General features: G+C 44.8%; 5 protein-coding genes across 7 annotated transcripts in view; 3 read left to right on the top strand and 2 right to left on the bottom strand.

Moving 5' to 3' along the window:
* The window catches only part of LOC127545844 (zinc finger protein 135-like), a 15,522-nt gene extending 13,350 nt beyond the window's left edge, over positions 1 to 2,172 (bottom strand). For all 3 annotated transcript variants that reach the window (XR_007949842.1, XR_007949841.1, XM_051973338.1), the window contains exon 1: positions 1,697 to 2,172. The gene's annotated coding sequence lies outside the window, so the exon portion shown is untranslated. The remainder of the gene's footprint in view (positions 1 to 1,696) is intronic.
* Positions 2,173 to 28,051: 25,879 nt separating this feature from the next.
* Positions 28,052 to 33,228, bottom strand: LOC127549152 (uncharacterized). The gene is made up of 3 exons (XM_051976987.1): positions 33,035 to 33,228; positions 32,541 to 32,837; positions 28,052 to 32,301 (listed from the first exon to the last, which is right to left on the bottom strand). The coding sequence occupies exons 1-3, from the start codon at positions 33,226 to 33,228 to the stop codon at positions 31,872 to 31,874; spliced, it is 921 nt and encodes a 306-aa protein (XP_051832947.1). The 3' UTR covers positions 28,052 to 31,871.
* Positions 33,229 to 33,552: 324 nt separating this feature from the next.
* LOC127545839 (zinc finger protein 345-like) lies at positions 33,553 to 43,200 on the top strand. Its single transcript, XM_051973332.1, has 4 exons — positions 33,553 to 33,656; positions 37,773 to 37,899; positions 38,327 to 38,422; positions 40,872 to 43,200. Exons 1-4 carry the CDS (start codon positions 33,621 to 33,623, stop codon positions 43,109 to 43,111), a joined length of 2,499 nt encoding a protein of 832 aa, XP_051829292.1. The 5' UTR covers positions 33,553 to 33,620; the 3' UTR covers positions 43,112 to 43,200.
* Positions 43,201 to 46,386: 3,186 nt separating this feature from the next.
* Positions 46,387 to 58,436, top strand: LOC127545842 (zinc finger protein 883-like). The gene is made up of 5 exons (XM_051973337.1): positions 46,387 to 46,624; positions 48,582 to 48,643; positions 50,698 to 50,824; positions 52,071 to 52,166; positions 55,392 to 58,436. The coding sequence occupies exons 1-5, from the start codon at positions 46,618 to 46,620 to the stop codon at positions 57,287 to 57,289; spliced, it is 2,190 nt and encodes a 729-aa protein (XP_051829297.1). The 5' UTR covers positions 46,387 to 46,617; the 3' UTR covers positions 57,290 to 58,436.
* A 9,838-nt stretch (positions 58,437 to 68,274) lies between these two features.
* LOC127545841 (zinc finger protein 345-like) overlaps positions 68,275 to 70,404 on the top strand; it is a 13,064-nt gene continuing 10,934 nt past the window's right edge. Inside the window, exon 1 of the mRNA XM_051973336.1 lies at positions 68,275 to 70,404. This exon is cut by the window's right edge and continues 156 nt beyond it. The gene's annotated coding sequence lies outside the window, so the exon portion shown is untranslated.

The raw sequence follows: 70,404 nt of genomic DNA, 5'->3' as shown, positions 1-70,404 counted from the left end.
AGATCCTCAAAATTATACAAGTTATCAAGGCAAATGCATGAACCCAAGAGCCATCCCCCAGCAGACAAGAGGTCAGAGACAAGCAGCTGTCCGGAGAGAAACTGCAACTCTAACAGCCAAGGGAAAGCCGCCTGCGACTCTCTGATAGGAGAAATCAGACTCGGAGGCTGCTCCTCCCACCCAGTAAACTGGCAAAGACCAAACCAGGGGGGGGGGGGGGAGGAGGCAAGGAGGGGGAACAGCAGCTGGGGAAAGAGCAGCCTAAGAAGAGGCCATCGCTCAGTCCATGGGCTCCCTCTTCAGCCTTTCTGGGCCCCAGATGTTCCCTAACAGGATCTCAAAGCATCTCTTTGGTTAAGAAAAGCGCTGGAAACAGCAAATGTTGGGGGGGAGGGGGGTACCTGAATGCGGTGGAATCTCACCCAGGAGCAGGGACCAGGCCACCACGGGAGGCCCCCCTCGCAGGGCCGGGCAGGACACACAGCGACTGCAAGGAGGGCCGAGAGGACCGTGGGGGAGGACCAGGAGCTGGCAGGGCCCGCCTCCCTCCCTCGGGGTTTGGCTTAACGGCTTTTCCCTTTGTTACAAGAGAAAGCTCCCAATGGGGGGTGGGTGGAGGAGGAGGATGGATGCGGAAACTGCCCCAGAAGGCATCTATGTTAGAGAGCAACAACAGAGAAGGGGGGACAGAAAAGGAGGGGCGGGGCTCGTCTCAGAGAGGGCAGGGGGCTACGGAGGGAGGAGGGGCCCCGCGAAGGAGGGGCGCTCAGCAACCTCACCCACCCCAACCTCTCCCCCTGGACACTCCTCTTTCCCGGCTCTCCGCCAGCCTCTCCCCGGGGGTCTCTCTGGGCCTGGGGCTTCTCCCCCCATGGCAGGGATCTAACGAATTCTCTGGTGTTCTCCGGCGGTCGGAGCGGCGACAATAAAGCCTAACTTTCCCCTGTGACCTCCCCCTCCCTTCCTAAGAGGGGGCGGGGGCGGGGCGCAGCACTCTCCTCCCAGTGTCTCCGGCTCCCCTCCGGGCTCCTCTCCCCCTCCCCAAATCTGAGCTGTCCCTCCAATGGGAAGCTGTCCCTTCTCTCCGCTGACACCATCACCCTGGGGGGCTGTCTGTGCACCCGGACCCGGGGGCCGCCGGGGATTCCCCGCCCAGCACCGCCGTGACCCATAACAAAACCCCGCGTGGCCTTCATGCCCCACCCCCTACCTCCGAGGGTGCCGGGCCTGGCAGCCCGACCGTGCCCGCCCCCGCCGCGTCCTGCCAGTGCAGGGGTCCCCCCCCCCCACCCCCGTTAGACTGGAAGCTTGTCCAGGGCAGGCCCGGGCCTCCCACCCTGTCCCGGGCGCAGGAGGCGCTTCATCGCCGTGTCCCGACTGACAGAAGGGGAGAAAGGGGCCGTGAAGGTGGGAGAGACAGGGATGCACCGGGGAGGGGGAAGGAAAGGAGGAGGGAAAGGAAGGACCAGGGGAGGGTCCCAAACCTGGTGATTGGTTCCCGATTCTGGCCCCCTCCCGGCCCAACCAATAGGCGCGTCCGCTCCCAGGGGGCGTGGCCTTCTGCCGGGCGCAGAGTGGACTTGCGCCTGCGCCTCCCTCAAGGCCGCACCCCTCCCCCTCCCCAGAGGATCAGGGACCTGGGAAAGCTTCGAAACCAAACACTACCCGGGGCAGCCGGAGCCAGTCTCCCACTCACCCCGGCACAGGACGCAGGGCTTGGGCACTGGCAGCGGCTGAGTACGCGGCGGAGCCGAACACGGTGCGGACATCCGAAGTCGGCAGGGGTCCGGACCGGTTTGATGGCGGAGCCGCGAGGAGCAAAGAAGGAAGCGGAAGTCGCTGGGGTGTCGCCAGCCTCCCTTATGGCCCCGCCCCTCGTCGCTTCTTGACCAATCCCATGAAGCATCTTCTCTCCAGCCTTCTCTTGTGTCCCGCCTGCCACTGTTGCCATGGTAAAAGCCATTCTGGATCGGCAAAGCATTCTGGGAAATGTAGTGCAGTGACGCTGTCCGAAGGATGCGCATTCCCCCCCATACCCAGACTCACCACTCCACAGCTCCAACCATCTGTGCCTCCTGGCGATCCCCCCTCAGACTTCTGCTTCCGCGACCCCCAGAGCGGCTTGAGAAGAGTGTACGCCCTGGCCTCCCTGCAGCCCACCTTTCCCTTAGGTTCAGGGGGAGGGGGCGGGGGGGGTGAGGGGGTAAGAGGAAGGAGGCACTTCCTCCAGGAAGCCCTCCGGAGTCGCATGCTCACGGATGAATAGCGGGCTAGCATTAGCCAGAGCTCTGGGTCGGGGGTCTCCTGTGGGCTTCACCTCTGCCCTGTCCCATTTTAGGCTCGAGTGGCGGGCTGACTCTCCCAGAGGACTACGAGGCCGTCCAGCCCTGGACAGTGTCTAGCCTTGGATAGTGTGCAGCGCTAGTTGGGGCCCCTCCGGGGTGGGAGTTCTGACCCTGACTGTGCAGCCCCCCCGCATGGCGTCCTAGCCAGAGAGTTCGGGGAGCTCTCCGTGGTGCTGAACGCCTGCCCTTCTAGAGCGCCTTTAGGGGCTCCCGGGCTCAGTGGCAGTTCCCCAAGGCCTGGCCCTGCCCCTCTGCCCCGGAAAACCCCCTTGTTGCCTAAAAGTCGTTTCCCAGACATTCACGCGCCCTTCCTGCCACCCCCATGAGTCTGTGCTTGGAACTGCGCAGAGGGATATAGATATATAGATGTACAGTGTGAGGTGGGAGTTCAAAAAGTCAACCTCGGAAGAACAAGAGGGAAGAGGCAAGGCTCGTTCAGCTCCATCTAAAACAGAGCCGGGGATCCTAGTGGAGCCCAGTGTGATGTGGCAGCCCCGAAAGCTGGGGTGATCTTGGACGGCTCTCCCTGAACTTGCCCTCATCAGACCCCAAATGGAGCATGGTGTCCACTTCTAGGTGCCGTTAGAAGGGCAGCGATGAGGTTGCTGAAGGACCACAAGATCGCTCTGCTGGGGAATCACTGAAAGAGCTGGGAATGTTTAGTCTGGGGAAGAGAATATTTGCAAGGAGGCTTCTTAGCTCTCTTCAGGTAGGACTGGAAAAAGGCATCAGACTCTTGCTTGGCCCTGGAGGGTAAGACTGGGAAAAAGGATGAAAGCAACAAAGACGACAAAAATCCAGACTCCAAAAGTGGGAAGGCTTCTTCCCTGGTGCTGTGGGTTCCCTTGGTGAGGGAAGCAGGGTGGGAGGATCTCCAAGCAAAGCTGGACGGCCACCTGCCTTTTATATGGTAGAAGGGACAGATTCTTGCCCGGATCTGGTTTGGAACTCTGATCAAAATCCTTTTTCTAATACGGAGAGCTCCTATTACTTGTAATGTGAGAAGCTCTGGAAGCTTTCCTGATGAAATAAAGGTGAGTGGAGGAGAAAGACCCTATTTCCACTGTTATTTGACATAGTTCTAGAAATGCGCTCTATGACGCCAGGACAAGGGAAGAAAATAAAGGGGAAACGATTGAAGAGTGGGCAAGCTCCCTTTTTTAAAATGACATCGAAGTTTACTTAAGAGGTGTTTACTAAATGTTTATTGCTTTTACAGTATATCCTGCCTGGAAGGCCCTGGTTTTCCCCCTGGTTTGTTTTCTGGACTCCTGGGCTAGGCAGGCAGTCCTTTGGTTTCTGGCTGGTTAAGGGTGACTTCCCATCAATGCATGGTTTATGTTTTCCCAGACACTGTGATTTCATAGTAGGACCTTATTCCCAGCTCATGTTCTTGACCACAGATGAGCCCCATTCTGCCGCTGCTTCTCCTCTGATCTCTTCTGAGCTGAAGCCACAGTCTTACAAGAGAGATTCTCCTCCAGAGGCTGTAGCTCCCTATGATAAGGATCCACGAGTTTGTGCAGGTGGCCCTAACTCTCACAGTACCACAGTACACAGAATCTAGCCTGTGATGCCCTTTCACCTTCTGCTAGAGGTTCCAGGGTCCCCAGCAGGGGGTAGATCTGAAGCCTTGATGATTCTTGCCAAGTCAAACACCAGCTTGAATAGTTAACTCTCCAAAGGATGGCCTGGATGAGAATAATCCAAGCAGGGACAGGTCACCAAGAAGTGTCCCTGCGGAAACACTCGATGGGTTGTAGGAGAGAGAGCCTGGGCGCTGGGAGCTGGAGGCTGTCTAGCCCAGGGCTGTTAGCATAACCCCACTTCCTAAAGCTGCTCCTACAGCTGGGGCCCCCATAGTGTAGAGACCTAGCCTCAGAGTTAGGAATGGTTGGGTTTGAGTCTTAACTGACACACATTAGCTGTGTTAGCCTGAGCAAGACACTCAGCCCCCTAATGCTATGGGCAACCTTTTTTTTTATTAAAGCTTTTTATTTACAAAACATATGCATGGGTAATTTTTCAACACTGATTCTTGCAAAACCTTCTGTTCCAACTTTTCCCCTCCTTCCCCCCATCTCATCCCCTAGATGACATATAGTCCAATACATATTAAATATATTAAAATATTTGTTAAATTATGGACAACTCTTGAGTAAGAACAGATCCGTAGCCCTTGTAAGGCTTTCCAAAACACTTTGTAAACATCTCTGTCAATCCTCACAATCCTGAAAAGTAGGTATTATGGTTTTCCTCAATTTACAGATGAGGACATCAAAGCTGAGTGAGATTAGGAGATGGCTCAGTGTGCAGTACGAAGTGGGCACTTTATTAATGTTTATGGTTGATTGTCCAGGGTCATGCAGCAAAGGGAGGTGAGTTCCCACTGTAGCTTCACTGTGCCACACAACTGCCTCCGCACTGATCCCCTAGGGGTTCCCTGTGGCAGTGATATCCCAAGTCCTGTCTCCATCCCAAACCTTCTGTCTGGCAGTCTTCCCTGTCCATCATCTGGCACCAGCTGAGGAGCTCTGGTCTAACGTGGAGACAAGGAAACAAGCTTTTTTAAAAGAGCTAACTGGGGTGAATAGGAAATGATTAAGAGGGCTAAGACAGGCCAGAAAAGGTCTCTTGTGGAAGATGAGGTTTTAGTTGGGACTTAAGGGAAGCCAGGAATCAGAACAGAGGAAGGAATTCTTTTCACATATGGGCTCAGCCAGAAAATGTTCTAAATTAGGTGTCAGTGTGACACTTGGGCAGTGTGTGTGACCCTGGGCAGGTCACTTGAACCCAATTCCCTCTTTAAAAATTACTTTGGTGGCAAAATGGACCAGAGGCCAAGACAGGACTTGGGAAAGACACCAATCCTGCCCAGTCCATCCAAGGCAAAGCTCGCAGACTCATGCTACCTTCAGTAGAGGAGAATAATATTAAGAGAGAGCATTTACGGAGTGCATTAAGGTTCACAAAGCACTTGTGATTTTATTGGATCCTCCAAACAGTCAAGGGAGGTAGGTGCTATTGCTATCCTAGATGAGGAAATAAAGATTGATTGACTTTCCCAGGGTCATCCAGCTAATAAGCCTCTGGTCTGGATTCCAGGTCCAACTTTCTTGCCCACTGTAGCCCCACCTGCCTCTATGTGAAGAAAAAAGATAATGGCAGATAGAAGGCATCCTTGCTTGTTGCTTAGTGGTCAATAAGGGGCCTGTTTCCCCATCTTAAAGCCCAAAGCCCTTCAATCTTCCATCGCATATGTGCCTGGAGACCTTGGGAGTTCTGGAGGAGCTCGGGCACTCTCTCATTGGCATGACTGGCACGTGCCCATCTCCAAGTATGCTCCAGCCCCTGCCATGTAAATATAACAGGGTAGAGTTATTTGCCCCCATCCTCACAAGTACTTAGAAATGCAATGATGTGGGAGACATGATGCCGGATCCTGAGGTGGGGAACAGGGGAGTGAAATCCAAGCACCCTAACTAAGCCAGGAGGGAGGGTTGGGGAACCTTCTACTAGGAAGGCAAGTCTGAAAGTCTCAGAGAGCTCAGTCTCCCTTTCTATATTAAATCCAACTCTTCATTAACGGACTAGCCCAAGGGTCCTCAAACTATGGCCCATAGGCTAGATGTGGCAGCTGAGGACGATTATCCCCCTCATCCAGGGCTCTGAAGTTTATTTAAAGGCCCACAAAACAAAGTTTTTGTTTTTACTATAGTTCGGCCCCCCAACAATCTGAAGGACAGTGAACTGGCCCCCTATTTAAAAAGTTTGAGGAAGGCTGACAATGTTAGAGAACTGGCACCTGCCTTCATTAAGGATGGGATTGGAGGACTAATCACTATTTTTTTTTAATTTTTTATTTAATGATTACTTTATAATGACAACATTATTCCTTGCACTCGTTTCTTTTCCGATTTTTCCCCCTCCCTCCCTCCACCCCCTCCCCTAGATGGCAAGCAGTCCTTTATATGTTGGATATGTTGCAGTATACCCTAGATACAATATATGTTTGCAGAACTGAACAGTTCTCTTGTTGCATAGGGAGAATTGGATTCAGAAGGTATAAATAACCCGGGAAGAAAAACTAAAATGCAGATAGTTCACATTTGTTTCCCAGTGTTCGTTCTTTGGGTGTAGCTGCTTATGTCCGTCATTTATCAATTGAAACTTAGGTCTCTTTGTCAAAGAAATCCACTTCCATCAAAATATAGGACTAATCACTATTAACAGTGATGATGTGGTTCATCTCAGATACTAGATCCTCTCCCCCCCCCCAAGGTTATCTTTCATGTAGTCTGGACAAATCTTGAATGTACTTAATCACTTACATGATAAAACACCATGACCAAGTAGGATTTATACCAGGAATGCAGAGTTAGTTCAATATTAGGAAAATTATTAGCATAATCAACTATACCAATAACCAAACTAACAAAAATCATATGATTATCTCAATAGATGCAAAAAAGCATGTGATAAAATCCAACACCCATTCCTATTAAAAACATTAGAAAGTATAGGAATAAATGCACTTTCCCTTAAAATGATCAGTAACATCTATTTAAAACCATCAGCATGCATCATATGTAATAGGGACAAACTAGAACCATTCTCAATAAGAGCAGGGGTGAAACAAGGTTGTCCACTATCACCATTATTATTCAACATTCTATTAGAGATGTTAGCTTTGGCAATCAGAGAAGAAAAAGAGATTAAAGGAATTAGAGTAAGTAATGAGGAAACCAAATTATCACTCTTTGCAGGTGATATGATGGTATTCTTAGAGAACCCTAGGGCATCAACTAAAAAACTACTAGAAACAATTTACAACTTTAGCAAAGTTGCAGGATACAAAATAAATCCACAGAAATCATCAGTATTTTTATATATTACCAACAAAATCCCGCAGCAAGAGATACAAAGAGAAATTCCATTCAAAATAACTGTAGATGGTATGAAATATTTGGGAATCTATCTTCCAAGAGAAAGTCAGGAACTATACGAACATAACTACAAAACACTTTCCATACAAATAAAGTCAGATCTAATCAGTTGAAAAATATCAAATGCTCATGGGTAAGTTGGGTGATTATAATAAAAATGACAATATTACCTAAATTAATCTACTTATGTGGTGCCATACCAATCAAACTCCCAAGAAATTATTTTACAGATTTAGAAAAAATAACAAAATTCATCTGGAAGAACAAAAGATCAAGAATTTCAAGGGAATTGATGGAAAAAAATGCCAATGAAGGTAGCCTAGCTGTGCCAGACCTAAAACTATATTATAAAGCAATGGTCATCAAAACCATTTGGTACTGGCTAAGAAATAAGAATAGTCAACTAGTGGAATAAGTTAAGTTCAAAGAACAAAATAGTCAATAACTATAGCAATCCAGTGTTTGACCCCAGCTTTTTGTCATTGTTTGACAAAAACTGCTGGGAAATTGGAAACTAGTATGGAAGAAACTAGGCATTAACCCACACCTAATACCACATACCAAGATGAGGTCAAAATAGGTTCATGATTCATACATAAAGAGTGATATTATAAACTGTTTGGACATGTATACATATATTTTATTTAACTTATATTTTAACATATTTAACATGTATTGGTCAATCTGCCATCTGGGGGAAAGGGATGGGGGGAAGGAGGGAAAAAGTTGAAACAAAAGGATTTGCAACTGTCAATGCTGAAAAATTGCCTATGCATATATTTGTAAATAAAAAGCTATAAAATTTTTCTATTATATTGAAGGATAAAAAAAAGAGTGATTTATAAGCAAATCAGAAGAGCAAAGGATAGTTTGCCTCTCAAATACATAGAGAAAGAAGAGACTTGTGTCCAAATTAGAACTGGAACTCATAATTGAACACCAAATAAATAATTTTGATTATATTCAGTTAAGAAGTTTTTGTACAAATAAAACTAATGCAGACAAGATTAGAAGAGAAGCAATAAATTGGGAAACCATTTTTACATTTAAGGTTTCTGATAAAAGCCTCATTTCTAAAATATATAGAGAATTGACTCAAATTTATAAGAATTCAAGCCATTCTCCAATTGATAAATGATCAAAGGATATGAACAGACAATTTTCAGATAAAGAAATTAAAACCATGTCTAATTGTCAGAGACCATGTCCTTGGAGGCAGGAGACAAAGAGCTAAGAAGAGTAGCAAACACCCTAAATTCCTGAGATTAGATAATGTGTGTCCCAAGAAATCGGTCATCTCCGCCCAGGATCTAGATAACAGTATACCCCAGGATTTCTGCCACACCTATGGTCCGACATTCTTCTCATTGTAGCCCCCCACTCAGAAATCATATTTAATTAAACCCTCTTCATTCATTAAACAGAGACATTCACCATCCTAAACCTTGAGTTGCCTCTCTGTCTCTCCGATCCTGTTCCCAGGCACAATGTGCCTTCCCAGACTGTTGTCTTACGGAGCCTTTGCTCCTCCTCGGCCCCGGCTCCCTTCGATGACCCACTGTTGATGTCCTGCTGGACAGGACATCTAATCATATGAAAAGGTACTCTAAATCACTATTGATCAGAGAAATGCAAATTAAGACAACTCTGAGATACCACTATACACTTCTGAGATTGTCTAAGATGACAGAAAAAGATAAGGATGAATGTTGGAGGGGATGTGGGAAAACTGGGACACTGATACATTGTTGGTGGAACTGTGAATGGAGCCAACCATTCTGGAGAGCAATTTGGAGCTATGTTCAAAAAGTTATCAAACTGTGCATACCCTTTGATCCAGCAGTGTTTCTATTGGGCTTATATCCCAAAGAGACCTTAAAGGAGGGAAAGGGACCTACATGTGCAAAAATATTTGTGGAAGCCCTTTTTGTAGGGGCAAGAAACTGGAAATTGAGTGGATGCCCATCAATTGGAGAATGGCTGAATACGTTATGGTATATGAATGTGATGGAATATTATTGTTCTATAAAAGACAACCAGGAGAATGATTTTACAGAAGCCTCGAGAGACTTACATGAACTGATGCTAAGTGAAATGAGCAGAACCATGGCAACAGCAAGATTATATGACGATCAATTGTGATGAATGTGACTCTTTCCAACAATAAGATGACTGAGACTAGTTCCAATGAACTTGTGATGAAGAAAGTCATCTATACCCAGAGGGAGGACTGTGGGAACTGAATGTAGATCACAGAATAACCTTCCCCAGAACATCCATAAGTGGAGCTTTGTAATATATCTTTATTATTTTTATTACACACTTTTAATTTTTATATTATGTGATGACTGCATATTTTGAAATCAGCCAGAGTCAGGAATTCAGGTTAAGGGAAAAGCCTCGATCTTTATTCTTTGTGGAGGTGAAAGGGGATGTGAAAGGAATGTGTGCAGCCCTGACATGAATCCGGACAGCAGTCCCTCTGCCTCAGTCTCTCCACCCACCCAAATCATCTCTACGTCATTTCCTATACAACACATCAAAACTTGCACAAAGAGTGGGCGGGGCCATTCTTTCTCCAAGCATATATTAATAGAGTATCGTCCAATTACTATTTAGCCTCACATGCTTGGGACCTCAGTGCATCAACTCGAGCTTCAGCTCATTACATCATTCGTCTTTTTATTTTCAAAATACATGCAAAGATAGTTTTCAGCATTTGCCCTTGCAAAACCTTGTCTTCCAAATTTTTGTCCTTCCCCGCTTCCTCCCTTCCTTAGACAGCAAGTAATCCAATCTAGGTTAAACATGTGCAATTCTTCTATAATATTTCCACAATTATCACGCTGCACAAGAAAAATCAAATCAAAAAGGGAAAAATGAGAAAGAAAATAAAATGTAAGCAAACAACAAAAAAGGTAAAAATACTCTGTTGTGGTTCATCCTCAGTCCCCACAGTCCTCTCTTTGGATGCATACGGCTCTCTCCATCACAAGATCATTGGAACTGGTCTGAATCACCTCATGCAATATGTCTTGATATCTAAAAAAGCACATTTTCCTGTCAGCCTCCTATTTCCTCAGTACACCCTTGGAAGTCCTCTCCAGTTTGTCCATCTGTATCAATCTGTCTCTTAGATTCCATCTGAAAGAACTTGAGAGGGAAGGTCTCCCTTCATACCCCACTCTCTTCCCACTGAGGAAAAGGATTGAGGAAGGTAGGTCAAGGACTGGAGGGAGAGGAGAGGAATCTGAGACTTTGTAGAGAAGAAACAAATTTGTCCTCCATCCTTTCCCTACTGACTGACTCAAAGATCTTGGACCTTGCTTAGGGAGGCAAGAGTAATCATGTTTGTCTGCTTTGGCCTACAATGCTGACTTTGCGATCAGATCTAGCCCCTAGATGAACTCAGGGATGTGTAGACAGCTTTTTCAAGAAGTCTGGTTGTGAAATAGATACACTTTAAAAAAAGTTTTATTGATGCTTTTAGTTTTAGTGCTCTATGTCCCTGAGCAAGCCACTGAACCTCTTTCAGCCTCAGTTTCCTCATCTGTAAATCGGGGATATAATAGTGCCTGGGACCCAAGGTTGTTGTGAACATCAAGTGAGAAAATATTGTGAAGGGCTTTGCAAATCCTGAAGCACAACAGAGATGCTAGTTACTACTGCTAGCTAGAATCCCTTTTAGAACATGTTCTAGAATTTTTCCAGGAAAAATTCAAACATAGATTCTTCACTTATAGATCATTTTTAATTTTAAAAAAACATTTCCTTGCTATCCTTTTTTCAAGGCTGTCATGTCCCAGACTCCTCTTTGTTTGCCCTATCCCTCTCCTCCCTAAAACCTTCCCTTGGAACAAAGAATTACAGTTAATAAACTGCCTGTTTCTGGCATGAAATGCCTTATTCTGGCCAGGTGGGGAACCACCTTAGGCTTCCTAGAGGGCAGCCTTCTTCTCTGCCAGTCCCACAAGGTCCTGATCAGTCACTGCATTAATCATAGTGATCCTTGAATGACTTCCAGGGTAGATTTCCTTTACCTTATTATTGTCATTATGTAGGTTGTTCGCCTGGCCCTTTGTCGATTTGTGTCTGGATCCATTTACCCAGGTCCTTCTAGGCTTCCTGTGGGGTAGTGAAAAAGGCACCAGCTCTAGAGTGGAAAGACCTAGTTCCAATCCTGCCTTTTAGCAAGTAACTTAATCTGTGGGCCTCAGTTTCCTCATCTGTAAAATGGGCCTGAAGTCCTTTTGTTTGAAAGTTTTAATGCTGCCTGTTACATCCATTTCATTGCCAGATATTTCGCATTCCCAATCAATACGCCTTTCCTTGGAACAAAGATTTAATATTTCAGAACAAAACAAAAAGCTCACTAAACAGTTCAGCAGAACAAACGCCGACCTTGGCCGGCAGCACTCTGGGCCCCTGTGTGAGGACCCGCAGGGAGGCGTTGAGTATGGCTGGGTTACTGCTGGCCGCTGGCCTTGCTCCTGAGGTACCCATCCATCTGTGACTCCCCCAGCTGCAACCTTGGCCTTGGGTGTGACTTGGGAAAAAAGTATCCGGGAGAGCAGCGCACTGTCGGGGGAGGAGGGCTTGTTGTCCTTCCTCAAGGCTGTCCCTCCCTATCAGCAATGGCCAACATTGAAACAGCAGCTCCTCGGGATACTTTGTTTTCCCTCCCTAAGCAGGTTTTTACAATGTTGCTCTCGCTTTATACTCCTCGGTCTTCAAAGTTGTGACAATGCTGGCTTCCCTAGCTCCTAGCAATATGCTTGGCATTGAGCCTTCCCATCCCAGGCTGGGGACTGGCCAGAGTGTGCTAGAGCCAGTTGGTCCCGCTCCTGACAGTGGGACCATTGCTACATTTGGAGCATTTCCACCTGGGAAACTGGCAAACTATAAATTAGGACTTGATTTGTATTTTGAGGGATTGTCTACATGTAAATCGATGAAATGTCCCACATACACTTTGTTTTGATGAGCTGTTTGTTAAACATTTTTTCCAGCACGTATCTGAGCTCCTGTCACCATTCTCCCCAGCTGAGCCAGCAGGCTTCGGCACCGTTCTGCTGGCTGATGGAGACCCAACATGGGACACAAACCTGAGGAGTGCCCCCAGCTCATCCTCGGCTCCCTAAGACTTCCCTAAAACCTACTAAGTTTTGTGAATGGGCATCATTTTTCTTTTCCCTATGTGCAGTGATTAAGACATCACAAGATCACTCATTTAGAAACCTCTTACAGTTAAATGTAGGGAATAAAATGAATAGGCAAATCACTTGACTTCCTGGGACCTCAGTTTCTTCATCTGTAAAAATGAGGGGGTTGGATGACATGGCTCCCAAAGCTAAGAAAGTTCCCAAAGAAGAATCCGATCACTTCTCCTCCCCAATTATTTTCTACAGATCCCCAAATAACCTCAACTCATTTGAGAAAAGGAATATGACCTTAAAAACAGACTCCACTTCCCCAAAGGGAGAGGGAGTTTTCCTTTTGGTGACTAAAGTCTCTGGGAAGCCTGTCTACAATCAGTTCCTCTACTTCCCTTTTTCTCACTCTGTTCTTACCTCTCTATAGTCTGGCTTCTGATCTCATCATGCAACTGTCAAACACGACCTTTTCTCCATACCCTACCCACCCCTCTTTTCCTGGCTCCTTTTCCAGGTCATGCTCACTAATGGTGGGTATCCCACAGGGCTTTTTCTCAGGCCAACTCTCATGGATTCACTCATCATCCCTATGTTGATGAGCCTTAAATTTATTTCTCTAATGCCCAAGCTCTCTGCTGACCTCCAATATCACATCTCCCACTTCCTAGCAGATATTGAAATTGGATGTACTATAGACATCTTAAACTCAACAACTCGATCTTTTCCCCACAATTCTTCCGCTTCCATGTTTTCTATTATCGCCCAAGGTGTTGCCATCCTGCCAGTGACTCCAGCTTACAACCAAGCTGTCTCTCAACTCCTTCTCAACTTCCTCCCCCCTAATATCCAATCTGGGACAAGGATCGTCAATCTTACTATGGAACGTCTCTCCTTCTCTGTTCTGGTAAGTCCTTTATTGCCTCATGCTTGGACTATCATAATAACTCACATTTAAACAGCATCTTACTTTGTGACAGGCACTGTGCTAAGTATTTTATAAATACTATCTCACTTTATAGTCACAACAATCCTGGGAGGCAGACACTGTGATTAATCCATTTTACAGATGGGAGGCATACACTGTTATTAACCCAATTTACAGATGAAGCAAGCAGAAGTTGGGACTTGCCTAGAATTACACAGCTACTAAGGGTTCTAAGAATGTTTATTGACCAAATTTTGGTTACATCTGAACGGACAATCTGGAGAGAACCTGTCTGCTTATTCATGACAGACTAGACAGACAATGAATCTGGTCCACTCTTGAAAAGGAAGAGAACATACTTGACTGATTTTAAGAAACTGCAAATCACTCTTATTGACAAAAGAACAAGAGTTAAAGAGAAGGAAATTAAAAGGCTCATGGTAGGAAGGAGCAGAATGTAGCATCTAACCATTGTGGAAATACAGAACAGGAGCAAAGATGTCAGTGCAGATCTAGAAAATGGGCTGGTCACTACTCAGTGAAAATAAAGGACAATAGGAGACTGGGTGGTTAGAGCACTCCACTGATTAGGCCCTGAGAAGCCTCTGGCACTGTGGGTAAAATGTCTGTACTGAACTTTGGAGAGTATACAGATGAGAGTCCCACACATTGGGCAGCCAGGGAAGGAGTGGATCTTTGGGGGGATTTGCCAATGATGAGATCACAGTGCATTGGTGAAGTCAGCACTGGGGAAGTTCCAGGAGCCTCCTGCTAGTCTCTACTGTTCTCAGAAGAGGGCTGGGAAGCTCCCTCTGGATCTTGGAAGCCGGCTGGAGAACTTGTGAGCTCCCTCTGGGTCTTGGTTGTGTGCTGCCAGGCTCCGTCTGGGTCTTGGATGCCCACTGGCAGACTCCTTTTTGGGTCCTGGAAGTCTGCTGGTGGGCTCCCTCTGGGTCTTGGATGCCTGCTGGAGGGTTCCCTCTGGCTTTTGGATGCCCATTGGAGTACTTATGGCTCCCTTTGGATTCTGGATGTCTGCTAGTGGTCTCCCTCTGAGTCTTGGATACCATTGGAGTACTTGGGAGCTCCCTTTGGGTCTTGGATGTCTGCTAGTGGTCTCCCTCTGAGTCTTGGATGCCCACTGGCGGGCTCCCTCTGGATCTTGGATACCCTCTGAAGTACTCACGGACTCCCTTTCGTTGGATTTGGGGCTAGAACTTGGACCAGTTCTGAGTCTGGTTCCAGAGTCACTATCTGCTACTTTCTGCTGAGCTTGTTCCTTGCTAAGTAGTCGCTCCATAGGGCCTGGAACCTCTTCTCGCCCTTGAACCTCACCCCCAGACTCAGACTTTAATGAGTCAGATTTAATTCTGGAAATGCCTAGGACATCATTCTGACCACCAAGCAGGCACGAGCTGGGTGGGGAGCGGAATTTTCTGGGCCTGGAAACTGCAGGGAGGGGACCAGTTTTCTACTTATTGTTTCCTTTTCTTCTCTGGTTCTGCCTTCCACTGACCATCCCATCCCTCTGAGAAGTTAGCTTTGCAGAGGATCCAATGGCCCTGATGTTCTCCACAGCTGGGACCCAGCAGGTGAGTGGATACTCAGTTTTTTCTGTAATATTATCTTCCTATTTCATTTCTTAGTCTATTTAAATGGTCTATATGATAGAGTCTTTGATGATACTCATTGTTTAGTTTGTCTTTTGTGTTAAGATCCATTTAGGGTGTCGTCTTTTCTTCATTTTCCCTTTATTGGGTTATAGATTCTGAAAGATATGTTTAAGATTTTTAAAATTAATTTTGTTTCCTAACATGTGACCATTATTTCCATAACTTTCATGGGAACCTAAAAGGCATATTGTTTGTTTGTTTGTGGCAATTCCGTTGTAAAAATCACAGTATATTTTCAAACCCTGCTGTTTTTTTGTAGCTGTATGCATCCATTTGCATATGTGGGTTTCTTATAAGCAGCAAATTTGTAGCCTTTGTTGTCTGATCCTCTATGCAAATCATTTTTGTCAAGGTTATATTTAATTAGTTTACTTTTTCATTTTATCGGTAGTGTGCCACTGCCTGTTTTTTTCCCCTTATCATCCTAGATCCACCTCCATTAATTTCTAATACCTAATCTTAATCAATATGTGATTTTGATAACTTCATAAAGATCTTACCTCTTTCCTCTGAAATTGTCCATTTGTTTTGGCAGTTGTATTCCTTGACTTTCCTACATTACAATTTAGCCTTTCTCCCACTTCCAACCTCTGACTACATAAACCATCAGTGGGCTTATTTTTAGTTATCAGCTGTGTCCCAGGGGATGTACATTTTGGTAATTTTGTAGCCACAGCTCCAAATTGCTTTTCAAAATGTTTGGACCAACTTGCAGCTCCTCCAGAGGTTCTCTAGCCCACCTTTTGGCCATTTAACTTTTTGTCATCTTGGCTAGTCTGCTGGCAGTAAGAGGGAACTTCTAAGTCTCCTTAATTTGCATTTCTATAATTATTATTGTTCTAGAGAATTTTTTGTTGACAGCTTGAATTTGCCCCTTTGAGAAGTGCTTGTTCATACCCTTGACCATTTGTCTGTAGTCTTTGTAGCCCTGATTGCCTCAGAGAATGTAAATAGCAAGTGTTGCTTTTTGGCCAAAAACCTTGAGGATCTTCCCCTCCCAGACTGATTCTTTTTTTTTTTTTTTTTTTTTTTTTTTTAATATTTCTAGGTAAAAAAGCCATTCTTTGTTTCCTCTTTTTTACCTATCCTTGGTCACTGAATGGACAGTTGCTCAAACTGAGACTTATTAATAAGACCTTAGCTTAAAAAGGGCAAGGTTCTCCACAAGATCCATCTACTGGAGCTAGATGGTTCTGAAGGAGAAAATGAAGCAGGTGACCTTGCCCAGCCCCTCCCCACTCAAATCCAGTTCATTGCATGTTCTGGCACCGCCTCCCTGATGTCGTGATCATCTTCGAGAATGAAGGACAAAATAACGATAACAATCATGGGGGAGTGAGCCTTGTTCTTATAAATTTGGGTTTGTTCCTGATAAATCTCAGTTAAAAGATCTTTATTAGAAAAACGTGCTGCAAAGATTCCCCCTTCCCCCTCCAGTTACCTGTTTCTCTTCTAAATTTTACTACAGTAGATTTGTTTATACGATTTTATATAATCAAAATCATCCGTATTGTCTTGTGCGATTCCTTCTGTCATTTATTTCGTTCTGAATTCTTCGCCTATTCCTAGAACTGATAGGTAATTCTTTGCTCCTCTAATTTGTTTGTGAGATGACCTTATATGCCCAGGTCTCCATTTGGAGCATATTTTGGTGTTTGGTGTAAGAGATAGCACTATACCTAATTTCTGCAAGAACACTTTATAATTTTCCAATCTTTTTTTTTTTTTTTTGGTCAAATAGTATATCTTCCTTGCTCCTTCCCTTCCCCTAATACTGAGATCTCTAGGTGTTTGTTTGCTTCTGTATAGTTTATACCTCATCTTTCCTACTGATTGACCTCTTTTTCTTATTGACCAATATCAAATTGTTTTAATGATTACTATTTTGTTGTGATCTGATACTGAGAAACTCTATTCCCACTTTTTTCATGATTACCTTTTGTTCTTTTACATGAATTTCATTATTTTTCTAGGAATACTAAATCTCTCTTTGGAAGTTTGATTTGTACAGCGCTGAGTAGTTGCTAAATTTAGGTAGTATTGTCATTGTTATATAGTCACTTGATGTATCCATGAAAAATGGTTATCTTTCCAATTTTAGCTTTAGATCTATTTCTTCTTATGATCTGGTGAATTTTGGCAAATACACCCCCAAATTTTTCATGTCCTTTTGTAGTTATTTTCCACCTGGGTTTTCTTACAACAACAATAGTGACGTGGCCGGTGTAGACATCAGATGATGGTAGGCGGCAGAAGTTGGGGCTCGGTCATGTGAAGAATTCCCAATGGCCATTCTTTTTGGCAAAAGGCAGGTTTATTCAGGGAAACAGAATGAAGGGATCCAATAGACATCAGGAATGGTAAATTACTGAGTTGGGAAAGCCTAGAAGGAGTTTTACAGGAGAAAGGGAGCATCTCACGAGGTTGGGGCACATCCTTGGCTGGCAGACTACATCCTTGAAGGGTCTCAGTACCCCAAAAGTAAGTAGGGGGAAGCAGGGTTAGGAGAGACCACGTGGCGTGGGGGAGGGGTGAGGACAAAGACCCCCCCCTCCCCATGAGGCAGAGTGTCCAGGGGCCTGACTCAAAGAAGGACTTCGAATATGACATAGTCATAAATAGGTTTTATAGGGAAATTTTAACCTCGGGGACATAAGTGGGATTTCTGACAGGGTGTGGCAAGGGAAGGCTGCCTAAACCCCCTGCAGGGGGACCTCTGGGGCTTAACATAACCTGGATTTCAGGCTGGATCACCTCCCCAAGTGTCTGGGGAGTCTCCATTGCATTGCCCAGTCGCTTTGATACAGGAATACGGATGATTTTTGTGGCCTTGTTTCATATCCTGCAACAAGTGTTTTTAACTCATTTTTAGTTTACTCTAGGTTTTTAAAAACCACATGACCATATCTGCAAAAAGGAGATAATTGTGTTGTTTCTGGGCAGCTCCCACCCATGACTCCTGATCTTGCACTCTGAGGCCAAACATACAAAGGGCCAATAATCTCTCCTCACAGGTCAGCTCTTTAGCTGCCAGAGGCTGTTCTCAGAGCCTCCCTAAGACTTCTCCATCCCCATTCACCCAGTTCCCCAATCTCTTCCAAAAGCCCTTCACTATCCTGGTTGCTCTGGACATTCTCTGGCTAAGAAATATTCCTAAACTGGTGTCACCCAAACTGAAAATGAGGTTAAATGAGTCAGCTTTGCCCTGCCTCCCTCCTAGGAGGCCGCTGCTGCAGCAGCCGCAGGTGCATTCCTCCTCCTCCTCCTCCTCCTCCTCTTCCTCCTCCTTTTTCTCCTCCTCCTCCTCTTCCTCCTCCTTCTTCTCCTCCTCCTCCTCCTTCTCCTCCTCCTTCTCCTCCTCCTCTTCCTCCTCCTCTATAGGACTATAAGTCTCGCCTCGTTCTAACTAGGAGTATTTTTCTTAGAACCTGTGGGGCCAGACCATAATTAGAGAATACACAATTGTCCCATAGTCACCAAATAGCTCCTGATGTTAAGATTTCCCAGACACCAACCTCAAAGTCCTTATGATAGTTGTATTCAGATAAGATGCTAGAAAAGAGGTCCCTGTCCCTCCATTTTGCAGAGTGAATAGTGGAATTAGAAAGGAGCGCCAGCTTTCTTCCTTCTGTGTTTCAGGGACTGGTAACGTTCAGAGATGTGGCTGTGGACCTCCCCAAGGAAGAGTGGAGATACCTTGACCCTTCACAGAAACAATTGTATAGAGAAGTGATGCTGGAGAATTATAGGAACTTGGTTTGCCTGGGTAAGGATGCTCATTAGAGTGGTTTTGCTTCATCCCTTAGCAAATGCTATGTGATATCGTGAGAATTGAGCAATTGGCGCTTGTCAGGGATCAGTTCCTCAGTTTCTCTCTACTCAGTATGCCCACCATTCAGGACCTCATCACGCTCTCCCTTTCCTTCTTCCTCCCTCCCTCCCTCCTTCCCTCATTCCTTCCTTCTCTCTTTTCTTCCCTTCTTCCTTCTTTCCTCTCCTTCCTCCCTCTTTTTCTCTTTTCCTCCTTATGTCCATATAAGGTACCATAACCTTATCCACCTATCCTCTTAAAAGCATTTTTTCCTTTTCTTTTGTACCTCTGGACCCTTTCAAGATATCCTGGGGCTTACTGGCTAGATTTCTTTCTGAAGGACCAGCCCTTAACCCAAAACCAATCTGATTCTCATTGGCGAGGAGAGGTCCTCGGCCAAGCCCCATTTGGTCTTTGTCTGGGTCCTGAATGATTCAGATTGAACACCAGCTGCAGTCATTTCTGTTCTGGCCAGGAACCCTGAGTGTCTTCCCCTCCCAGGTTTATTTATTTGTTTGGGGGCGGGGGATTTGTTTGTTTTGTTTTGTTTTTGACTAGGTAAAAAAGGAAATTCTTTGCCTCAGTTGCTTCCTAGGTCTCCTACTGCATCGGGGCCTTCTCCAGTCCTCCTGATCCATATCTGGCCCCGGACTCCAGTGGCTCTGGAAGGGAAAGTGAGGCAGTGGCTTTGCCCAGCCCTCCCTCTCTTAGATCCAATTCACTCTTGTGTCAGGGCATCATCTCCCTGATGTCCAGGGTCCCCTTTGAGAACAAAGGACAAACAACAACAGACTAAAAATTTCTAAATCTTTTGTGACCAGGAAAGACAGGACATGCTATTTATTCACAGGTGAAAGGTTGAAACTTTGAAACTGACCTCTGAACTTTGCCCATAAGGTTTAACTTTCCTCTCTCTCCATCCCCTAAAATCTAAGATTCTCCCCTCATGCCTCTGAAGATGCTGAAAACCCAAATAGATTGTATTCACTTAACAAGGAGCAGGTTAAGGAAACACAATTTCTTTTTTTACCCAAGTCCACAGATTAACTGGGGAAAAATAAAATAATTAAATTAATTGGATTGTAAAATAACCTTATAACGTCTTATATCTTGAAAAAGCTATGCCCTTTGTCCTTGGGCTGCAATCTCTTGCTTTCCGTGATTTGCCATTCTTTTGTTTATCCTTCAGTTTCTCCTGGCTCTCTCTTTCTGCTCCTAATTATCTGCATCTTGTTTTCCCCGTTAGACTGTGAGTGCTTGGAGGGCAAGGACCAGTTTTGTCTTTGTGGGTCTGTCCTTCCTGCCCCCACAGCTCTCCTTCCCAATTGAATTTACAAGGTTTTGACATATGTTTTTTTTTATTCTTCATGAGACCATATTTGATCACATTGGATATTGAATATACCCCGAGCGCTCCATTTTCCTAAATCTACTCTTGTAGCCCATAGCTTTTCAGTGATGGTTAAGTCAAGTGACTTTGGAACTAGGAAGAAATTGTCTTTTAGATTTGTGGATAGAAGATGAAACAAAAGATAGAATCACAGAAGATAAAATGGGCAATTTTGATTATGCATAATCACAAAATTTTTTACCCAAACAAATCTAATGCACTTAAGGGAATAGGTAATTGGGAAAGATCTTTGTATCAAGGGCTCAAGTCCAAGATATACAAGAAACTGATCCAAATTGATAAGAACAGGACCATTCCCAGTAGATAAGGGGTCAGAGGGTAGGAATAGGAAGAATCCAAGGTTATCAACTATCATGAAAAAATGCTCCAAACCATTGGGGGAGAAATGCAAATGCAAGCAACTTTCACTTCTGCTTTCCACCCTTCAAGCTGTCCATGAGGACCTGAGTAGTTACCCTAATACACTGTTGGATCTGTGATTAGTTTAGCCGTCCTTAAAAGCAACTCTGCCCCCCAATTATCAAACCATATATCCTTTTGACCCAGCAGCACCAATACCAGGCCCAGGCCTGGGAAATAGGTAGATTCGATAGAGCAAAATGTTGTATTAAAGGTTCTTTTCTAACATCTCAGTAGTATTTCAGTAGTATCTCAAAATCATTTCAGATCCCTTAAAAAAATTACAACAATAATAACCTTATTCCTTAACCATAATCACGTGGTAATGAAAAGGTTACATTCCTCCCCTCAAAAGTGGAGAGATGGATCTTAGAACAAATATTTGACTGTGAAGAATAAAAGTCAGGGAAATGTATGATAGCGAAAGAAAGTGAGCTAGTGTGTTGAGTCGACCTCCTGAGTGGAAAGCATGGGCAAAAGTCCCAAGAAATGGTCTGCAGTCTGTGACATGAAGAACCATCAAAAATGAGGAATTCTCCAAATCGTGGGAGTATTTAAGTTAGTTTTGCATATGCTCATGTGTATATGTAAGCACTCCCTTAGAGTATAAGTACCTGGGAGAGTAAATGCTATGAAATGAACATTTATTAAGTCCTTACCATGTGTCAGACACTATGTAGTCCAGAATCTAAAACACTGCTTGATAATTAATTGGTTGCAAAGAACATTTGGATATAACTGGATCTTTTTTTTTCTGTCTTTGACCTTTTTGGACTGTATGCCTAGGTATGTGATTTTTGGTCATTTAAGTTCACTGACTTCTCTCACATAATTCTCAATTATTTTCTAGCATAATTGGGACAGTTCACAGCTCTGTCAGAAGCATGTCTATCTGTGTTTCCACACTCCTGTATAAGTTAACTGTTGTGGCTTTGGTTTTTAAATTTGCTAGGTAAATTCACTGGCTGTAGCTTAGATAAAACCTCAGAGTTATTTTAATTTGGGTTTTCTTCCCTTTAGTAAATTGGTTTACATTGATTTTGATGATGATTCTAAAAAGTTGGCAATGTGATTACATAGACATAGCTGATTTGGAAATGATTCCCATATCAGCAGTCAGTTTATGTCCTGTCTGTTCAAATATAATCCATTTCATTTTTCGAGAGAGTTTTTGTGCTCACCTTATCCAGTGACCATTGAAAGTATTCCTGATACATGGTTGTGAGTACTCTATACAATATACGAGCTTTTCTTGTTCCTTCTTCATAGCCTTGTTTTTCCAGAACACATTTTTCACCATCTTCTTTAGTGTCCCCTTGGCATTAAAATAACTTAGTATTTTTTTATTTTAATCGTATATTGTTTTTTCAATTACAAGTAAAGATGATTTTCAACATTCATTTTTGTAAGATTTTGAGTTCCAATTATTTCTTCTGCCTTCCTCTCTTACTTCTTCCCTCCCCAAGATACCATGCAAATTGTTATGCATGTTATACATGTACAATCAGTTTTCAACATTTCCATATGAATTATGTTGAAAAAGAAAAATCAGAACAAAAGGGAAAAACCACAAGAAATAACCACAAAACCCCCCAAAACAGAACCCCCCACAAAAAGGTGAAAATAGTTGTTTTGATCCATATTCAGTCTCCACAGGTATTTCTCTCAGTGCAGATGGCATTTTCCTTCCAAAGTCTATTGGAATTGTTTTGTATCACTAATAACTTAATATTAAATTAATTTTTATTTATTTTGGAAAATCTTGTTGAATTTATTATAATTGTTCTCACTTGATGAAATAGATGTTGGTAATGAGATTGGTATTCTTTTTACAAAAGCTTATCATAAACTGCAATAAGAATGAGCAAGTAGGAGCAGGTAGGTGGGGCAGTGGATAGAGCACCAGTCTGAAGTCAGGAAGACCTGAGTTCAAGTCTGGTTTCAGACACTTAACACTTCCTAGACACTTCCTAGCTGTGTGACTCTGGGCCCCCATTTGCCTCAGGGGGAAAAAAGACATGAGCAAACACTCTAAAAATTGTTGTCTTGTGATATTAACATATTGGCAATATGCTAATAATAAAAACAACAATTGTCAATGAAGAAAAAAAATGATACATTAGGTTTTTTTTTTTTTTTTTTTAAGAAAAAACATTCGTGCTACAAAACAATCAAGAATATATCAGCAGACAGACCTTTCTTTAATTTGATCAAATGCATTTGTCTAAAGTTAATTGTGCCTAATGAAAAATCATGGGAAGATTTTCTGTAAAATCAGAGTGAAATTAAGGATGTCTTCTTTCTTGACTATTATTTAAATCATTCTTAGATATGCTGCCTATAGCAAAGAAATAAGAAAAAGAAAGAAATAAGTACTGGCAAAGGCAAAATTATACCTCTTGGTAGATGATATAATGATTTGCTTAAAAAACTTTGGAGAATCCATCTTAGAATTGACACACTTGCTTTAACAAATTATCAGTACAAGAAACAAATCCAGAGAGATCATAGATATTTCCTTGAACAACTATGAGAAGTTAGGAGATAAAAATAGAAATAAAGATTCTGTTTAAGATATTTTTTAAGGAGAGAGGAACACAAAATAGCTCAAAGACAAGCTTCCAGGATCTGCAGGTTTTTTAAAATGCAAGATATCAAACAACTATATGCCAGCCACTGTGCTTTATTCAGGAGATACCCGCCTTCAAGGACCTGAAGGACACGTAAACAAGAGAATTTTTCACAGAATCCAGTATTGATGCTGTGCCAATCTATTTTGAGAACTATAGTACAACAATAACTTGTTGTGGAAATAGACAAAACAATAGCAATATTATGGTTATAATCTTTATATGGATGAAAACATGTTTAGAAGAATTTGCACATATTTAACTTTTAATGGATTTCTTACTATCTAGGGGAGGGAGCAGAAGGTGGAGGGAGGGAGAAAAATTTGAAATACAAGATTTTACAAAGATGAATGTTGAAAATTGTCTTTGCATGTATTTGGAAAAATTAAAAGCTATTATTAAAAAATATTTAGGGGCAACTAGGTGGTGCAGTGGATAGAGCACTAGCCCTGAAATCAGGAGGACCTGAGTGAGTTCAAATCTGGCCTCAGACACACTTCCTAGCTTTGTGTCACAACCCCAAGTTCCTCAGCAAAAAATAATAACAATAATTTAGGATGGAGGGGGAAAAAAGGAATATCAAGGGAAATAATCTATAGAAAGAGGGAATAAAAATGGCTCTGCCATTACAAGGTCTCAAAATGACATTAAAAAGCAGTTATTTTCAGAAGTATCTGATACGCTTTAAAAATGAAAAAGTAGATCAGGGCATGAGGTAAGTTAATGAAGTCCCAGAGGCGGATGTATGTTGCAGGTTAGTATCGGATCAGCCAACCCAAGAGGACAAACTGCTGAGGGAGCTTGTCTTTATTTGACTAAAACTATAGTACTTAAAAAAAAAAAAAAAAAAAAACTATAGTACATTTTGCTGAAAAATAAGTTTAGGAAATGCTCTTTCTGGATGGATGTATAAGACAGGGCTGGGCATTCAACCAAGACTGGTGGGACAATTCACTTTTTTTTTTCCCATTTCTTTCAGAATGGAAGATTCCACATGAATCCAAAGAAGCATTTCGAGAAGAGGTAGGCATGTCAGTGGAAGAACTGCTGCAGGAAAAACTTGGGAGAAACTGTTCCTGCTTTTCCATTTGGGACGAAGACTTCGAATATGATTTCAAATTAGAGAGGCAGCAGAGCCCAGGAGGGCAGCATTCCTGTCAAGTTACAGTCACACAAATGAACTCTCTGAATCAATCAAGAGGCCTTGAATATGCTGATTATGGACAGAGGGTCCTACAGAAACCAAATCTTTTCCTACAGCAGAGAGATGAAAAGCCTTTCGGTGTTTGGATCTCATAGAAGGTGCTTTAGGCCATATACAAATGTGAGGAAAAAGTAGTAGATTTTGCTCAAAGAAAATTCTAGATGTCACAAATGTGGGAAATCCTTTTGGCACAACTCAGCGCATTCTGGAACTTGTAGAATCTGTACCAGAGAGACTTGTGAATGGAATGATTGGAATACCAGTTGGAATACGCTGAATCCAGCGCCGAGTGAACAACAGACAGTGAGAGCAAAGAGAATCCTCATAAATGGGACGTATGTCGGCAGGGCTTTGTCGGGACAACACAACTCACTCGGCATCCGAGGGTTCATCAAGGAGAGAAACTCTCTAAGTGGGATGACTGTGCTGGGGTCTGCTCCAGAGAAAGAACTCATTCCTCATCGGAGAATTCACTCTAGGGAGAAAGCTTACAATCACAGTGACTGTGGAGGCGCCTTCAGCCCAAGGGCCCAGATCCCGCCACATTGGAGAATCCACACAGGTGAGAAGCAATATGATTGCAACGACTGTGGAAAGGCCTTCGGCCTGCAAGTGTAGCTGCTCCAGGATCAGACCATTCACAGTGGCCAGAAGCCCTTTCCGTGTGGCGAGTGCGGGAAGGCCTTCCACCACAGCCAAGATCTGAAAAGGCACCAGAGAACCCATATCGGGCAGAAGCCCTATGAGTGTCCAGTCTGTGGGAGGTCCTTCAGCGGCAGGGAGCAGCTCAAGCAGCACCAGAGAACCCATACCGGGGAGCCCTACGAGTGCAGGGACTGCGGGAGGGCCTTTGGCCGCAGGAAGGAGCTCAAGGAGCACCAGAGAATCCACACTGGGGAGAAGCCCTATGAGTGTCCAGTCTGTGGGAGGTCCTTCATCCGCAGGGAGCAGTTCAAGCAGCACCAGAGAATCCACACCGGGGAGAAGCCCTACGAGTGTGCGGATTGCGGGAAGACCTTCTGCCTGAACTTGGCTCTGAATGAGCATTGGAAGGTCCACACTGACCAGAAGCCCTACAAGTGTGAGTACGGGAAGGCTTTCCACCATGGCCAGGAACTGAAAAGGCACCAAATCCACACCGGGGAAAAGCCTACAGATGTCAGCAGTGTGGCAAGGCCTTCAGTCAGAGCTCAGATCTCAGAAAACACCAAAAAACTCACGCCAGAGAGACCCACGACAAATGAAACACTTCCCTCCATCTTTTCTGCCTTTTGATTATTACTCCTTTGTTTGGATCATCATCCCCATCAGCTCCAGTGCTCTGTCCTGAGCCCCCTTCTGTTGTAGGCTTTCACTCAGTGATCTCTGCAGCTTCCTTCAATTCATTTATCGAGTTTATAGATGATTCCCAAATCTAATATTTAGCCTTAGTCTCTCACCTGAGTTCAAATTGCCCCATCTCCTGTCATGACCTGCTTACTAGACATTCACAATGAACCGCAGATCCCATCAACATCACAAACTCAAGCAACTCATTAGCTTTTCCCCAAAATCTACTTTTCTTGAAAATTAATTTTCAAGAGCACCCCCTTTCTTCTGTTTGCTGAGTTTCACAGCTTCAGCACCAGTCTCAGTTTTCCACTCTCACCCTTCCTCTAATCAATGATCAGCTCACATTTTCTCCCCAGCCCCTCAGCTCTACTGCCATGGCCACCTCCTCTCTGGTTAATTGCCATGGACGCCTGTCTGTTCTTCTCTTGGGGCCCAGTGGTCTGGGCTCTGTTCTGAAGTTTGTGCTGACTTGAGAACAAGGAAGGTAACATGCAGTTCCCCTGACAAACATGAGACCCGGAGCATGCTGAGGTTGCTCACCCGCATTAAGGTCAAAGAACAAGTCACAGTGACCCAAAATATGAATGTTCTGAGAATTGGCTCTGTCATGGGGAAGTGAGCTCTGGGATTTTCCGGACTTGTCAGGGTAAAGTACTTCCTCAGGTTTGGCATTCAGGGCTAAGAGTTAAAAGGAATGATCTGGGTTCTGTCAGAACCCACCGCAATAAAGAACAAAACTTTGGGGAACCCCACGGGCCGTGTCCGGATGCACAGTGAAGCTCAAGAGGAGATCAGACCGGGCTGCCTCCAAGTGCAGCACCTGGCAGTCTTCCTGCCTCAGATGGTACCCACGGGGACCTGTCCCCTACTTATGATTTTCCTGTAGCTCTAATGGCGTGTTCCTCCTGGGAATGCTCCAGTGACTCTACAGTATCCTCCATAACTAAGTACAATCTCGTCTGGCATTTAAGACTTCCTGACTCGGCTCCCTCTTGCCTTTCCTTGCTACTCTTGAAGCGGGTTGTGAACCTTTTAAGAAACTATTTCCCATTGATCTGTGATCCCTTTCAGAATCTCAATCATTCTTGGGGAAGGCAAATCCCCCCAGGTAAATTATCTTTAGAGAATGGCTCAAAAAGCATCCCTTTGAAGTGTTAATTCCAATAGGAGATCGGGTTGTCGACTAAGACCCAATATAACAGCTTCCTTCACTGAGGGTCTTTTGCAGAGGGACCTTTCTGTCCACTGAGAACTAAATTCTCAGTGCAAAACTCCATTTTCCCATAGATCTGCTACTATAGAAATCAGGCTCCTGGTAAACTGATTTCTATGCAACAACAAACTTTCATTTTGCAACTAATATTCGGGAGTGAGTGAAGTCTTTCACTCCTAGAACCTGCAGCCAATTTAAAGGGAATTCTTAGCAACTCTCATAACCACTAATCTAGATCACTCAAACAGCATCACTCTGACCTGACTGCCCTTCATTCTCTCTACAACCCAACGTGGGGGACGTTGCTCCCCCACAAATCGCCATCTCTCACACCCATCCCTTTGCACAGGCCAGCCTCCGACCCTCCTGCGGATCAGATGGGGATGCTTCCCTCACCAGGCGCCTTTCTCTTCACAATTCAACTCTGGGAGGTCTGAGAGCTTCTATTGCCTCCCCTCCAGCTTTTCCTGTGGGTCTCATTGACTGCTGGCATTTATACAGCACTGACAGTATCCCAGGCACTTGGCTAAGCCCGTCACAATTCACAGCAAGGGGGGTGGGGAGAGGGGCTGTCATTGTCCCCGTGTTGTACCCAGTAAGGATTTTGCCCAGGATCACACAGTGTCCGAGTCAAAGTTGAACTGGGATCTTCCTGACTTGAGCCTATTGATAGTCAGAATCAAGGATGTTAATGAGATAAATATTAAGCACCTGCTTTGTTCTGGTTACTGTTAAGCCCTGGGAATATATATATATATATAAAAGCCAATTATAGTCCCTGCAAACTATATCTAGGATACTTTATAATAGATTATATCTGATGGGGAGCAACCAGACGGAGCAGCCGATAGAATACTGGTTCTGAAGTCAGGAGGATTGCACCCTCAGACAACACTAGCTGTGTGACTCTGGGCAAGTCATCTAACCCTCTTGCCTCCCTCCTCCCCTCAAATAATGTCCAATGAGACGCTTGTAAAAACAAAACACACATTTAGCACAGTGCCCGATATGTCGGAGATGCTTTGTAATTCTCCCCCTCACCTCAGATAAATAAAAGAATTGAGAATTGGGAACAGCTGGAGGCCAGGGTCCCTGGACTGAAGAGTATGGGTCGGGGATGTGACAAGCCTAAGGGGACCAAGTTATAAAGGGCTTTGAACTTCTAGCAGCATTTTTGTTTTTGCTCCTGGGGCAAGAGGGAGCCAGTGTGTTGCGTTGGGGAGAGGATGGATTTGTGGGACATGATCGGACATCCGTTTTAGTAAAATCGCTTGAGTGGCAGAATGGACGGTGGGCTGGAGTGGGAGAGACTTGAGACTGACCGCTCCATTCGGTGTAGCAGAGAAAGAGAAACGTTTAAGTTGCAGTGAAAGGGAAATCTCCTTAGGAAGGCACCTCTCCACCCCATTCAAATGTAAATCACTGGAGGCAAAAAGCGGTTTTCTTTTGTCTCGGTTTTCTCAGCGCTTTAACAAAGTGCCCAAAACACTGAAAGCACTTAATAAAAACCTACGGATCCCTTGAATTGTGAAGCCTTTCTGCCGTGACCTAGACTGCTAAAAAGAGTTTGTCAGGGAGAGAAGTTTCTGCCTGTAATGGCGTTATACCTGAGAACGGAGCCCCTTAATGCAAAAGTAATCATGGGGAAAGAACCCGAGGCCACAATGACGGAAAGAAATGCTCCCGAGCCAAAGCTTTCCTCCCTGCTCCCAGATCTCGCTGATGGGCACGAGTCGCGAGTCGTCCAGAATGGATTCACAGGCCAGAACCAGCTCCAACTGGGGGGCAAAGCCAGTGGGCCAGGTTCCCCATAACGGGGGGAGAGAGAAGCTCTGATGGGCAAAGCCAGTGGGCCAGGTTCCCCATAACGGGGGGAGAGCGAAGCTCTGATGGGCAAAGCCAGTGGGCCAGGTTCCCCGTAACACGGGGGGAGAGAGAAGCTCGGTGGGGAAAGATGCGCTAATTATTCTACTTTATGCATCAGCAAATCAGCCGCTATCAGAGTCCCTTTTATACAGGACGGTCTGGGGAGCTGGCATCTACAGCTCAACCTCCAGATCATCTGCAACCACTGGGGCCATACCAGGTAACTCCCCAGGTCCGGCTTGCTCCTCACAGGGCCCTTGGATCCTAGGTTGCTCCCAGGCACATTTACCCTATCAATACAACCAGAGACTTCCAGCCAGAACAAAACCCTTATCCAAGAGATAGAGAACTTCTAAGTGGAACAAACAAGAATTATTTTAGCCCAGGTTAACATTCTTTCTTGATAGAGAATTAAAACCTGAGGAGAAGTCGTCCCCCCCTTTTCTCCCCCTCCCCACCTGGTCAGGGATTCTTCACTTCAGATCTATGAACTTTTAAAAAATCTTTTGATAATTTTGTGTGACTACTTTTGTAATCCTATGCATTTTTTTTAATGCATTTTAAAACACAAACTACTAGGTGAGGCTTTCCCATCATGTGATCTGAATTGCTCAGATAATCTGGCGTGTATCTTGCCTTGTAAATCAAATTGTTTTTGAAAGCTAAAGTACATTCCGACTATGAAGCCATACTTCCCCTAGCGAAAACAAAAGTTATTGCAACCTCCAGACTAGAAGGGAAAGGGGTCATCCCCTCACCATCTGGTGAGACTTGTTTGCTTTGCTTTTGTGCTGGGGTATTCCAAGAATAGATTGTACCTCCTGAGACCCAGATGGGTCAAAGAGAAAGAAGGGATGGGGAAGTCTATAGAATCTGCTCTGCTGAACACACACGAGCGCTTCTCTGTTAACAGCACCACCTTTGGTGTTCAGAGTGTCCTTTCTGGAGAAAGCTAATAAACTTTCTTTTTTACTACACTTATCCTGAGGCTCTGGAATTATTGGCAAGGGTCCCTGCGTCCCACACAGTTTGCACTGATTGCTTTGGGGAGTGGATTAGAGATTTCAGTTGGGGGGCGGGGGAGGATCGTCCAGCAGTGGTGAAGGATCAGCTAGTAGATAACAAATTTATTGTGAATTTGGCCCAGATGAGCAACTCTCCAACTGCCTGGGATCCTAAATGAGGCACTGAAAGGGACTTCAGAGGCCAACTTGCCCAATTCAATCATTCAGCAGATGAGAAACCAAGGCAGAAGAAGGTTCTAGGACTTGACCAACGTCACACAGGCAGAAAATGTCAGAGATGAGAATCCAGTGCCCCGCAATTGTACTGTGGACAGCACCATTTCTTCCAGGTCTAAAGTTTACTAACTGTGGGTATCCGCAAGCACAAGCACAGAACTGGGCTTGGTTCCATTTGGTAACATAGCCTTGAGTCTAACTGCTGAGCTCACATTCTTCTTTCACCCACATTAACTGAATATCTTATGTAAAATACTGTGATTATCATTTTCATCATCATCATCATCTCCTTAACTGCAAAAAAAAAATTCTCTCTCCCCTGCCCCTCCAAGCAAAAAGGGACAAGTTCAGTGACACCCCTTCCCCGCCCCACAAATAAGAGAATGTAACCAGCAGCAATCAGACTCCATTCGATCTAAAGATCACAATCCCTGTGAATATTCTCCACCTGTGTGATGCAGCTGGAAGTTCCTGTAAGGTTTCTGGGAGTCGATCAGTTGATCAGTTAGTTGATACTTAGAATTTATAGGGACCCAAGTTATGGGTACAATAGCTTTGGTTCTAACTACCAGCACTTCTATTGATCCTGATACATATTGATATGTATTTGCAATAGTCTTCTAATTGGGTTCAGCTTCCAGCCTCTGCCTTTTTAACCCTTTTTTCATGGGATTGCCAAACTAGGGCCTCTGTCCACTCTCTCACTTTATTGGCTCACCATTGTTTGTAGAGAAAAATGCCAACTCAGTGCCAGGGGATTTAAAATATTGTGTAGGACAGGTTCCAACCTACCATAGCCCTGCACACATTTGACACGACTTCGCTGCCCTATTTGTTGTGCCCCAAATTCAGCCTTCTACTACCGCCTGTTGCTCAGACTGGCCACCATGCACAAAAATCATTTTCTCCATCACTGGATGGAGATGCTCTAGCCTCTAAAGTTCAGGATATATACAACTTCCAAAAGTGAAGTCATTTTGGTCTCTCCATTTAGTAGTAATTTCTCCACCATGTCATATTATCATACTGTACCACAGTTCTCTTTTAATTGTCCTGACTCAGTTTCCCTAATTATCCTGCCTCAGTTTCCCTAAATTGTTCTGACTCAATCCCCTTACTTGCAAATCCCTTCCTCCCCCATTAAGACTGGTATAACTCAGAGGTTATAAGTTGTCAATGTGTAAACTCAAAAAGGGGGAACGCAGCCATGCTGTCTCTAGCCAGACACTTTCTTACTGCCCAGTTAGTAAGAATTTATGGTCCTACCCCCCACCCTATCCGAACCAAATTGATGGTTCCTGCCTGGAGATTCCCCCTCCCCAGAGTCTGGACGCCACCCCCTGCCTTTGTTTAGCTACTGTGCATAAATATGCCACTGAGAGCTGCATCGGCCGCTGGATTCTGGGAGAGGACCAAACCATGGATCCCTCTGGTCCCAGTAAATCTCTCCCTTTCAAGTAAAACATTAAACTCTCTCTAATCTCCACCTTGCCTCAGTTACTCCGGTTTCAGCATCACTGGGGATGTGGGTTTGAGCCACCACCAGGAAACGGACACTCCTGGGGGCAGGAACCGCTTTTCCTCCGGGAGCAGCGGACCCAGTACATTACGCATTAAAGGTGCTTACCCATAATCGGCGTTTGGGATTAAATGGAGCCAAGGAAATAGAGGCTTAGAAAAAGGAGCGGCGGGACTGGCAGGACCCCGGGTTGGAGGACAGTGTCAGGTCCAGGAACGAGGATCGGGCGGGTAACAGCCGGGGGAGGTGGCCGGCCCAGGAGTGGTGAGCCCAGAGAAAAGGGCCTGGGGCCCGGGGAGGGGAGCCCAGAAGGGAGGGTCAGGCACCGGGAAGGGGGAAAACCTAGAGACGGTGATCATGGCCGCGAAGGATGGGGGGGATGTAGTTCGGGGGAGCTGAGCGCGGAGGGGGCGGGACATCCTCATGTCGATGAAAGGCAAAGGCCAGCTGGAGGACGGAGGGCTGGGTGCAGAGGAAGCCCAGGGGGTGGTTCTCGGGAAATCCCTGGGAGGAGAGCAACCGTCCGGGATCCGGACAGGACGGAGGGAACCTCGGGGAAGGCTGGTTCCCGATCGGCGCTCAAGAAGCGGGTGTTCTCCTGCCAGCCCGGTACCAGTGGCCACCGGGGAAAGTCTGTTGAGAGGGTAAAATGAGAGGGTATTTGCGAAGCTCTCCAAACGCCAGTTAGTGTAAATGACTCCTCCCCCACAGGGTTTCCAGACTTCACCTCCGCCCCCTCCCTAATCCGCCCCTTCTTCCCGCTGACACTTTGGCCCGGGCTCTTCGCCTCCCGCCCGAACCCCAGCATTAGCCTGTGGGGGGGGGTCTGTCTGCCTCAGGTCTGTCCTCCCGCGTTCACCTGCCAAACGGACCTTCCTAAAGCAGGGGCGCCACCAGGGGGAGCAGAAGAGGGCGGGGAGGGGACACGAGGTAGCCCCCCGACAATGGCCTCACGCTTTTTGAGGGAAACCCTAGTCTCCGGATCTGCACACCGGGCAGACATCTCAGCAGGGGACCTTTCTGGACGTCGGGTCCCCGGGGCTACACTGGGGGCTGGGCCAAGATTCCGAAGCTGTATCCCAGCCCGCGCACGCGCAGACCCGCGGCAAGGTCGGGCCCGGCCGCAGACGGGGTCCTTCTCCGCTGGGCATGCGCGGCCGGCCCGAGGACTACATTTCCCAGGAAGCTCTGCTCACTCGGTGAGGGGAAGTGGCGAGAGTGGCCGTTCAAGTACAACCCAGCATGGGGAGGGAAAAAGAATCGCTAGGCTCTGGCCGGGATTGGAGCCCGAATGACAAGGGGGCGGGACCGTAAAACGTCATATCCGTTCCTGTCTCTTCCCCTCTCCACCCTCCCCCTTCCGTACACTACCAGGAGTCCCGAGCAGGCTGGCGGGTGCCTGGATCCCGCTCTGTCCGCAGCCGCTGCCCGTCCGGGGTCAGTGAGGAAGCCGAAGACGGGCCCAGTACCCATTGCCAGGTTTGGAAGCTTCCGGGATGGGAAAAGTCCGGGCTCTTGTATGTTAAATGCCCCGCCCCCTCGGAGAGGGAAGGCTCCCATTGGTCCTTTGAAGCCGGGATGCAGCCAATCCTCGCCCTTTTTATCGGCCCCTCCTCCTGAGCCGCCTCCTGGCTGTGAGCTGGTAAAACTTCCCTCCCCCGACTCGAGTGGGTTGACTGGCTGTGTCAGTAAGTGGGCTCCCCTGCGTTTGCCCCTCGCGTGCCCCCCAAAGAGGGCACGCTCCTCGAGGCAGGCGGGCCTCCTTCTGGAGGTTTCGGGGGCAGACTGTGGTCTGGCTGTGAGAGAGGCCGGCCTGGCCCTGCGAAGTGGGGAGGGAGGGGGACACAGGGGGGATGGGGATGCGGGAGGGGGTCGGGGGGAAATGTCCCGTGCCCTGCTCACGCCCCTCGTTGTTTCCCAGCTCCGCCCTCGTGCGGGAGGAGGAGGAGGAGATGGCCCCTGCGCTCCTGTCCGCTGGGACCCGGCCGGTGAGTGGAGCCCTTCGGGCCCTCCGCACGTGTTCCGGGGTCAATCTTCGCGGTCCCTTTGGGGGAGGGCGCCTTGCCTTGTTCTATGTTGGCTTCAGGTTTCTGCGTCCGCCCTTCTCCGAGGTGCCCCCACCCCGCTGGCCCTCGGCGCCCTTGTGGGCACAGCTGGAGAGTCAGGCACGTGTGCGCGCGCGCTTGTGTAATTGCATTAGATCGCGTTCTCCGCATAGAATCTTTTTCTCCATCTGGTCTCTGGGAGCTCCCAGGAGGCCAAACCCGTGGCTTTCCCTGTGGTTCGGCACAGCGCTGCTTCATTTAATCGGATGCTTTATACCCTCGGCTCTCCAAGAAGACCAAAGTGACGTAATGCGTTAGGGCGTCGGGCCGTGGCTGGGACCCGGTGATCCGTGCGAACCTTCGCGGAGCCTCTGACCCTGTGCTTCTCGGGTGTGCTTCGGGCTCAGGTCCGCTTTGCTCGGGGAGCCCAAGGCCTTCTCTGCGGAGGCACCCACGCTGGGTGGTCCTGCATCTGGGTCTGCCTTGTCATACAATTGATTGCCGGGTTCTGAGAGTGTCCTTGCAGGCTGAACAGGGAGACCAGACAATAGCGGGACATGCAGGGATGGAGGCGCTTCCTCAAGTGAAGGCTGGGGAACATACTTGTCCGTCCGGGCCAAAGGGAGCAGCTGGGGACGGAGCCAGGCCTGAGGGGGGAAGAGTAGGAAGGGAGATGGTTGGCCAAGCACTGACCTCGCAGGGGATTGGGAGACCTCCCAGGAGGCAGCGGGAGCGGGGGACGTTCGCTCTGCCACTAGCGACCTATGGGGACTGCCGAGCTTGGCTGAGGGTGCAGCGTCATCACCCTGGCCGCCAGTGAGTTCTGGGGAATAAAAGGAAAGAGATCCATGGCTAAAATGAAGGGAACTTTCATTCCCTATTGGACAGGAGTGCCAGGGGGCACAGAGCTGGCTGGGGACGTTTCAGCAGCAGCAAGAGCAGAGACATTTATAATTAAGCACCTAGTTAAATGCTAGGCTCTGCGTTAAGCAGTGGGTATGGAGAGGCAGAAAGAGCCTGCTCTCAAGGGCTTCTGGTCTATTGGAAGATGCTACAAGCCAAAAACTGTGTACAAACAAGGTATATGGGTGACAATCCTTAAAAAGGAGGGATGTGTGTAAGGACAGGACCGATGTGCGGGGAACGAGGTTTGGGGAGTGAGGCTTTTCTTTGGGAGCTGAGACTTCTCTCGTTGATTTGGGTAGGGTAAGAGGAACCGGAATATGTCACCTCTTGGAGAACGTGTCCAGTGCTTGGGAGTGGCGGGTGAGTGGCAGGTTTGAGGTCTTCCTTTGGCCTCAGAGGTGCGTCCAGCCATATGGGAGCCTGCACCCCTGGGAGAAGCGCCGCTGATCCATTCTGAGGTCTCCAGGGACTTATTGAAAGGGCAAAGGGGACGCTTTGCCCAGAGAAACACAAAGAGGCCTTTAAAAGCTACAGCAGAGCAACGTTCATATTTAATGTTAGTCCTCATTTTACTTTATTTTAAATTAACTTAAATTTTATTCGTTTCAAGGACTACAGGCTAATTTTAAATTAACTTGTGTAACTAAAGATACTTCTCACAGAGACCGTGGGCCAAATGGAACATTTAGAAAAAGTTTGCACGGCCAGAATTTTTTTAACTGAAGGAAGAAAGACGGCCCCTGAAGGATACTATCAAAAGAAACAAATACCAGGCCCATGACAGATCCTTGGAGTACACGCAGAGTTAGGGTGAATACATGTAATGACCCACGAGGAGACAGAGAGAAGGGGAGGTTAGGTAGGAGGAAGGTCCAAAAGAGAGCAATGTTATAAAAACTTAGAAGAGATTATTCAGGAGCATGTAGTCACCAGTGTCCAAGAGCAGGGGAAGGACAAGATAGATAAAGAGACGGAAGGAAAGAGAGATCAAGCAGCCTCCCAAAAACCCCAAGGAAAGGTTTTCCAGTGAAGAGAAAGAGAAACTGAGAGGTGGGAGGAGAATGGTGGCAGGTTGGAAATCATTGTTGAAAAAGGACTTATTATTGAGGTGTTTCTTCCCATGCAAAGAAAAATGGAGAAATGGAGAGAGAAAGAAAATATGAAAAAGAGACTATTTCATTTGCTTAGGAAAAATTATTCGAGAGAATAATGTGGATAACTGCAGATAAGTGAAGAGTAATCAGGTGGTGTTATAGAGAACTTACAGTGGCTATGTTTTTATGAAGTTAAAATATAATTTCTTTTGTCTTTATATATTCCATCTATGATATTTATTAAATTGTGTATATTTCTGAATTTTAGTATTTTATTCAGTCATAGATAAGGAAGAGTAATTACTATTGGGAAAGGAAATTTCTATAGTTCATTAAGTTATATTACATGAAATGGGAAGAGTGATACACGTAATAATGAGAAAGCAATTTCCATTTAATTAATAAGAATCCATCCAATTGTGCCCCTGGACCGTTGCAGAACTCCAGGGGATCTAGTAAATAAGAGAATCAATCTAAGGCCTATGGTAAGTGGAGAACCACATATGGAGAGGGGACCTTTTATTCTCTGACAGTTCTTGTTCCCCTTGCAGGTTGAGTAGGATCTCACAGTAGTCCCCATTCTACCATCTCTCACAACTTTCAGATACACAATAATTGACCCACTCACTTTCCTAGCTCCTCCTCCCTTTTTACGATCTTCTCTGCATTCAACAATTTTTTACACTCACATTAGGACTTTTGGAATATTTCAGTTGAGCAAAATTGTTCTTACTTTAATCCCCTTATCAACTGAACAGGATTTTTGTGCACTCTGGAAATTGGGCACTGGTGGTGGGGGCCAAGGGTGGTCGTGTGGGTGCAGAGAAGGGGGCCTGAGGGAGAACTGTCATGGAGATAGAATGACAAGCCTTGACAGCAGGTTGGGGTGAATGGGAAGGGCTGCCAAGGATGACTTGGCTGAGCTTGGAAGCCGGGACCGCTGGGAGGCTGGTGGAGCCTTGGACAGGACTAGGAAGAGGGGAAGGGTTGGTGGGAAAGATCGAGAGGTCAGCTTGGGAAAGTTTGAGCTTCAAATGCCAATTAGAGCCTGTCCTGGTGAAGGTGTCCAGTGGATCCTTGGTGATTGAGGCAAGAGATTAGTGCTAGGTATATAAATGGGGGGATAATCTTCCTGGAGATGATCATTGAACCCTGGGAACTGATGAGATCACCCAGTGACATAGTATAGAAGAAGAGGAAGAGAAAGGACCAGAAAGAGCCTTGGGGACCCAGCTGGGGGATGAGGGCTAAGGTGTGTGTGAGGGGGTGGTTGAAGGTCCAGCAAAGGAAACTGAGAGGGAGCATCATTCAGGTAGGAGAAGAACCAGGAGAGAACAGGGACAAGAAAACCTATTGGAGAGAAATTATTGTGGAGAAGGGGGTGGCCATATTAAAGGCTGCACAAAAGTATGCTTATATACCTGTAATATTTAGATTTCATCAATTCATATTATTTCTATTAATTCTCATATTGCTTCATTCTGTTTTCTCATCTGCCTCTGGTCCTTTATCTTGTAAGATTTCGTGTCATTAAACCGTTTTCTTTTTATTTTGTTCCTTCATGTATGTGTTTTTTAATTTTTTTTTTTTTGGCAGTCATATTTGTCAGAGTCCAATATATATATTTTTTTTGGCAGTCATATTTGTCAGAGTCCAATATATCAATAAGAATTTTAAAACATGCTTTCCTCTTCTCCAGCAATTATTAACAAACAAATGTTACAATATAACAAAACCAAGAATGAAGGTTAAAAACAGATGAAACTGAATTTTAAAAACACAACAGAATCTGCACAAACTCAATAACTTCTGTCATAGAAATGGAATTTTTTTTTTATCCCCCCCTTTTTTTAATGAGTTCTGTATATATGGGTCTTTTTTTTTTTCTGAGGCAGTTGGGGTTCAATGACTTTGAATCCCACAGCTAGGAAGTATTAAATGCCTGAGCTCATATTTGAACTCAGGTCCTCCTGACTTCAGGGCCAGTGCTCTATCCACTGCACCACCTAGCTGCCCCTGTATCAGTCTTTTGTAAACTCAAATGTACTTGCCGTTTTAGGAAGCAGTAACCTTCAAGGATGTGGCCGTGGACTTCACCCAGGAGGAATGGATGCACCTGGACTCTTCCCAGAAGGAGTTTTACAGGGATGTAATGCTGGAAAACTATAGGAACCTGGCCTCCCTGGGTAAGGGCAGCTTTTGCCTCGTACTTTGGCCTCTGTTTATGCTTTAATAAATAGTGTGGGATATATGGACTGGATTGGATAGCAGCTGAGGTATCTTCTAATACTTAAACTCTGGGATTCTTTCATTGTGGGTGTCTTAGTATTTGAAATGCAGAGATCAGAGATCCTCATCCTTTTGGGTCTGAGAGAGACTTGATATGCATGTTTTCTAGTCTCTGGTGAAAGTTCTTACTTTTTGATCAAAGGAGATTATATTTGTAGATTGCTTAGTGGAGTACCTGGCACATAATAGATCTTATCTTCCCCTTTACTGATACTGCTTCTCCAGCGCCTGTGCCTGAGCCACAAATACTGTATATTCTAATTCTATTCAATTCTAATGTGATTCTCTGTCCTGCTCTCTCCCTGTTCCATTTCCATCAAGCAGGACTTGTATTCTCCAAACCGTTTGTCATCTCCCGGTTGGAGCGAAGGGAAGCACCATGGATGCTGGAGGGAGATGTCCCAAGGATTAGCCTTCCAGGTGAGTGGCAGGTGTATTGTGGCAAGTAATAGCTGGGTTGGTCATTTAGAGAGAATCCCGTGTAAAACTTCAAACAGAGAGCCCTTTATTCAGCTCCCGCAGGCGGTGGATCCAAGGGGAGCTCCTTCTTTAGCCTCCCTGCTCCTTGAACAAAGCAATGTCTTACCCTCAGCCCTGTGTCTGCCCGTCCTTAGCTGGGGTAAAGAAAGAAGGGCCTCAGTTGGGGGAGGATATTTTATCTCTTCTCTTCTGGCATTGTCTCAAGAGCAGCAGTCATTTTCCTACTTTATCTCGCTTGATTGTTCATTCCTTTGCACTTCTTAAAGTGTCTTATTTCTCTTGCAAAAAACAAAAGAAAAGGCACAGTTGCTTCCACATTGCCTTCTGATGTTTTTTAAAAACATATTTTTGGATCTATGTTATTAAAAATTTCTTTACAAAAATAAAATTAAACAATTTTTCAAAAATAGAGAAAAAGAGCTTGGAGATTTTACCTTACACTGTGCCAGTTGTGCAAAGTGAAGAGAGCAGTCATTGAGGGGGAAATGGTGTTGGAAAAGAGGTACACTGATGTTCTATTAATGGTGCTGGGAAGAGGCCCAACCATTATTCATTTCATTATGGAGTTAAGCAAACAAAGAGACTAAATTATCCCTGGACGTAGCTCTCCCACTGCTAAGCATTTTGGGATGTCTTTAAAAGGATTAAATGTTTGCTGCACTTAACACAGTGCTAAGTGATGGAGATAGCAGGAAAGTCAGACAATCCCTGCCCTCCAGAAGTTCCCCTGCTAATGGGAGAACAAACCAAGGTTTCAGTTTCAGGAGAAGGTCCCTTGGTTGGTCCAGCTCATTAGCAGACAATCAGGCCTCTTTTTTAATGTGTTTTCTGCTGCTAGAACCACATTGGTTTGTTAGTGCTGACCCATTTGACAGCCTTGCTGTGGTCCTTAGTGACAGAGATTTTGTTTCTGAGTTTTCAGCAGGACCAGAGGCCGGCATGCATCTCCCCTGGGGTTGCTTCCCAGGATGATGGCTTTGGTCACTAGGCTAAGCTCACATGGGGTATAGTGCTCCAGGTGGGGATGCTGGTGGAACTAGCCTGGTACAGAGGGCACACAATGCACAAATGCAGTTAGAATTGCATTTCACACAGGGCTTTTCACGTATGTCTTTGACCTCTTTGGAGGTTGTCCTAGTGGTGTAATCCTTGAGCAGGTTTACTTTTTAAAATTTCTCTTATATAATTCCAAATCTCTTCCAGAGTAGTTGGATCAATCTAGATCTCCTCCTAAATTGCATTATTAATATATCTATGTCTCAAGAGTCCTTCCTGCAGTGATGCTATCATGATCATGCATACCAACTTATTGGATTTTCCGAAGAAACCTTACTTTTAATTTTAAACCTTGAAGAAAGCATTCCAAACGTATAATGATCTCATTGTGTTATATTTTATGTCATTTAGAAAATTCTGAACTTTCATTTCTTCTCGAATTATATTTTTCTACATATTTTATATCTTTCTCCCCTTTGCCATTCTGACATTCAAATAACTGGAGAGTTAAAATCTACCAATAATGTTTCAGATATTGTGGGAAACTCAAGGGATACAGAAATGAAATATAAAATACTACTTTCTCTTCAAAGAATCTTCACTATATTGGAGAAAATAATATGTAAAAAAGACAGAAAGTAAGGCCTAAATGTTGAGAGAGATTCATTGTTCATGGATTGAATATTTCAACCTAATGAAAATGATTAAAGTACAAAATTAACCTCCAGATGCCATTTTGTGCCAATCTAATTACAAAAGCAATTTTGTATGAAATATACAAAATAACATTATTCATATGAAAATCTTCAAAGTGAATATCACTGACATTATATTCATAAAGATGGGCATGAAAAGTCTTCTAGCATTAGATGATCTGAAAATTATATTCCAAAGTAGTTTTCATTGAAACTATCTGATATTAGTTAAAAAAAGAAAAGAAAAAAACAGATTAGTGACATGCACTTCATAAGAAGGACAGAAGGAATTACATATGGCAGTCTAGTGTTGGGTCTATGTTGGAACACAAACTACTGGGGAAGGTTTCATATTTTTTCTCTACATTATTTACATACACAAACATGCACACACTCAAATTGGAGTACAGATAGCTAAAAATAGATTTACAGAATATTTTTTCTTGATGAATATAGTTATTCTGAAAACTAACTGCAACTTATTTTTAAAAAATGGAAGAGTCAATAGATTGCATTAGATAAGCTACACCCAGAAGTAATTGGATGTAGCTGCCAGTGCTGGATCTATCTAGAAGCAAAAACTGTTGGAGGGAGGGATTCTTAATTTGACCAGATTTTTCTTCATTTGTTCATAAGGATAATGTGCAATATGCATATATCAGCAGCATGATATATTTTATACTTTTCATTTCTTTCAGATTGGGAAACTCAGCAAGAATTGAAGGAGCTCACACCAAAGCTGACTATGTCAATGGGACAGTCATCCCAGGAAATACCAAAGAGGGATAGTCTGTTCTTTTCTTCATTGGAAGAATACCAAAAATGTGGTGCTATGCAACAGAGTCATCTGACCAACGAAGAAAAGCATTTCGAGCAAGTAAAAAAGACACAAAGGAAACATCACAGTAAATCTAGAGTCCATGAACCAACTAGTTATGACAGAACTCTCAATCAAGGGCCAATCTTCTCACAGCAGGTAGAAGAAAAGAGTCTGAGAACATGTGACCCACCTGGAAAGTACTTTAGACTGCATAGAGAGAGGCCAAAAGGTAATAGTAGATGCTCAAAGAAAATAGCTAAACATAATGAATACGGAAAATGCAGTAAGCATAGTTCAGCTTTTGTTGACAATCCTGGAAGAGATACTATAGAGAAAATTTTTGACTGTAGTGGATGTGAGAAGACCTCCTCAAGGAAACAATATATTCTTCCTGAGGAAATTCATACTGGAGAAAAACCTGATGAAAGTAATGAATGTGCAAGTACCTTTTGCGCAAGAAGTGCTATTTCCAAATATCAGGACATTCAAAATAGTGAGAAAGCTTATCAGTGTAATGTATGTGAGAAGACATTTCGACTAAAAGCTCAAGTAAATCAACATCAGACAATTCATACTGGTGAGAAGCCGTATAAATGTAATGAATGCGGAAAGGCCTTTCGACTTAAAGGTCAACTTAATGAACATCAGAAAATTCATACCGGTGAGAAACCTTACAAATGTAATCAATGTGGAAAAGCCTTCTGCAGACGCTCAAATCTTACTGAACATCATAGGATTCATACTGGTGAGAAACCTTATAAATGTAATGAATGTGGGAAAGCCTTTCAATTAAAAGGACATCTTAATGAACATCAGAAAATTCATAGTGGTGAGAAACCGTATAAATGTAATGAATGTGGAAAGGCCTTCTGCCATCGTACATACCTTACTAAACATCAGAAGATCCATTCTGGGCAGAAACCTTATGAATGTAATGAGTGTGGCAGGGCGTTCTGCATGAGCACAGCTTTAACTGTACATCAGAGAATCCATACTGGTGAGAAACCCTATGAATGTAATATATGTGGGAAAGCCTTTAGAGTTAAAGCACAGCTTAATCAACATCAGTCAATTCATACTGGTGAGAAGCCATTTGAATGTAATGAATGTGGAAAGGCCTTTAGACTAAAAGGATGGCTTACAGAACATCAGAAAATTCACAGTGGTGAGAAACCTTATCAGTGTAATGAATGTGGCAAGGCTTTCTGCAAGCGCTCAAACCTTACTGAACATCAGAGAATTCATACAGGAGACAAACCTTATGAATGTATTGAATGTCAGAAGGCTTTTAGTCAGAAATTAAAGCTTTTTCAGCATCAGAGAATTCATACTGGTGAGAAACCTTATGAATGTAATGACTGTGGCAGGGCCTTCTGCCTGAGCACAACTCTTACTGAACACCGGAGAATTCACACTGGTGAGAAACCTCATGAATGTATTGAATGTGGGAAAGCTTTCCGACTAAAAGCACAGCTTAATCAACATCGTAGAATTCATACTGGAGAAAAACCTTATAAATGTAATCAGTGCGGGAAGGCTTTTTGTAAGCAATCAAACCTTACTGACCATCAGAAAATTCATACTGGAGAGAAACCTCATGAATGTATTGAATGTGGGAAAGCCTTTAGCCAGAAAATAAAACTTACTCAACATCAGACAATTCATACTGGTGAGAAACCTTATGAGTGTAATGAATGTGGGAAATCTTTCCGCCTGAGCACAGGACTCACTGAACACCTGAGAATTCACACTGGTGAGAAACATTATGAATGTAATGAATGTGGGAAGACCTTCCGCCTAAAAGCACAGCTTAATCAACATTGGAGAATTCATACTGGAGAGAAGCCTTATGAATGTGATGAATGTGGTAAGGCCTTTGGACATAGGTCAGGACTCACTCAACATCAGAAAATTCATACTGGAGAAAAACCTTATGAATGTGATGAATGTGGGAAGGCCTTCAGATGGATCACGGGACTTACTCAACATCAGAGAATTCATTCTGGAGAGAAGCCTTATGAATGTAAGGAATGTGGGAAGGCCTTCTACTGGAATACAGCCCTAACTAAACATCAGAGAATGCATTCTACAAAGAAACTATACGGATGTGATGACTGAAAGCTTTACCTTAGAGCAAGATCCTCTTCCAAATCAGCCCTCTATTCATATGTGCCCTCAAGCTTTAATAATAATCTCTTTTCTTTATATATATTACTTCATTTGGTGATCTCATCAGCTCCCATGGATTGAATTACTGTCTATGTTAATGATGATCGAATCTTTCTTGTCCCAGTCCTTATTGAACTCCAGTCACATCTCCAATTGCCTTTCAAATATGTTAAACTACTAGTAGGCATCTTTAACTCAATAATTTGAAAACAAATCTGATCATCTTTCATCTTAAACATTCCTGCCTCATACCTTACCTGTTACTGTCAATGGTATTATCATTCTTGATAATATCATTCTTCCAGCCTTTCAGATTCTCAGACTAGAAGTCATCTTGGATTGCCCATTATCTATCACTACCCCCCCCCCCATTTCCATATGGTGCCCAAGGCTTGTTGATGTCACTTTTGCAACATCTCTCAAATACATTGCCTTGTCTTGACATTGCCTTTGCCCGGTGCAGGCCCTTGTCACTTCCCGCCTTGATTACTATAATGTCCTGCGGGTAGATCTCTTAAACCTTAAATCTCTGCCTGTTACAAATTCTCTATTTAGCACTAAATTGATTTTCCTAAAACAGATTCCTTAAGCTTCAATGGATTACTGTCTCCATTAAAAAAAAACCAAACAAACACAAAATCAGTATGGCATTTAAAGTCCTTCATAACCTGTGCCATTCAGTCTTTCCAGTTTTCTTACATCTTATCCTCTGCAGTGTACCCTGATCTACTGGCCCTAGCCTTCTGTCTGTTCCATGAACAAGAGTTCAGTGTCTATTCCTGTCTTTTTCCTCCCCAAATAGAAAATTCCAAATATATTCCATATGAAGTAAGGAGAGGGCAGCTGGCATAATTGTTCTCCAAGGGCAGTGCAGTGAGGTATATGGGGAAAGATTTATGTAGTGCCGGAGAGGGTGTCCAGGGATGTGCTGTGATTCAGATTAGCATTAGCGTGACCCTCAACTAGCCACTTAAGCCATCCCAGCCTCAGTTTACTCATTTGTGGCACAGTGGATAAAATTCTGTTTGGAATCAGGAAGACTCTTCTTCCTAAGTGCAAATTTGGATTCAGACACTTGCTGGCTGGTTATTCTAGACAAGTCACTTAATCCTATTGGCCTGTTTGCTGATTTGAAAAATAAGCTAGAGAAGAAATTGGCAAAATAGCTACTCTCTGCCAAGTGGACCACAAATGGAGTCGGGAAAAGCTGGACATGACTGAGGCGACTGAAGAACAACAAAAACATCAAGAGTTGCTTTATGGGTACAGTATTTGTGAAGCCCTCCAAATGCCAGTTATTGTAAATGACTATTTCTCATGTGTTTCCACAGCCTACTGACTTCACCTTAGCACCATCTCTACAATATGCCCCCTTCTCCCTCTGACACTTTGAGCCAGGGGCTCTTCACCTCCTGCCGAACCATAGCATTAGCTGTGTGGAGTGTGTCTGCCTCAAGTTTGTCCTCTTGCATTCATCTGTCAAACTGATCTTCCTAAAGCACAGAGCTGATCCTGTCACCCCACCTAAAGGATTGAGTGTAAAACCCCCTGGCTTTTAAAGCCTTTCATAATCTGACCCTTTCCTGCCTTTCCTTACTCCCTCTGACCCCCACATACTCCAAGACCCATGAGACTGGCCTTGCTGTTGCTTCCACCGGAAACTTCTCCAGGATCCAGGCATTATTTAACCGGCTACCCCTCCTGCCTGCCCCTGGCTCCCACTTTCTCTCCATTGCCTGGATTCCCAACTTCCCACTTCCTCCCTAAAAGTCTGCCTTCTGCAAACCTTCCCCAGCCCTCTTTCTTGCTAATGCCTTCTCTCTGCTGATTACTCCCACTTATCCGTCTGAACTCCTTTCTCCATAGAGGCTTGTTGTCCTCCAGATTAGACTGTGACCTTTTGGGGGGACTGTTTTCTGCTCCCCGTTTTTCCCCACCCCGTGTTTAGCAAAGTGTCTGGCACGCAATGGGTGCTTCATGAATACTCCTTTCTTTCACTGTGTTAACCGTCCGGGTTTTAGTCCGTGCTTCGGACGCTGCGCTGTGGAATGGCCCGAGGTCAGGGTCCCACAGACAGTTTTCCCAGCTCCTTCGCAGCCCAGACTACAAGGTGGCCCCCGTGGAGCTCGAGGCAACGAAGGGTGGCCAGACCACAGGCCACCCCTTGATACCCGGCATACAGTGCTGGCCATTTAAGCTAACCTGGAGTCCCCGGAAGCTCAGAAAACCCCAGTTTCTGCTGGAGGAGGAGTTACAGCCACGGCTGTATTGGCTGGGGCACAAAGAGGAGCAGAAAGCGCGCCTAACTCGTTCCCGCCCCGGGCAATGCCGGGGATGTCTGCCCAGAGCAGCGCCCCGAAGGCCGGCCACACACCCTCCTGCCTCTAACCACGCAGCCCCCCGGCAGCCTATTCTGGGCTGGGCCAGCGTCCGGGACCTCCAAGCCCTTGTCTCAAAGCTCCCTGGCCAGCGCGCCCCGCTGCTGTCCTCGTCCGGCGTTCCGTGTGTCCTCCGGGACTGCGCTCCCAGCCGCGCCAGCTCTGGCCTTGCCAGCGGGAGCCGCTGCACCAGACATTCCCATTGTTTGTGGGGGGCGGCTGAATCGGGGACCACGAGCCCAAGGCAGCACCCCCTGCTTCCCGATAGCCCCTGGCCCTGGCCCCTCTGGGGGCAAATGGCAGAAGAGGTGGTCGCCTTTCCCCACCCAGACGGAGGTCCTGGAGAGCCCCGTGGGGAATAGGGGTGAGGGGGATGGGGGAAAGCATCCTCGGGGGCAGCTGTCCGTGTACCGAGAGGGGGGGCATGTTGGGAGGGAGCCTGGGAGAGAGGGAAGAGGAAGGAGTGCGGGCAGGTAGAGGCTGTGCATGGGGAAGGGCAGGGGCTCCCCACCAGGTGAAGCAGAAGAGAGAAGGGAGGACTCCTCGAGAATGGCCTCAAGCTTTTTGAGGGAAACGCGAGCCCAGGTTCTCATCAGGAAGACATTAGAGCAGGACTACTCTACGGACTGAGCCAAGATTCCCAAGCTGAACCTCAGCTTGCGCACGCGCAGACCCGCGGCAAGACCACCCCACCCCCACCCCCACCCCCCGCCGCAGACCGGGACCTTCTCCGCTGGGCATGCGCGGCAGGCCCGAAGACTACATTTCCCAGGAAGCTCTGCCCGCCCAGGTAAGGGTGAAGTGGCAGGCGTGACGGTGCAGGTACGACCCAACCCGGGGAAAAGAATCGCTAGGCTCTGGCCGGGATTGGAGCACGAGTGACGAGGGGGCGTGATTGTATGACGTCATGTCCGCTTTTCTCTTCCCCTCTCCAACCTCCCTCTTTCGTACACTCCTAGGAGTCCCGAGCAGGCTGGCGGTGCCTGGACCCCGCTCTGCCCGCAACCGCTGCCAGAGCTCGAGCTCCGCGTCCCTGGCCGGGATCAGTGGGGGACCCGAAGACGGGCCCAGCACCCAATGCCAGGTTTGAAAGCTTCCCGGGTGGGAGAAGTCCGGCACCTTGTGTGCTGTAGGCCCCGCCCCCTCGGAGAGCAGAGGCGCCCATTGGTCTTTCGGGGGGCGGGGCTGCAACCAATTCGCGGCTTCCTTTGTGGCCCCGCCTTTTAAGGCGGATCCTGCTTTGGGCGGGGCGGGCAGGGCTGACTATTTGGGCTCTGGCGGGCGGCCTCTCTGGTTGCCGACGCGTTCTGGCCTAGGCTGGGCATGGGGAAGGAGTGAGGAAGGAAGAAAACCGTTCTGAAGGGCCCCGGGAGTGTATCCAGGGGCTGCTGCTGGAGGCGTGATCAGCCACTTGACCCTGGGCAAGTCATTTTCCTCCCAGCTTCTCTGTGCAGTCATCTGCTTAATGGAGGGAACGTCCCACGTGACTGGGCAAATCCGGACTCTGATTGGCTCTTGTTATTCATCCCGCTCTGGAGGTGGGGCGAACCTCCCTGCTGCTGCGGTCCTTGTCCCCGCCCCTGTGGTTTGTCCTGGGGGGGCCTGCAAGTGTGTCCTGGGAAGCCTGTGCTCGGGGCGCCCCCGGAGGGCCTGAGGGCTTTGGGCCCCGTGGTTCCCTGGTCACCGTTGGCGTGTCCGGGTCCCGCGGACCTGGCGGCCTTTTCTTGGCTGAGATGCTGGTCTCACGGATCGGGACCCCGGATGGTGGTCAGCGGGCCTTCCCCGGCCCCACGCTGCTCAGTGGCTGCGGCCCCTCTTCCTGAGTGCGCCCCTCACCGCCCTGGTCCAGGCGGCCACTCGGTCCGAGGAGGGGCAGAAGCGGGGAAGGAGAGGGGGGTGGTGGTAGGGAGGGGGTGGCGGCGCTCCTGGGTTTGGGGAAGGACGTGGGGTGGAAGGTGGGCTCCTGGGGAAGAGGGGACCCCCCGGGCACTGGCCCGCCTGCTCCAGGCCTGAGGAGGACCAAGCTGAGTCACTGTGCTTTTTTGATTGGGGATAAATCGGATCAAAGGAGGCCACATGGGTCCTTCTCGGCCCCACAGAGGTGCCGCTGCCCAGGGGCAGGACCTCAGGCCGACCCCCCAAGCCACCTCTCTGGGCCCGGGGTACAACTTGTTCTGGCCCGCCCTCTCCGCCAGCGGAAGCCTGGCTTCCCTCCTCCCTTGGGGCTGTGGCCTCTCAGAGCACAGGGGAGAGTCAGGTGGATAGTAGCCCCTCCCCCGAGGTCCTGGTCTTCCCTGGGTGTCAGCGGGGTCCACTGGCCTTTGTCCCGGTCTTCAAGCTTGTTCTTTTCCTAATGAGTGCCGTGGAGTAGTCTGGGGCCTGAGTTCAAATCTCACCTTTGAAGCATCCAGGCCTCTGGGAAGGCGCTGCTCCAAGGGAAAGCACGAAGATTGGGGAAAAGAGGGAGGGAGGGAGAGGGAGAGCCCACTTGATGCCATCCCCTGTCTCCTGGTCTGTGGCCAGCCCACCTCCCCATCCCTGGCGCTGAAGGAGGGACTTTGGGGGAGCCCAGGGCAGTGGGATTCTCCATAGGAAGCCAGGCCCATTGTTTCCTGGATGCCCTGCCAGGAAAAGGCTCTCCATGGAAGTCTCTCCTGCCCGCCATGTATCCTACTCAGCAAGATCACCTGTGAACCCCAATAGTGGAGTCTCCCTTTCGGGGGGCTTACTGCCCCTTACTGCCATCATGCAGCTGCCTCCTCCCCTTCACCCCCTTCAGCCCGGTCTGGGGCACTTGATAAATAGTAAATGTGCTTTATTTCTGGGGATGCCCTTCACCAGCCCCCTCCCCCTGCAGCCTTCCCACGCCTGTCCAGGAACTACCTCCGAGGTTTGTCAGCCTTTGCGGTCTCTGCAGAGGCCTTGGGGAGGTGACTGAGCACCTGGTTAGGCTCTGAGGCTGGCCTGCTGGAGGAGTGGGGGATGGGAGCTGGGCAGTCCTGCCTCCTCATGGGTCTTCTCCTTCCCAACTCAACCTGCAGGTGACTCTGCCCTGGCCCCAGAGGAGATGGTCCCCGGGCTCCTGTCAGCTGGGACCCCCCAGGTGAGTGGGCGCCCTCCTTTGTGTTTGATTTTAAATTTGAGGCTCAAGTACAAAATAAGAAAATTGTGGCCATGTGGGCAGTAGAGCAGGAGAGGAGAAGCTTCCATTTCAATAAAACTGCTGGTTATTTTCAGAGCCGTCCAGCTTCTCTTGCTTCCTTGTGCGGTTTCTCTTCTCTGCTCTTTGACTTTATCTCCCCCTCCCTCCGTCCCCTCAGAGAAGGCTATAGTTAGGTGAGGAGGTTTATACTGGCGATTTTTACATCTACACGCACTCTCCACATCCACTCACCCTCATAGGTGTGAGCCCCTGCTGTGCTGACTTCCTCTTGTCATCTTTTAATCTAGAGCTGGACAGCATCTTCTTTCCTAAGTCCGTGTCTTTCCATGTTTTTCTAAATCAACCAATTCACCGTATCCTCCACCACAGCCAATTCCAACCCGACCACATTCTATCTGAGATTGTCTGTGAAAGGTTCGCCCCATTTTTCTGCATTTCCCCCCTATTTTTGGCTGCGTAGGTTTTATTGATACAACGAAAATTTAAATTTTAAAATAATTAAAATTTACCACTTTGTACTAAAACAACGTTCTCACTTTCTAAGGTGATTTCAGGTTCAATACTACTTAATCTTCTTCCGTTACATCTCCCCCTGGTTTCCCTGAAGTTCCTGTTCTCCCATCGCCTCCATCATGAGGCTGCCCCTGCCCCAGGCGCCCCCTTCAGGGCGGCCTGTTCTCCTTCCCCAATACACCCTCCCCACCTTGGAGTGAGAAACTTCAGCGCCCCCCTCTGGGAACCTAATCAAAAGGCGAACGAAGGAGGCGGATAGAACTTCAGACAAATAGGTTTAATGAGCCTGGGCTGTGGAGGCAGAAGGTAGGCAGAAGGGCCCCGGCCAGGGCCCAGGGGGGCAAAGGTTAGGCTGCCCAACCCCCTTCTCTCCCTGTGCCCAGCACGGGGCAGCCTCGCCAAGTCAGCCAAAAAACCCACTCGGGGACCCCCAAACTGGGAAAGAAAGTGACCCCCGGCGGGTGCTGCAGCCGCCTCTGGGGTTGTGCCCTCTCACCTCTGCCTGGGGGCAAAGCCTTGGGGAGTGGGCCATGGCCAGTCTGCAGGGGGGCGCTGATGCCTCGCTCCCCCTTCCTCTGCTCCCCCTCACTGCTCTCCTCTGTCAGTCTGTCCCTCCCTCTCACTGTCTCCCTCTTACTCTCTGCCTCTCTCTCTCCATATACACTTACATACGAACACATCTATAGGTACGGGTCTCTCTGTGCACGTGCACATATATTCCTGTGTGTTCATCCCTGTGTCCTGACTTATTTTTCCCCGTGTTGTCTTTGTTAAAATCCGATCTCCCCGAAGAAGGAACCCTGGTTTTCTCGCCTTGTCCTTGCGCCCAGCACTCAGCGCCGTGTTTGGCACAATGCTGATTAATTTGGCCGCATGCTCTCTATCGATGGCTCTCCCTGGGGGTAGCTGAGGAGACGAGGGAGAAGGGCAATAGCGGGACATGCAGGGATGGAGCGGGCGTGGCCGACCCAGGCACTTCCTCAAGTGAAGGTTGGGGAACATACTTGTCCGTCAGGGCCAAAGGGAGCAGCTGGGGACGGAGCCAGGCCTGAGGGGGGAAGAGTAGGAAGGGAGATGGTTGGCCAAGCACTGAACTCGCAGGGGACTGGGAGACCTCCCAGGAGGCAGCGGGAGCGGGGGACCGTTCACTCTGCCACCGGTGACCTATGGGAACTGCAAGCTTGGCTGAGGGTGCAGCATCATCGCCCTGGCCGCCAGTGAGTTCTGGGGAATAAAAGGAAAGAGCGCAACACATTAATGAAATTTTTAAAATGCATTTTAAAAAATTAATCAAGTAGAAATGTCCTGGGACACTAAAACAAAACACAAAAAGGATTCTATGTGAAATTGCATTTTTGTTACATGCAATTTTTAAAAGTTTTCGCTTTGACAAGTAGTTTGCACCCTTGTTTGCCAGCTTTACAAGTCTCACTGGTCTATGTCTGCTTCCTCGGTAAACCTAAACATATTTGCTGGTTCAGGAATCGGTGACCTTCAAGGATGTGGCTGTAGATTTCACCCAAGAGGAATGGATGCACCTGGACTCTTCTCAGAAGGAATTTTACCGGGATGTAATGCTGGAGAACTATAGCAACCTGGTCTGTCTGGGTAAGGATTGCTTCCTCCAGTCATCATATTTTTCCCATCAGAGGGCCTTTGTTTCCTGCTTTCAGAGATATTGTAGGAAATACTTGTTGGAATGGATGGCTGCCAAAGTTCCTTGAAATGCTTGACTTCTGGGATTCTTTGATTTTGAGGGTCTCCGATATTGAGCACCTAATATTTGAAATGCAGAGATGAGAGATTTCTAATCCTTTTATTTAAGAGACTCAATACACATAAGCTTCCTGTTCATCAGTGAAAAATTTTCCTTTGTAAAAAATTTTATAAGTGTTTTCCCAGTGGTTTCTTTCCCTTAAAAAAATTCATTTACATTTTTTATTATTAGTTACAACTTCTCTTCTTTCCTCCAGTCCCTCTCTTCCACCCACTGAGAAAGCACATAATATATTAGTTCTGCATTTGAAGCCATGTAAAACATTCCCATATTTGCCAAGTTACCAAAAAAAAAAAAAAAAAAAAAAAAAAAAAAAAAAGAAGAAGAAGAAGAAAAAGAAAGTATGCTTGAATCTGCACTCAGCTCATCAGTTCTCTCTGGGCAGCATTTCATCATGAGTCATTTGGAACTGATCAGAGTGGCTAAATCTTTCACTTTTGATCACTATGAACATGGCATGTGTACAACATTTTGCTGATTCTGCTCAGTTAACTTTACATCCTTTTTGATCAAATGAGATTTGGCTGATTGCTTATTAGGGTACCTTGGCACATAGTAGTGCTATATAAATACTTGCTCTCTTATACTTTTTCCTGCACCCGTGGGTTCTTTTCTTCTTGATCTTCTTTCCTATAGAGCCATTAATGGCATTGTCGGGTCAGAAGATACTCAGAATGTTAAAAAATTGGGGGTGTAATTCAGAATTCTCTTCGGAATCACTGAATTGTTTCCTAGTTTCCTCAGCAGTGCATCAATGTGCCTTTCTTCCCAGAGCCCCTCCAGTCTCTGTCTTTTAAGCCTAGTACTCTATAGTGGCATTTCTCAGGTGTCCTTGAGAGCAGGGCTTCTTTATTCTCTCATGACCCTAGATATATAGGTGTATAGAGTAGGAATACAAATCAAACGTTCCCCGATAATTAATCTTAATTTCACAGCCCCCATCTTCAGTTATAGGTTCCTCTCTGGGCTTGAGAACCAGTTTCAGAAGCTGAGGTTCGTCTCACTTGAGCCAGGTTTTAGAATTGAATTCTGGTATGGTTCTCTGAAGCTGACGCCTGTTCTATTTCCATTGAGCAGGGCTTGCATTTTCCAAACCATATATCATCTATCAATTGGAGCGAAGGGAAGCGCCGTGGATTCCAGAAGGAGACATAACAAGGATTAGCCATCCAGGTGAGTGAGTCCACTTAGGCAAACATACCATTGCAAGCAGTAGCTCACTTGGGCCTCTTTTTTAGGGTTCTGTTTTTTCTTTTCAACTTTTTTTTTTAAATTTTGAGTTCCAAATTATTTCCCTACCCTCAGGCCTATACTAGTGAAGTCATGTAAAACATTTCCATCTTAGCCACTGTTGCAAAAAAAAAAAAAAGAAAAAGAAAGTGAAAAATCATACTTTTAATGGGCACTCATAGTTGTTCTGTTCTCTTTCTGGAAGTGGACACCATTTTTCATCATGGGTCCTTTGGAATTTTCTGAGATCCTTCCGAGTAGCTAAGAGTCTCCATGTCTGTTAAGCTGATCAGCGAACAGTATTGCTATTTCTGTGTACAGCATGCTGCTCATTCTACTTAACAAGTCTCTCCAATTTTTTCTGACATCATCTGCTCATCATTTCTTAAAGCACCACAATTATATGTTACATCTTATTGAGACATTCCTCAAACAATGAGCATCCCCTCCATTCTAATTCTTTGCCACCACAAAAAGAACTGCTGTATTTTTATACATATACTTCTTTTTCATTTTTTAAAATTTCTTTGGTATACAGGCTTCATATTGATATTTCTAACTATTGTCAAATATGCATATTTTTAATAGCTACTGGGTTAAATATATTCAAGACGTACTGGGAAGGTATCTATCCCCAATAGAGATAATACTCGTTCTTACTTTTGGAGAGATACAACTTAATCTGAGAAAAGGTCCATTAAAGGGGTAAGACCATGACAGTGAAGGAAAGGGAACCTGAGCTCTCCCAGACAGCCCTCCAAACAAGTGAAAGTCTCAAAATAAATGCTAGAGCAGCATAACCCACAAACAGATGGAGCGAAACAGTTTTCTAGTATAATTGACAAGAAAGGTCTGTTATACTCGGGTGAGAGTAGGGGGGCAGTTCAATGCGGCTGTATCAACATTGGCTGAACCTCGCCAAACCAGATGCAGTCTTAGGGGCTCATTTCAAAGCTGCAGAAGCTATGGCTTCTGGCACCCTAAGCTCACAGATGGTAAAGGGCTTGGACAACTGGTCATGGGATTGCTGGCAGTGGGCATAGGACTTTGGTGCATTGCCAATTCAGGGATCTGGGTCTCAGTCCCAGGGTGAGGAAGAAGGTTTTGACTACATAGGGATGGTAAGTCCACTGCCATGAGGGGTCACAGGCATTTAAGCGTGTCACTGACCTCTTTTATTAAAAACATCATAGCATCATTAACAAAATGGCTAAAGTACCCAGAAACTGTGTTTGACCAGAACTTTTTTCAATGTTACACGATTCTCCCTTAGAACTAGAGTCAAGGCCCGAGGGGGGGGGGGGGGGGGGAGAGAGGGGAGGAGAGGAAGGAGAAGAGGGGGAGATGATCCTTGTCAGATAAGCTCTCAAAGAGTAGATGGTGGTCTCATCCCATTCAACTTGTTCACAAATGAGGGTTCCATGTGAAAAGAGAAATCCTAGAAATACAAAAAAACATGAATAAATGCATTTCCAGATGCTTTCCCAGGACATTTTCATTCTGCTGCTTGTCAGGTGACTTCTTGACTGTTCACTGGAGAGTTACATGGATGGAAGACTTCGAGTGTTCTTTTGTGTTCTTATGGAATAATGGCAGTATTTGTGCTCTGGCATAAGGAAGCACTTAATGCACTCCTATTGGCTGGTGGTGCATGTGACATCCCCCCTCCTAGAAAATAAGCTACGAGCGAGCATTTCACAAATAGGAGTATTGGCATTCATCTGGGACTTTTCAAGTATGTTTTCACCTCTTTGGAGTTTGTGTTTAGTGGTGCAAGCCTTGAGTATGTATGTTCTAAGGACTTCTCTCATGTAATTACAAACAATTTTCCAGAGTATCTGGACCAATTTAGAGCTCCCCTAGTGTTCTTCCTACAGTGATGACTTTCATCTTATTTTTCAAATTTGCTAGATATGAGAATCTTCAACATGCTTTAATTTATATTTATCTTACTCCTAAAGATGTGGAATATTTTTCATATAGTTGTAAATAGTTTACATTTCTTTTAAATACCCTGGATATTTGGCGGTCTAATTGCCCAGTCAGCACTGATATGATACTCATACCAATAAGCAGTGAGATCAGTTTGGGGATAGTATGTGGTGCTTATATTCAGTGCTATTCACTCTTTTCAAAGAAAATATTTCTGATAATATACTTGTCTCATTGTGTCATATTCAGGCTTTGGGTGTGCAAACATACAAGCCTTTTAACTTCTCTTGTTTCTGCCTGAACTTTATTTTAAAAAGTATTTTTCACCCTTCTTTCCTGTATCCAGCTTGACATTGAAGTCATTGAGTTTATAGTCTACCAATTATGTTCCCAGCATTGTGGTAAGTACAGGGATATAGAAACTAAAAATGAAATACTACCTTGTCCTCAAGGAGCTTATACTATATCGGGGAAGATAATAATGTAAAGCAAGTTATCTTTGAGGAAAGAAAGGAAGGTCTAAATGATTGGAGAGAAATTTAATGTTCATGGATGAATTATACAAACCAAACGACATGATAGTACCACTAAATTAATCTACAGATATTATGTAGTGCTAGTCTAACTAACTATAAAGGCACTTTTTTATGGAATATGTAAAACAACATAATATAAAAAGCTTTGAGATTAAGAATATCAATGACATTCATCCATGATCTTAAAATCATACTTGAAAAATTATAATTATATGGTAGGGGCAGTTAGATGGCACAATGGATAGAACACTGGCCCTGGACTCAGGAGGACCTGAATTCAAATCTGGCCTCAGACAATACTTTCCAGATGTGTTACCCTGGGCAATTTACTTAACCCCAATTATCTACGAAAACAAAACAAACTAGGAAAAGACTGTCATTAATTTATCTAAATTGCTAATAAACCAGTGAACTGCAGTGTATAGTTTGCAGAAAATAGGTTTAGAGATTCTACTTGATTTAAAAACTGTGTGGAAAAGTTAGTAGATTGCCTAGATCAGAACAAAAACCTCAGAGTAATTGCATATGGCTTCTAGTGTTGGATCTACCCAGAAGCAGAAACTACTGGAGAGAAGGAGTCTTTATTTAAAGGAAAACATGGTTTGGAAAATTATTTTCCTCACTTAATCAGAAGTAGTACTGTATAAACTATGTATGCAGCAGTAGCAGCAGTCATTATTTAATTTTTTATTTCTTTCAGATTGGGAAATTAAGTATGAATCCATGGAGTCTGTTCCAAAACTAAGTATTTCAATGGAAGAATCATCCCAGGAAATATTTGAGAAGAATGATCTCCTTTCCTCATTGGGAGAATCCTTGGAATGTAACACTAAGTTAGAAAATCATGTGAGGAATGACAGGCAACATTTCTGGGAAATCAAAATCACCCAAGAAAAACACTCCAATAAGTTTAGAGTCTATGAAAATAATAGTTATTGCAGAAGCTTTAATCTAGGGCCAATTCTTTTCCCACAGCAGATAGTAGGAAAGAATCAGAGCACATGTGACACACATGGAGAATACTTCAAACTGCAAACAGATGGAAGAAAATATAGTAGCAGGTGCTCAAATAAAACATTATCTAAATACAGGAAATGCCTTATGTATAATTCAGCCTTTATTGACAATGGTGGAATATGTATTACAGAGAGGCTTTATGATTGTAATGAAAGTGAGAAGACTAACCCAAGGAAAGGATTTTCCATTTATGAGAAAATTCATACTGGAGAGGAACTTTATGAAAATAATAAACTTGGGAGCACCTTTTGCCTCAGAATGGAAATTCCTGGATATCAAAATATTCTTACTGGTGAAAAACCTCATCAGTGTAATGTATGTGGGAAGACCTTTCGGCTAAAAGCACAACTTAACCAACATCAGACCATTCATACTGGTGAAAAACCATATAAATGTAATGAATGTGGGAAGTCTTTTCGACTAAAAGGACAACTTAATGAACATCAGAAAATTCACACTGGCGAGAAACCATATAAATGTAATGAATGTGGGAAGGCCTTTTGCAGGCGTTCAAATCTCACTGAACACCAGAGAATTCACACTGGTGAGAAACCTTATGAATGTAATGAGTGTGGCAGGGCCTTCTGCCTGAGCGCAGCTCTTACTAAACATCAGAGAATACATACTGGTGAGAAACCTTATAAATGTGATACGTGTGGGAAAGCCTTTAGACTTAAAGCACAGCTTAATCAGCATCAGTCAATTCATACTGGTGAGAAACCATTTGAATGTGTTGAATGTGGTAAGGCTTTCCGTCAAAAAGGACAGCTTAATGAACACCAGAAAATTCACACTGGTGAGAAACCTTATCAGTGTAATGACTGTGGGAAGGCCTTCTGCAGGCGTTCAAATCTCACTGAACATCAGAGAATTCACACTGGTGAGAAACCTTATGAATGTAATGACTGTGGCAGGGCCTTCTGCCTAAGCACAACTCTCACTGAGCACCGGAGAATTCACACTGGTGAGAAACCTCATGGATGTATTGAATGTGGGAAAGCTTTCCGCCTGAAAGCACAGCTGAATCAGCATCGCAGAATTCACACTGGAGAGAAACCATATAAGTGTAATCAGTGCGGGAAGGCCTTTTGTAGGCGCTCTAACCTTACTGAGCATCAGAAAATTCATACTGGAGAGAAACCGTATGAATGTTTTGAATGTGGGAAAGCCTTTAGCCAGAAAGTAAAACTTATTCAACATCAGACCATTCATACTGGTGAGAAACCTTATGAATGTAATGCGTGTGAGAAATCATTCCGTCTGAGTACAGCACTTAATGAACACCAGAGAATTCACACTGGAGAGAAACCTTATGAATGTAGTGAATGTGGGAAGGCCTTCCGCCTAAAAGCACAGCTTAATCAACATCGAAGAATTCATACTGGAGAGAAGCCTTATGAATGCGACAAATGTGGGAAGGCCTTCTGTTGGGGCACACAGCTAATAGAACATAAAAGAATTCATTCTGGAGTAAAGCCCTATGAATGCAACAAATGTGGAATGTCATTTCACCTGAGAAGAGAGCATACTCAACATCAGAGAATTCATTCTACAAAGAAAATATATGGATACAGTGGCTGAGGAAAGGTTTTGTTCCTGAGCAAGCACTGTACTCATCAGTTCATACTAATCAGAAACTTATATATTCTATGAATATGGAAAGCTTTTAAACCAGACCAGAAAACTTACTCAACATCCAATGAATATCACAAACCAGTGAAATGCTGAAGCTAGTTATTAGTCTTTACTAAAAATTAGAGAGCTGAAGCTTAGGGAAACCCTTTCTCAGTGTAGCTATTCCTTCTCAAATCTGCAATGCCAAACTTATTCCATATAACTTACACTCTTCATTTATTGGGAAAATTGGGGACAATTTCATAGATGCTCTTTCAACTTGCTTAATTAACCATCTGAGGGCTATTAACCATCCACACTCATTACTGCCACAAAGGGAAGAAAAATCCTTCCTCTTCTTTAAGACTGTTTTCTTAATCCCATTACTCTTCTTGCTAATTCCAAAATATTCCAATGATGCATCTTTACTCTATTCTTCCAAATCAAGAAGTTCACAGCAGTCTATGGTTAAACTATCCAGTTAAAGAAATGCTGATTTTTAAAAATTACAACTATACATAACTCACTGTGTTCATATATATAGACAAAAACTTTTATTTTAAAGTCCTGCTTTTCCCAGAGCTTATTTTTGAAAATAGGGGACATTTCATTGAATTAGCATACCATGTGAAGGTGGATAGAGTAGTCTTAACTAAGGAGATTCCGAAAAGGTGCCAATAACAGGTGACTGTGGAGTTGAACTTGAATGAAGATAAATGAGTTTGAAAAGATGAAGGGGAAAATGCATTTCAGGATGGATAGATTTATTTTGCTTCACTGGGCTTGACGGAAGGGAGGGTTCTGTGGTGGGGGAATTCTTTGATGGTAGACAGTCACAATAGAAATACAAATTACACATGGCAATAGAACATTTTAAAGGATTTTTCCTTTTTGTTATGATGTACCTGTCAAACATCAAAACAACATGAACATTTATTTATTTAGATCAGAGATTTTTAACATTTTTGGTATTATAGATTCCTTTGGCAGCCTAGTTAATTCCATGAATCTCAGGATTTTTTTTTTTTTGGGGGGGGGGGGATTATCCATAATGGAAAGAAATGTTAAAGTATGGAAGTTGTAAAAACAAAATACAGATGTAATTTCCCTAAAATTTCCTAAATCTATTCCCTAAAATCTACTGGACTCCAGGAGCAAAAAATTGAAAAAGGAGTGCTTACAAACAAGTCTCCACTATAAATAAATGAGAATTTTTTGGTGTGTATTTATTCTAAGTTTCATATGGCAGTTTCAAAACTGCTACGTAATTTTTTTTTTTTTTTTCTGGCCACCTCAACTTTTGAATTGAATGTATGACATGGACTGACCAGCTGGACATGCTCATTTGAAAAGGTGCTGTGCTCTAGGAGCAAAGCAGAACTGCATTAACCTGGAAGGAACTTGAGGTGCATAAAATTAATGGAAGCTGCCCCAAATGTCTCAACCATCTGGGTCCTCTCTGTGACCGAGCTCGACTCCGAGCTCATATTGGTCCAATCAGCCACAGCTGAACATGCTGTAACTCGACTCTTAACAGTGATGTCACTTTGGTCCTCGGTAAAGGACAACACCAAGCACTAAATAAATGCTTACTGACTTTTAGTGGAATGTAGTGTCGGCAGATTGTGGAGGCTTTGAAATCCCAAGATAGGAAGCTGACATTTTTATTCTCTGGGGTGATGCAAAGCCAGTGTAGACCTTTAAGCAGGAGGATGACATGGACAGAGCTGGGGTTCTCTTGTTTGCTGGTGGAAAACTACAAGCAGGCAGTTGGGTTAACATACTAGCCTCTAGATGAAAAGTGAAGGCAAAACTAAGGTGGTGAAAGAGAATAGACAACAGGATCGATATAAGGTGATGGAGGCAGCAGGGACAAGATTTCACAGTGGATAGGATATAAGGGCAGGAGAATGATGATGAAGTCTGAGATGTGATTTCTGGGTAATCAGTTTATTAATTATGGCTAGCAAATATTGAGATTAGTGATTCTTTCAGAAGCCAAAGATCAACCTTGGATCCCCTGAATTCTAAAAAGCCTTGGAAGAGTTGAGTGTTCCTGACATGCAGAAATAAACTGATTAATAAGAATGATTATATGGAGAGGTAGGTTTATTCTAATGAGGGACTGGACAAAAAAGTTCATCTCCATACTTGGGTCATTCTGCCTCCAGCACTCTAATACTGAAGGAACTTTCCAGACCATTTAGGAAGTTGAACAATAGGCCCAAGTTTGCCTAGGCAAGTTGATCTTTAATCAGAACTAAGCTTTCTCAGGTGAGTAAGGTACAACTCAAGAGTAAGGCAAATGTTAAGCAAATCTCATTTCTTGTCCTTCAGAAGTTTCTCTGACTTAGTCTTTAATTAGGAAAGAGAAAAAAAGGGCAGTATCAGAATCCCATCAGTTTTGTTATGCCATGGCACATAAAAGGGGCTTGATAAATTGTTGTTGACTAACTGTTCAAAAAATTACAATTTAGTTGCTTTTCTAAAATGATTTTCCAAGATAGTTGAATGAAACCATTCACACAAACAGTGCAATGTCCTTCAGTTCTTCTTATACTGACCATGTTCTTTTCTTTTTGGTAATTTGATGGCTATAAATAGAAACTTCAGAGGTTTCTAAAATGTGCATTTTTAAAAGGTTTCTTGTCCAATTTTTAAATATCGCTGACAGTTCTTTCACAAATATGTGTGTGTGAACGTGTGCATCGGCACACTTAAACATACACAAATTTTAGTCTCAAAATGTCATTCTTACACTTAAGAAAGAAAACAGGGGAGGAGGGGGAGCAGGGGGAGCAGGCCCGAGGAGCCGGATGTGGAGACCTTAAAATCCCACCTCCAGTTAGTCACCTTCCAGTTCGGCACAGAGGAGTTGCTACATAACTTAGGAGTGCTCTGGGGCATTTTTCCCGCCAAGTTCAGTCATGTTTCTTCTGAGTCACGTCCTCTGACCACTTACCTCGGTTTTGCTCAGGAGGTGGCCCCCTACTTGGCCGGTCCCATCCCCCTACGCTGGCTATTCCCTCCTCCAAGCCGTCCCGCTCTCGTCTCCAGGCCTGTGTGGCCGCAGGGAGGCCAGCTCCCGCCTGTGACTCGACCTCGGACCATGGGGCTCCCGCAGAGCCTTCTCAGCACTAGCAGCCTCGGATGTTGCTGACCCCACCCCTCTTGGACAGTCTCTTTCCTCCACGGTTGGGGGGGCGCGCCCTCCGCAGCTTCTCCCGCCTCTCTCCGTCTGGATCCACCACCGGGGGCCCTCCGGCCCTTTTATCCCGAGCACCCCCCCAACACCTGGTTCCGACCTGGACCCAGGTCTCTGCCCCGAAGGAAGGCCGTCAAACCCGAGTTAGACATCGATAAATGGTGTCCGAGGTCACCGGCATATATTTGTGGGGGGGTCTTCCCCATGAGGCCGAGCCCTGGGTCATCACTCCTCACCCCCCTCCCCGGTCAGGCTGCCGAGGTAGGCTTTCTTCCCGCAGCCCCCAGAGAAGACAGACTGGTCGCCCCAGGCCGCGAGCTCTAGAGGTCGGCCCATCCTACATTCCTTCCCGACCTCGGCTAAGGAAGACTTTGAGCGGCTGCGATCTGAGCATGCGCACTAGTCAGCCCTGTCCGCAGGACTACGTTTCCCAGAAGGCCATACTCACCCAGCATCCTTTCCCGAAGTTCAGAGCGGGGTTCGGAAAGGGAACATCCGATCCCATCGCAGACCGCACTTTCACAGGATTGGTCAAAAGTGCAGAAGAGGGAAGAGGGAAGCGGACAGCGGGCATCAGGGGCCACTTCCGCCAGGCTTAGCTCCTCGCGACCGCGGTACAACTATGGCTACGTCATGTCCGTCCTCGGGGCCACCGCCGTCTGGGGCGCCCGCCTTCTCTACGCTGCGCTCCGCCGGGCCGCGAGTCCTCCGTCCGGCTCCAGGAGAGGGGCCGCCGGAGACGTGACCAGCCAGACGCCGGGAGTCGGAGCACAGGGCGCGGAGCCTAACTTCGGTACCTTTGCAGAAGACCCAAAAAGAGCAAAGGGCCGCGCCAAGCGCATGCGCAGTTGCCTTCCTGCAGTTTATTGGTCTTCTGCGCTGGGCGGGGCCTGTCTTCCCGACCAATTAACGGCCAGTTCATGCACATTCTCCCCCTCTGGAGCTTTCTGACTATCCGTCTCCCGCACCATAAAGTAGGGACCCCTCCCCTCCCTTGCTGGGGCTTTCCCTGGAACCAGAATCCCGTTCGGGAGGCTCATCCCCGGCATCGAGGAGTGGGGGTTGGGGGTCTCCCAGGCTGTTCTTCCCACCCCCCTCCCCCAGTTCTGCCTCCCTACAACCCGGCCCCACCGAGAGCCTCCCCAGGCAGAGAGTCGCAGGGATGGCCCCGGCGCTGTGGACGGCCCGGGCCCCACAGGTGAGGTGGCCCCTCGGGCCCGTCTCCCCGGGGATCTGTGCCCGGAGCTTTGGTACTGGAGATCCTGGTGTGAGGGTGGTCCTGTGTGGGGGGTGTCTGTGTGTGTTAGGTCTGTGTGTAGGTGTCAGTGTATCTGTATGTTGTGTCTCCGTGGGTGAGGGGTATCTGTATTGTCTGGGGGGGGTGTATCTGTATTGTGGGGGGAGGTGTATCTGTATTGTCTGGGGGGGCGTATCTGTATTGTCTGGGGGGGGTGTATCTGTATTGTCTGGGGGGGGCGGGCGTATCTGTATTGTCGGGGGGGGGGGCGGGCGTATCTGTATTGTCTGGGGGGGGTGTATCTGTATTGTCTGGGGGGTGGGCGTATCTGTATTGTCTGGGGGGTGGGCGTGTCTGTATTGTCTGGGGGGGCGTATCTGTATTGTCTGGGGGGCGGGCGTATCTGTATTGTGGGGGGGATGGGCGTATCTGTATTGTCGGGGGGGGGTGGGCGTATCTGTATTGTCTGGGGGGGCGGGCGTGTCTGTATTGTCTGGGGGGGGCGGGCGTGTCTGTATTGTCTGGGGGGTGGGCGTATCTGTATTGTCTGGGGGTGGGCGTATCTGTATTGTCTGGGGGGGCGTATCTGTATTGTCTGGGGGGGGCGGGGGTATCTGTATTGTCTGGGGGGTGGGGTGGGTGTATCTGTATTGTCTGGGGGTCGTATCTGTATTGTCTGGGGGGGGCGGGGGTATCTGTATTGTCTGGGATGGGCGTATCTGTATTGTCTGGGGGGTGGGCGTATCTGTATTGTCTGGGGGGGGCGTATCTGTATTGTCTGGGGGGTGGGTGTATTTGTATTGTCTGGGGGGTGGGGTGGGTGTATCTGCATAGTTTTGTCTGTGGGAGGTGGGTGGGTTCGTGGTCTTCTCTTTTGCTTTGTTTTTGCTGAGACCCCTTTGCCCTAATGCTTGATCAGCCCAGATGTGCGCAGACTCCACACTGAAAATCCCTCCCCAAAGTCCCACTGCCTCGTATTTTGTGTGTGTTTCGTTGGATTTTGACAGGAATACTGAGATTGATTGACATCTTGGATTCTAAAGAAGTCAGTAATCCACTCCCTTTTTACAGGCAAGTTCAACCCATTGACATTCAAGGGTAATTGGTAACATTTTTGCTGGCTTGGCTTTGATCAGCAGGTTTCTGCTTGTTTTCATCTGCCCCAGTCTTACTCCTTGTCACCCACCGTGTCTCACCCAGAAGAAACACAGAACTTTAATTCAGTTAAATAAGGGTCCGTTAGGTAGCTCCTTTGTGGCAGGTACGGGGGACACAGAGAAAAATGGGGTGCAGCTCTGTGTCCTCAAGGAGTATTGGGAAAGCTTCTATTCCACATTGTATTTTGGAGGAGTCCAGTCTCAGTTACAACTCCTCCAAGAGTCTACTTTCAAAAATGTAATTGTACCCTTACTGTAGGCTCTATATCCTGTGCTTTCTAGCAGCTGACTAGTACTGCCTCTTACGGTTCTGTATGCCATGTGCTCCTGAGAAAAAGGTTTATTTCTTTTTATCTCTATTCAGTTTTCTCCAGAGGTCTATCATACCTAAGTTTTCTTTTTTGTTTCTTTTGTGGTTAAATTTATCTAATTCTGAGAGGGCAGTTTAGGTCCCCCATTAATATAGTTTTGCTGTAATTGGCTTAACTTCTTTAAGAATTTGGGTGCTCTATGACTTGGTGCATATACATTTAATATCCCTATTACTTCATTGTGTATGGTACCCTTTAACAAGATATAGTTTCCTTCCTTAGCTCTTTTAAATCTTTTATTTTACTTTTGTTTGAGATCAGAGTTGCTACTCCTGCTTTTTTTGCTTTAGCTGAAGCATAATAAATTCTGTTGCAGCCTTCACTGTTACTCTGTATGTATCTCTGTAATTCAAATGTAATTTTTGTAAATAAGATTGTAGAGTTCTATGTTTTAATCTGTTGTTTGCTTCTGTTTCATGAGAGAGTTCATAATCCAGTTAATATTATTACCTCTGTATTTCCACCATCTTATTTTCTCCCCCATATATACTTTTGTTCTCTCTTTCTATCCTGTCCCTTCTTAGTAGTGTTTTGTTTTCTAATCCACCCCACTCACTACCTGCTTTATCTTCTATCACCCCTCCTCCCTTCTTTTACTTTTTTCTCCTAGTGTTTCTGCCTTCTATCCAAATTCTTCTCTTTTCTTTCTCTTTTCTCCTCTTCTTTATAGGGTAAGATAAATTTCTTTACTCAGTTATTCCCTCTATGAGCCAAAAATGATGAGATTAAACTTCATCTTCCCTTCTTCCTTCCCCCCATTGTAATAAGGTCTTTTGTGCCTCTTCACGTGGTCTGATTTATCCTATTTTACCTCTCCTTTCCTCTTCTCCAAGTACAATACTTTTTCTACCCCTTAATGATTTTTTCTCTGATATTGTCACATCAGAGTCTGTTTGTATCACACCCTCCATCCGTGTATGTCCCTTCTAACTGCCTTAATAATAGATAACAGTTCTCAGAAATTACAGATATCATTTTCCCATCTAGAGATGTAAACATCTTTAAATAATATTTTTTTTCCTCTTTACCTTTCTATGCTTCCCTTGAGTTCTGTGTTTTAAGATCAAATTTTCTGTTTAGTTCTGTTTTTTTTTTTTTTCCCAATAGAAATGATTGCAAGTCTCTTACTTCATTGAAGATCCACCTACTCCCCTTAAAGATGATGCTCAGTCTCTCTGGGTAGTTAATTCTTGGTTGTAATCCCAGGTCCTTTGCCTCCCAAAATGTGGTATTCCAAGCCCTCTGATTCTTTACTGTAGACCTGCCAGATCCTGGGTAATCCTGACTGTTGCCCCTTGATACTTGAATTGCTTTTGTTGGCAGCTTGCAGTATTTTTAACTTGAGATTATAGTTCTGGAGTTTTGCAACAATGTTCCTTGGGGTTTTCCTTGTGACCACCTTTCCAGAGGTGATCAGTGGATTCTTTCAATGACTATTTTTGTCTGTTTCTAGTATATCATGGCAGTTTTCCTTGATGAGCTCTTGTAGAATATTATCCAGGCCCTTTTTGGGGCCAACTTTTAGATCGCTTAGACCAATAATTTAAAATTTTTTTCTCCTGGATCTAGTTTCCAGGTCTATTTTTCCAATGAGGTATTTTACATGTTCTTTCATCTTTTCAGTCTTTTTAGTTTATTTGACTGATTCTTGATGTCTCATAGAGTAATTAGCTTCCATTTGCCCTGTTCTAGTTTTTAAAGTATGATTTTTTTCAGTTTTTGTATTTTTTTCCATTTGATTAATTTTACTTTCAAGGTCTTGTTTGCCTCAGTAGATTTAAAAAAAAGTATTTTTTTGTATTTGGTCAGTTGTGTGTTTTTTTTTTAAAGGAATTGTTTTCCACTTCCAAGCTGCTGACTCTCTTACATACCTCTCATTTCTTTCTTTCTTTTTTAAGAGCTCTTCAGTTTTCTTTTTTTTAATTTTATTTTATTATAGCTTTTTATTTACAAAACATATTCATGGGTAATTTTTCAACATTGACCCTTGCAAAACTTTCTGTTCCAACTTTTCCCCTCCTTCCCCCAACCCCTCCCCTAGATGGCAGGTAGTCCAATACATGTTAAATATGTTAAAGTATATATTGAATAAAATATATGTATACATATGTATACAATTTTCTTGCTGCACAAGAAAAATCGGATTTAAAGAGAAGGTAAAAATAACCTGAAAAGGAAAACAAAAATACAAGCAGACAATAACAGAAGGAGTGGAAATGCTATGTTCCACACTCATTTCCCATAGTTCTCTCTCTAGGTGTAGCTGGTTCTCTTCATGGCTGAACAATTGGAACTAGCTTGAATCATCATCTCCTTGTTGAAGACAGCCATGACCATTATAATTGATCATAGTACAGTCTTGTTGCTGTGTTCAATGATCTCCTGGTTCCGCTCATTTACTTACCATAAATTCCTATAAGTCTCTCCAGGCCTCTCTGAGATCATCCTGCTGGTCATTTTTATAGAACAATAATATTCCATAACATTGATATACCATAACTTATTTAGCCATCCTCCTACTAGTGGGCATCCACTCAATTTCCAGTTTCTGGTCACTACAAAGAGGGCTGTCACAAACATTTTTGCACATACAGGTCCCTTTCCCTTCTTTGATTTCTTTATATCTCTCGTTTCTCTTCTCATTTGTTCTTTTACCTCTTTGATTTGCCTTTTAAAGTGTTTTATGAAAACCAATAAAGTCTTTGGGCTTGAAACCAATTCATAGCACACTGAGATTTCCTCTGTGGACATTTTGTCCTGAGTTGGTGTTTTGGTCTTTCCTGTTGCCATAGTAGCATTCTATGGTTAAAATTCTTTTCTGTTTCTTGTTCATTATCTTTTTTCCTATTCTCTGACTTTTAAGGTCAGGCTCTGTTCCTGAGGTACTGAAGTCACCATCCCAAACTTCCCATGCAGCTCTGAGCCTTGGCTTTGAGCACAGGGACCCCTTGTGTTTGGTGTCCTGCTCACAGCAGTGGGTAACCTGACCTGCTGTTTCCGGCCCACAGCCTGTTTTCCCAGGCTGGCAGTTTTGTTGCCCTACTGGTCTGCTCTGCTACTAAGCCAGGATGGAAGGGCTCCTTGCTAATCTGCTGTGATTAAGAACCTCTCACTGGCTTTCCAAGATCTCGTCCCAGCTGTGCTGCACCCCAGTAAGACTGGCCTTTTCTGAAATCTTTCCAATCTATCTGGAGCTGGAGGGCAGTTTCATTCCATCAGACTCTGTTCAGAGACTTAGTTTCTTGTGGTTTTCGAAGGAAATTGAGAAAGCATGAGAAGTTTCCTGGCTTTACTCCACCATTTTGGCCCTGCCCCTGGAACTCATTCACATACTTTTAATTGATACTGAAAGGTTTTCTAGGCATTCTGTGATTGATTGGAGTGAGAATGGAACAAAAACCTTTCTCCTGTGCCATTCAGTTTCAAGAATCATTCTATTTTCCCTCTGCCATTGGTTTTTCTGATAATTGATAAATTCTGTCTTTCCAAAGAATATTTCCCTCAAACTCCCATTTTTTAAAACACGCTTACATTTTGCTTTATATTTATTTACTTACCAATAAAAAGTAGCTCACATATTACCATTCCATTAAAAAAAAAAGTTTAGCAAAAATCTTGAATTAGGATCGAAAATGAACAGTAACAATTACTACTTACTAATAGAGAGCACAAAGGAATGTTTTGTTTTAAATAGTAATTTAGAATTGTCAATTTTCATTATAACTTGATTTGAATAGGGTAGTATAATACATGAAGTTGAAACTGGAATCAGGAAGACCTGAGTTCAAATATTGACTCAGATAGTAATGAGATAATCTGGAGAAAGTCCATCGTAGAACTTAAAGTACTATATACTTGTAACCTCATTAGCTGTTTTGGTGTGTGTTTACATTGTTGCAATCATTTGTATTATTCTTTAACTCTTTTCTTTGCCCCGCATTGCTGTACAACTTCCTGTATCTTTCACAATTCTTCACATTCATTTTTTCTTATAGCACAATAATAATCCATCATCTTTATAAAACAATTTATTTGAGCATTATCCAATGTCTGGGCTCTTTTGCTTCTTGTTTGTTTGTTTTTTTAATGAATGGTGTCTGTAGGAATATTTTAACATAGATAAAACTTCACTGTGTCATTGACCTCTTTGGGGTGGGAGTGGGATAGTGCTGGACCAAAGGGCTGATCAGTTAAGTCATTTTTTCTTACATAACTCAAAATTTATAGAGTAGATGTCTAATAAATGTTTATTGACAGACTATTTTTAAAAAAGGAGAGAATAGCTTCTCTTAGCATCTTTCCTTTCTCATAAAAACTTCTTAAGAATCAGATTTAGACATCATAGGACACTGGGAAGATGGCAAGTGTTGGCTTAAGAGGCAGAAAAGGCTAAAAATAGTTTTTCTTAATCTTGACTCTTGCTATTTTGTTTAATGTTCCAAATGAGTGGCTACTAACATCAAGGATGATCAAGGATTAATTTTGTTCAGTGAAGGAAGGTAAGGTATAAAACTTGACTTGTTCCTTGTTTTGGGGGGGGATTGGTTTTTTTTTTTCTTTTTCCTTGTATATCACACTTTTCCTTTGGAAAGCAATTCAATAGGTAACTAGGAAGTGAGCAGGGAGAGCTGTTTTCAAGGATGAACCTTCCCTAAGAAGCTAAGCTGTAGCACCAGGTGAAGAAGAAGTCAAAAGAAGATCTAAATGGAAACCAGACCAAGAGTTAAAATTGGTCTAGGACCAATCATTGCAAAGCAATTATAATAAAGTAGCCTATATTTTTGGAGAGAGTTCCCATCTTGGATTCAGCAATGCTCTGTTCCTTCCCCAACCAGGACTGGAAGAGGGAGAACTTCCTATCTTCTAAGAAAACCACTCTAATATTGGATACTTCTCTTTCTTAAGAAGATTTTCCTAACAATAAACTTGTTTTTTGCTTTTTCTTTGTTTTAAATGTATTTATTTTAATATATATTGCTTTGTGAGTCATATTGGGAGAGAAAAATTAGAACAAAAGGGAAACACCATAGGGGAGAGAAAAAAGCAGAAGAGAAAAGTGAACATAGCATGTGTTGATTTATATTCAGTCTCTATAGTTCTTTTTCTGGATGCAGATGGCATTTTCTGTCCAAAACCTGTTGGGATCACTTTAAATCACTGAACTGTTGAGAAGAACCAAGTCTTTCATAGTTGACTTAGTACATTCTTGCTGTTACTGTGTACAATATATTCTTGGTTCTGCTTGTTTACCTCAGCGTCAGTTTGTGTAAATCTTTCCAGGCCTTTCTAAAAATCAGCTTGTTCATTTCTTACAGATCAGTAATATTCCATTACCTTTGTATACCCCAGCTTACTCAGCCATTCCCCAATCAGTGGGCATCTACTCACTTTCCAATTCTTTGCTACCACAGAAAGAGTTGCTACAAACATTTTTGCACATGTAGGTCCTTTTCTTTCCTTTATGATTTCCTTGGGATACAGCCCTAGGAATGGCACTGCTGGGTCAAAGGGTATGCATAGCTAATTCTAGACTGTTCTCCAGAATGGTTGGATCTTAAATTTTATTTTCAAAACTTCAGGTTATTCACATATTCAAATTTGATTATCCCTGATTCTGCTTACCATCTCAGCACAATGAGCCTACTTCTGGTGACAGCTTTCCTGTCTCGGCTGAGTCTTGTCTTCTGTAGTCTAAATACCTAATATTTCCTCAGTTATTTTCACTTCCTGCCCAACTTTGGAAAATTTCTAGATTATCTGTGTCTCCTTTGAATGTGGCTCTTAAAATTGACCAGAGAAGTACTTTAACCCCCCTGATCTGGAATGCTCTGCTTCCCTTAGTTCTGCTTAAATAACAGTAGTATCTTGGCCTCCACATCTTGTTAACTTCTTGCACTAAAAACCCCAGATTGCTTATTTGCCGTCAGAGGATGGACAGCCTCACCATGTCTTCCCATTCTCCTTTGATTCAGCCCAGAATTCTTTCCTTCAGTGATCTTCCGGAACAGGACGTGGGCAGCGGAGATGTTTCCCTTTCTGGGCCATTAGCAGGCCCAGGGTCCTGACAACACTGTTATGCAGTTTCTGGGGCCTCTGGTGAAGACCCCTCTGAACCATTCTCGACGAGTCTCTGGGTCTGACAACACAACCAGCTCTTAGTGGGCCTGTTTATATGTCAGTCCAGACCCTCTTTTCTTTCAAAAATTTGTTTTTGTTATTCCAAACTTGAGAGCCACTAATAAACACAGTCATTTTCATAAAGGACAAAACCCCCAGAAAATTGTACATGACCCCCAGACTTCACTGAATGTGGCATGTTTTCAGTTAGCATGTTCCAAAGTTGTCTCGTGTGTCTGAGTGGCCATTGGTACATAAAGGAAGAAGAGCCTTGTAAAGGTGGTTGTGGTGAGCGTGTTTCCTTTAGTTTAAACAGTGGGATGAGAAATTGTGAGGCTTAGTGTTTGATACTCTGAAGAAATAAATACAGGTTTTACACGGGCTGTGATGGCTGCGTAGTCTCTACTGGGAAATAAGGGGGAGAGAAAGCGAGAATAAGCATTGATCTAGCACCTAATACTTGCGCGGCGCCTGGCTAAGCACTTTACAAGTGTTCCTCACAAATGTCCTTCAGAGAGGTGCTGCTGTCACCTTATTTTTAAGTTAAGACAACTAGGCCACATTCTGTGGCTTGCCTAGGCTGAATATCTGAGGTGGGATTTGAACTCTGGTCTTCCTGGCTCTGGGCCACGCCTGCCTATCATAATAGACGGTGCTAGTTGTCAGCATCCTGATCTCCAACATGTAATTTTGGGGATTGTGCAAAGCTCATGACACAGTCTCTTCCTTTGGCAGAGTCACATGTAAGAGGGCCTTAAACACAGAAAGAAGGGCCTGTGGTCAAACAAGGCCTTTGGTCCCCACAGGCCATGTGTGAGACTCAGTCTTGCCCAGCCTTTCCTCATGGCACATGAAGATGAGGATCATGGAAGGCTACCCCAAGGGAGGTAATGGAAGCCCTCGGACACTTGGCTTGGAGCATGTTGGAGTCTGGACACACAGGAGAAATACTCTCGACTGTTCCTCTAACTTTGCTTCGCCAGGTCCCAAGGAGT

Source organism: Antechinus flavipes, chromosome 1 (assembly GCF_016432865.1).
Source record: "Antechinus flavipes isolate AdamAnt ecotype Samford, QLD, Australia chromosome 1, AdamAnt_v2, whole genome shotgun sequence".
Lineage (NCBI taxonomy): Eukaryota > Metazoa > Chordata > Mammalia > Dasyuromorphia > Dasyuridae > Antechinus > Antechinus flavipes.
This window is presented reverse-complemented; position numbering and strand designations above follow the sequence as displayed.

Excerpts from the sequence above, each read along its gene's own strand:
- LOC127545842 (XM_051973337.1), top strand. Across the intron at positions 48,644-50,697 it reads TGTCAGCTGGGACCCCCCAG|GAATCGGTGACCTTCAAGGA; the intron begins GTGAGTGGGCGC and ends TTGCTGGTTCAG. Across the intron at positions 52,167-55,391 it reads AACAAGGATTAGCCATCCAG|ATTGGGAAATTAAGTATGAA; the intron begins GTGAGTGAGTCC and ends TATTTCTTTCAG.
- LOC127545839 (XM_051973332.1), top strand. The coding sequence starts at position 33,621 with ATGGCCCCTGCGCTCCTGTCCGCTGGGACCCGGCCG. Across the intron at positions 33,657-37,772 it reads TGTCCGCTGGGACCCGGCCG|GAAGCAGTAACCTTCAAGGA; the intron begins GTGAGTGGAGCC and ends TTGCCGTTTTAG. Across the intron at positions 38,423-40,871 it reads CCCAAGGATTAGCCTTCCAG|ATTGGGAAACTCAGCAAGAA; the intron begins GTGAGTGGCAGG and ends CATTTCTTTCAG.
- LOC127549152 (XM_051976987.1), bottom strand. The coding sequence starts at position 33,228 with ATGGGAGCCTTCCCTCTCCGAGGGGGCGGGGCATTTAACATACAAGAG. Across the intron at positions 32,838-33,034 it reads TGCTCGGGACTCCTGGTAGT|TCCTCGGGCCGGCCGCGCAT; the intron begins GTACGGAAGGGG and ends TGGGAAATGTAG. Across the intron at positions 32,302-32,540 it reads GGCGCCCCTGCTTTAGGAAG|ACTTTCCCCGGTGGCCACTG; the intron begins GTCCGTTTGGCA and ends CCCTCTCAACAG.